At 44.4% G+C, this 72,089-nt stretch overlaps 2 protein-coding genes across 5 annotated transcripts in view; one reads left to right on the top strand and one right to left on the bottom strand.

Annotated features, from left to right (window-relative positions):
* Window positions 1-23,330: 23,330 nt before the first annotated feature.
* Window positions 23,331-46,035, bottom strand: LOC125451917 (elongin-C). 4 transcript variants are annotated; one of them, XM_048529662.2, is made up of 5 exons: window positions 45,920-45,951; window positions 30,917-31,012; window positions 30,492-30,549; window positions 26,440-26,583; window positions 23,331-23,553 (listed from the first exon to the last, which is right to left on the bottom strand). In XM_048529662.2, exons 3-5 carry the CDS (start codon window positions 30,493-30,495, stop codon window positions 23,363-23,365), a joined length of 339 nt encoding a protein of 112 aa, XP_048385619.1. In that variant the 5' UTR covers window positions 30,496-30,549; window positions 30,917-31,012; window positions 45,920-45,951; the 3' UTR covers window positions 23,331-23,362. The 4 variants fall into 4 exon arrangements, with proteins under 4 accessions (XP_048385619.1, XP_048385621.1, XP_048385618.1 ...); XM_048529664.2 differs by lacking the exon at window positions 30,917-31,012 and adding an exon at window positions 32,830-32,923 and having other exon boundaries at window positions 45,920-45,935; XM_048529661.2 differs by lacking the exon at window positions 30,917-31,012 and having other exon boundaries at window positions 45,920-46,035.
* A 22,069-nt stretch (window positions 46,036-68,104) lies between these two features.
* tmem70 (transmembrane protein 70) overlaps window positions 68,105-72,089 on the top strand; it is a 7,370-nt gene continuing 3,385 nt past the window's right edge. The window contains exon 1 of the mRNA XM_048529936.2: window positions 68,105-68,329. Within this exon, the coding sequence (XP_048385893.1) occupies window positions 68,135-68,329 (195 nt within the window). The 5' untranslated portion in view covers window positions 68,105-68,134. The remainder of the gene's footprint in view (window positions 68,330-72,089) is intronic.

The raw sequence follows: 72,089 nt of genomic DNA, 5'->3' as shown, positions 1-72,089 counted from the left end.
TGGACCCCATATACAAACCCATACAGAACAAAACTGGTCATGACACTACTCATCATAATGCACTGGACAGTCTAAATTCCAAGTCAAATAGAACAACATTGCTTCGTCTGAGGCCTCATTGATGATGTTAACTAGCATGGTGACGCAATGTCTGAACAAAATCAAGTCAGCTTGGCGAACAAGTCAACAACCTCACCCACAACCTTTGCTAAAATCTTAATATCTTTTCTCAATAGTCTCGCCCTAATTCTTGGACAATACCCAAGTTTTAGAATCTCTAACCTGTGGAAATAGTTTATCATTATCTACCCTGCCCTTTCCTGTTAATATCTTGGAGACTATGATCATATCACCCCTTTCTAAATTCTAGAGAAAACAGGCCAAATTTGTATAATCTCACCGTATTATTTAACCCCTGAAGGCCAGGTGTCATTCTTGTAAACCAACTTTGTACTCCCTGCAATGCCAATATATCCTTCTTGAGGTGTGGTGCCCATATTAGCTTACACAACTCCAAGTGGGATGTAAGGAGGGCTTTCTATAATTGCATCATAATTTCTATATCCTTATATTCCAGTCCTGTATTTGTAGGCCAGAAATCCATTGGCTTTCTTCATTATTTTCTGCACCTGTTCATGGTGTTTTAAAGATCTATGCACCTGAACCCACTAATCTCTTTGGTTCCATCGTATTACTTCGTACCATCTAGAAAGTGCTCTGATCTATCCTTTTCCAGTCCAAATTGGATTCTTTGGACTTGTTTCTTATGAATCCTGATTTCAAAGCTCCCTAGTCAGAGTTTTCCACAAAACTGTAATGATTATGAAATAAATTATCTGCCACCTCCCTGAATGTTAAACTCTTCAGTTAAGTTTTGCCCTTTCAAGATTTTCATTTGTTCTCACATTAAAGTATTTATTAAGAGGTATTAGAACTTTAAAATAATTTATGCCTTCTTTATATTTTCTTCATACGTCAGCTGTGTGTCCTGTTGAATATATTAGTGTATTTATTTGTTCAGCTTAAGATTTATTATTTAAATTTGAACCAATTATATCTCCTAAGAACTTGTATCTACAAAATATCCAATCTTGCATTTTTTTGACCCATCTGTAAGCTTTAATCTTTGAGTTTTCTGCTAACACTTGATAATGTGATTATTTATTCATATTAATTTAAAACTGTCTTAAATCTTGCATAAGGAGATTCTATTTAATTTTATTAAAACGTTCAGAAACTGAAGTTATTATCCTAATGGTTTACGAAGTACTAAGTTATACTGACTGAACAATTCTTTTAGCAATTCAACATTTATGCATGCTAACTGTTGAAGAGATTGTTTTTGTAAGGCATCAAGGGAAATTATTACTCGGAACTGAGTCTGAGGAGATCTAATATCTACAATGTATTGCAAAAATCTATATTTCATTTAGACTTTTCTTAAACAGAAGAATCTCCACTGTAAAACCAAATGCAGGCAAAGAATGTGAAGGTGTCAGTCACAGTGCCGTTCAGAACAGAGGGGTCTACATTCTGTGACTGTGTCAAACTGTTTGAGAAAACTATCCAATGAGTCTCACTTCATTGCTGTTTTGTTTCCTATTTATGAACGTGTCCAACAATCTTTGGAGACGTTAAAGTAGTGAGTCGGATCTTAAACAACAAGACAGAGTGCAGCAAAGCGACAGAGAGCTCAGTGGCATGGTATAATGACAACAAACTCTCCCTTACTGTTAGCAAACTGAAGGAGCTGGTCATTGATCTCGGGAAGCACTTGTATGTGTCAGTGGTGCTGAGGCAGAGATGGTTGAGAGCTTCAAGTACATAGGAGTAAGTATCACCAGCAATCTGGCCCAGTCCGTCCATGTTGATGATGCGGTCAAGAAAGCACACCAACACCGCTACTTTCTCAGAAGGCTAAGGAAATTCAGCATGACCACAATAACTCTTAACAATTTTTACAGATGCACCATTGAAAACGATCCATCTGGATGCATCACAGCTTGGCATGGCAACTGGTCCCTACAAGACCACAAGAAATTACAGAGTTGTGAACGTAGCCCAGTCCATCATACAAACCATCCTTCCATCTATTGACTCCATCTATACTTCCCACCATCTGAGGAAAGCAGCCAACATCATTAAAGACCCCCTCCCACCCCAGTTATACTGTCTTCCACCCTTTCCGCCATGCAGAAGAGGCAAAAATTTGAAAACATGCACTAATAGATTCAAGAACAGCTTCTTCCTTACTGTTAGCAGAGTTTTCAGTGGACCTCTCATACATTAGAGTTGACCTTTTCCTGCACTTTTTCCGTAGCTGTAACACTGTATTCTGCACTCTATTCTGTTACCCTGTTGTACTTATGAAAGGTCTGATTTGTCTGGATAGCGTGCCAAACAATACTTTTCACTATATCTGAGCACATGTCACAATAATAAATCTAATTCTACCATCCCTCCAGGCAGGAATTATAGATCATAAAAATTGCTTATAAAACATATTGTTCCTCCTCCACTTGTGCTTTGGCCAATTATCTTACAACGATGTGATCCGGTTACTAAAGATATTGCCTGTGGAAATGAATTATTTTTGTTTAAACTGTTTAAGCCCTTCAGAATTTTGAATAAAAAGAGAAAGGCTTGATTTATTTGAGATAATGGGAACTGCAGATGCTGGAGAATCCAAGACAATAAAATGTGAGGCTGGATGAACACAGCAGGCCAAGCAGCATCCTGATTTATTTGGTGTTTTTCGTAATCACTTGAAAGCACTTTGCAGTCAATGAGGTACTATTTCAAGTGTATTTGCTGTTGTAGTGTAGGAAATTTGGCCATAAATTTGTGCATAGTAAGCTTCCAGAAACAGCAATCTGATTATAACTAGATAATCCATTTTAAAGATGTTGATTGAGAGAAAAATATTGGTCAGGTAACCAGGTACGACACCCCTGATATTCTTCACAATAGTGCCATGGGATCATTTATATCCACCTGTGAGGACAGACCTGAAAAGAAACGTTTGTATTAAATACTCACTTAAGTTCTCTGCTGTAAAGATAACAATCTCGCCACATAAGTAGCTTTAGTCATCTCAAGTATTCTAGTGAGCCTCCCTTGCAACCACTCCACATTCTTTTAAAAATAAACCAGCTAGGTGATATGCCAGTTAATGTTTAACCAGGAAATTTATAATGTTTAGCATAATCTCCATATTCACACCTCTACTTATAGAGACAAATATTTCACACACATTCTGAACAGTGCTACCACCTTGTACTGCCACGTTGGAAGAAGCATACCTGTAAACTCCCAGGTCACTCTGTTCCTGTACTGACTTTAAAATTGTAGTGTTTTCTTCATATTGTCACGTGTATTGAGAAAATCATTTACAATGAAAATGTTTCCACAGTTTGAATGAAGACATTTTCAATCATAATGTGCAATCATTCTATTATCAGTTATTACAGAAGTTTAAAATCTTCTTTTACTTATAAAGTAAATTGAAAGTCTATTAACGTGTCATTAAGAATCTTTGATCTGCATTCTCAAGTTTATTACTACTAATAATCTCCATCATGACTGGATGTTGCATATAATGTGATCTGGAGTTTATTCCTACTGCCTACAATCCAGTCTTACATTAGCATTTTCTGGGTGAGGATTGTAACATAGGACCTACTTTATATGTAAGCTGGATACTATATACACCCACTACCAAACATGAACTTCTTCAGTGAGCTGAAGCTAGATTAATTGACATTTTCAGATGAAATGATGAATATACATGAACTTGTTTGTTTTACAATTGTTAAGCAGATTATATTTATAAAATAGAGTACAGCTTAAACAAAGAATCCCTCAGATCAAATAGCCAACTCAAAATCATGACACCAAGCATTAAAAATAATTACTGGAAGAACTGCAGATGCTGTAAATCAGAAACAAAAACAGAAGTTGCTGGAAAAGCTCAGCAGGTCTGGCAGCATCTATGAAGAAAAAATCAGAAATACATTTCGGGTCCGGTGACCCTTCGAACTGATGGTAGCTAGGAAAAACGTTGATTTATATGCAGAAGATAAAGTTGGGGGGAGCGGGATTTAAGGAGTAAACAATAGGTGGGGATAGAGACCAAAAAAAGAGAATAATAGCTGGACAGACAAAGGACTGGATAACAATCTGCATGGAAGAGTGAAAATTAATGGAGACTGTTAGTGGTTATAATAGGTAGTGTGCAATGGCAGACTATATGATTACAAGGCCTGGTATGTGGGATGGGGTCTAGGATGCGGGAGAGTTCAGGCCCTAAAATTATTGAACTCAATATTGAAACCAGAGGGCTGCAAGGTCCCCAAGTAGAAAATGAGGTGCTGCTCTTCCAGCTTGTGCTGAGTTTCATTGGAACACTGCAGCAAGCCTGAGACAGAGCGATTGGCCAGGGAACAGGGTGGTGTGTTAAAGTGACAGGCAACTGGAAGCGCAGGGTCTTTTTTGAGTGCTGAACATGTTCAGCAAAGCAGCCATGCTTCACTTCCCCAATGTAGAGGAGACCACATTGTGAGCAGTGAATGCAGTAGACTAGATTCTGGGAAGTGCAAGTAAAGTAATGCTTCACCTGGAAGATATGTTTGGGCCCTTGGATAATGGGGAGGGAGGAGTTAAATGGGCACATGTTGCACCTTCAATGGTTCCAAGGGAAGGTGCCATGGGGCTGTGGGGGAGTTTTGGGAATGAAGGAGGGTGTCCCAGTGGGAACTGTCTCTGTGGAAGGCGGTCAAGGAAAGGGATGGGAATATATGTCTGGTAGTGGCATTTTTCTGGAGATGGCGGAAATGGTGGTTAATGATCTTCTGGATGTGGATGCTGGTGGGATGGGAGGTAAGGACAAGGGGAACCTTATCTCTGTGGCAGGAGGGAAGGGAGGGGATGAGGGAAGAAGTGCAGGAGATGTATTGGACCCAGTTGAAAGCACTGACAACAGTGCTGGGGAAGCCTTGGTTGAGGAAGAAGGCGGACATTTCAGAGGCTCCCTTGTGGAAGTTGGCCTCATTGGAACAAATGCAATGGAGACAGAGGAACAGGGAGAATGGAATGGAGTCTATACAGGAAGCAGGGTGCGAGGATGTGTGGCTCAGATAGCTGTGGGAGTCATTGGGCTTAAAGTGAATATTAGTGGCCAGTTTATCCCCAGAAATAGAAAAAAAACTGTTGAAGAAGGGAAGAGAGGAGTCAGAGATGGACCAGGTGAAAGTGAAGGCAGGGTGGAAATTGGAAGTGAAATTGATTAACTTTTCCAATTCCGGATGAGGGGGGGAAGCAGCACCAGTGATATCATCGATATATTGGAGAAAGAGTTGTGAGTGGGGACCAGGATAGGATTGGTACAAGGAATGTTCCACATACCCCATGGAGAGACAGGCAAAACTGGGGCCCATGTGTGTATGCATGGCCACCCCTCTAACCTGAAGAAAATTAGAGGAGTTAAAAGAAAAGTTGTTGAGGGTGAGGATTGGCTCGGCCAAGTGGACAAGGTTGGTGTTGTTTGAGGACAGTTCAGGCCTTTGCTCCATGAAGAAGCAGAGAGCCCTGACACCAGCTTGGTGGCAGATGGACGTGTAAGGGGATTGTGTGCCCATGCTAAAGAGGAGGCAGCTGGTTCTTAAAAACTGAAATCTCCAAAACTGGTGTAAAGCATCAGAGGAATCATGGATGTAAGTGGGCAGGGACTGGACCAGGGGAGAAAAGACCAATTCAAAATAGGAAGAGATGAGTTCTGTGCGGATCCTCGCAACCCTCCGGACTCAATATCAAGTTCAATAATGTTAGGGTGTAAACTCTCCTATGTCCTAGCCCCCCCACCGGACACACCAGGCCTTGTTATCATGCAGTCTGCCATTCACACTGCCTACCATAGCTACTAACAGTTGCCATTAGCAACTATTCACTCTCCCATGCAGATAGTTATCCACTCCTTTGTCCAACTGTTCTTGTCTCTTTTTGGTCTCCATTCCCACTTACCATTTCCTCCATTATCCCCACCCCACTCTGCATATAAACCAACATTTTCCTCATTATGATCAGTTCTGAGGAAGGGTTACCAGACCTGAAATATTACCTCTGATTTCTCTTCACAGACGCTGCCAGGCCAGCTGAGCTTTTCCAGCAACTTCTGTTTTTGACTAAAAATAAATTACACGCTTCCGCTGCAACATCAACTGAAAAACAGCATTAATTTTCACAAGTACTCTGCTTACACATCACCCTCACCATCACCTCTCTCTACTTCTACTTTGTAGATAAACTGTCAGACTGCTTGTCTGACATTCCATTCTAGATTAGCATAAATTTCCTCCAACGTAATATTAGAAAGACTGAAACCATTGTTTTTGCTGTCCAGTTCAAAATATATTCCCTAGCCACTGATTCAATCCCTCTCTCCAGCAACGGGCGGAGTTTAAACCAGACTATTTGTAGCCTTGTTGTCATAGTTGACCCTGAGCTGAGCTTCCAACCACACATTTTCACCATTGCTAAATCTACCAATTTCTATCTTTGTAACATTGTCTGACTATACTCTAGATTACTGCAGTGTTATGATTTCCAGAGAGATTTTCCAAACAATAAAAGAAATGTAAATTCATCTTGAAAGCTCATAACGCAAAATTTTCAAAAGACCAAAGGCTTATCAGCAGCTGTGCACCTTTCAAATTAAAAATTTTAAATAAAGCACTCCAGTTGGCTGCACATTTATCGGGCTCTAACAGGTAAAGAGAACAACAAAGAAAATTCTGGGAGTCATTTGAGTCAAAATGTTTCAGATGAAAATCAATATAAATTTTCAATGGAATGCTGCCAAACCCTAGGAACCCCTCCCACTGTTAACAAAGCCAGTGCTGTATAACTAGTGTTGCTAAATGGTAAGATTCCCTCAATATTAATTCATATTGTCTACAATTTATTTGTGCATTCAGGGATTTAGAGAAGGTCAGAGATAAGATTGAGTACATGTACAAAGGAACAAAGTAACTGATTTACAGTCTTCATGAAAAAAATCAACGAAGTGCAGAACTTTACTTTCAAAATTCCAGCCAAAACCCCAGAATACCACATAATTGCAATCCGGTTTGTTCAATTACTGTAAAACAGAGGTGCTTATAATGTAATTCCCATTACATGGGCCAGCACAATAGCTCAGTGGTTAGCACCGCTGCCTCACCGCGCCAGGGATCTGGGTTCGATTCCACCCTCGGGCAACTGTCTGTGTGGAGTTTGCACATTTTTCCTGTGTCTGCGTGGGTTTCCTCTGGGTGCTCTGGTTTCCTCCCACAGTCCAAAGATGTGCAGGCTAGGCGGGTTGGCCATGGTAAGTTACCCTTAGTGTTCAGGGATATGTAGATTAGGTGGGTTATAGTGGGATGGTTCTGGGGGGGATGTCTGAGGGTTGGTGTGAGCTTGTTGGGCCAAAGGGCCTGTTTCCACATTGTAGGGGTTCTATGATGATAACTGGAATTAAATAACTGCAAATCTGGAATAAAGAATCTACTGATCACCGTGAAATAATTGTTGATTGTCTGGAAAAACCCATCTGTTCACTAATGTCCTTCAGGGAGGGAAATCTGCCATCCTCCCCTGTTCTGGCCTACATGTGACTCCCAGCCCACAACAATCTGGTTGACTCTCAACTGTACTCTGAAGTGGCCACTCAGTTGTACGATTTGTTACAAAATCTGAAGGGAAAAAATGAAACCGGATGGATGACCTAGGCATTAGAAAAGACAACAGAAGAAACAGCCCTGCAAGGTCCTCCACACTAACATCTGGGGGCTAGTGCCAACATTGGGAGAGCTGTCTCACAGGCTACTCAAGCAACAACCTGGTACAGTCATACTCGCAGAATCATATCTTACAGACAATGTCCCAGACACCACCGTTGTGGTACTATCCTTGGACGTGTCCTGTCTCACCGGCAGGGCAGACCCAGCAAACGTGGTGGCACAGTGATATACAGTTGGTAGGGTGTTGCTCTTGGAGTCTTCCACATTGACTCTGGACCTCAGGAAAGTGTCATAACTTCAGGTTAAACCTGGGCATGGAAACCTCCTACTAATTACCATGTACCATCCTCCCTCAGCTGATGAATCAGTACAGCTTAATGTTGAACAACACTTCAAGGAAGCACTGAGGATGGCAAGGGCACAAAGTGTACTCTGGTTAGGAGATTTCAGTGTCCGCCACCAAGTTTGGCTCAATAGTGGTGAGGTTATAAAGGATATTGCTGCTAGACTGGGTCTGTGGCAGGTGGTGAGGGAGCCAAAAGAAAGAACAACATACTTTACCTCATACGTACTAATCTCCCAGCTGCAATTGCATCTGTCCACAACAGCATTGGTAAGAATGACTATCACCCAGTCCTTGTGGAGACGGAGTCCTCCCTTCACATTGAGAATAACTTACATCGTTTTGTGTGGCACTAACACCGTGCTAAATGGGACAGACTTCGAACAGATCAAGTGACACAAGGCTGGGCATCCATGAGATGCTGTGGGTCATCAATATCAGCAGAATTGTACTCCAGCACAATCTGTAACCTCATGGCCGGGCATATTCCACACTCACCTATTACCAGCAAGCTAGGGGATTAACTCTGGTTCAATGAAGAATGCAGGAGGGCATGCCAGGAGCAACACCAGGCATACCTGAAGCTGAGGTATCAACATGGTGAAACCACAAAACAGGACTACTTGCATGTCAAAGTAGTCCTGTTTAGTGGCTTCACCAGGTTTGGCATGGGAGCAAGTGATAAATAGAGCTAAGTGATGTTACAACCAACAGATCAGATCTTAGCTCTGCAGTCCTGCCCCATCCAGTCGTGAATGGTGGTGGGCAATTAAACAATTCACTGGAAGAGGCTCCACAAATATCCCCATCTTCAATGATGGAAGAGCCCAGCACATCAGTGCAAAAGTTAAGGCTGAAACTTTCGCAGCCATCGTCAGCCAGAAATGCCAAGTGGATGGTCCATCTCAGCATCCTCCAGTGGTCCCTAGCATTACAGATACCAGCTTTTAGCCACTTTGATTTACTCCACGTTACATCAAGAGACAGTTGGAGATACTGGATACTGCAAAGACTATGGGCCCTGACAACATTCTGGCAATAGTACTGAAGACCTGTGTTCTAGAACTTGCCTCTAACCAATAATATGGAAAATTGCACAAGTATGTCCGAAGCATAAAAAGCAGTACAAATCCAATCCGGCCAATTACTGCCCCATCAGTTAGTCTGTATTAGTAAGTGATGGAATGCGTCATCAACAGTGCTATCAAGCAGCACCTGCACAGCAATAATCTGCTCAGTGACCAGTGATAATGGGAACTGCAGATGCTGGAGAATCCAAGATAACAAAGTGTGGGGCTGGATGAACACAGCAGGCCAAGCAGCATCTTAGGAGCACAAAAGCTGATGTTTTGGGCCTAGACCCTTCATCAGAAACGGGTCTAGGCCTGAAACATCAGCTTTTGTGCTCCTAAGATGCTGCTTGGCCTCCTGTGTTCATCCAGCCCCACACTTTGTTCACCTGCTCAGTGATGCCCAGTTTAGGTTTCACCAGGGCCACTCAACTCCTGACCTCATTAAAGCCTTGCTTCAAACATGGACAGTGCTGAGATTAGAGTGACAGCACTTTACATTAAATTAGCATTTGACTAAAATTGGCATCAAGGAGCCCTAGCAAAACTGGAATCAATGGTTATCGGGGGCAAACTCGCCAGTGGTTGGAGTCATACTGGAAGCATGGGAAGATAGTTGCAGTTGTTAGATGTCATTCATCACTGCTCCAGGACATCTCTGCAGGAGTTCCTCAAGGTAGTGTCCTCAGCCCAACCATCTTCAGCTGCTTCATCAATGACCTTCCTTCCACCATAAGGTCAGAAGTAGGGATGTTCACTGATGATTGCACGAAGTTCAGCACAAATTGTGACTCCTCAGATATTGAAGCAGTCCGTGTTCAAATACAACAAGATCTGGACAATATCCAGACTTGGAGTGACAATTGGCAAGTAACATTCACTACACGAATGCCCGGCTATGACCACCATGAATATGAGGCAATCTAACCACCACCCATTGGCATTCAACAGAGTTGCCATCACTGAATCCCCCATTATTAACATCTGGGGGTTATCATTGACCAGAAACTCAACTAGACTCACAATATAAATATAGTGCCTAGAAGAGCAGGTCAGAGGCTTGGAATATTGTGGCAAGTAACTCACCGCCTGACTCCACAAAGCCTGTTCACCGTGTACAAGGCACAAGGCAGGAGTGTGATAGAATACTCCCCACTTGCCTGGATTAGTGCAGCCCAAACAACACTCTAGAAGTGTGAAACACTCTAGAAATGAAAACAAGAAAAAGGCTGAGACAATAAAGTGATTCATAATATTTTTCTGGTATAAGGAACAAAGAGAGACAGTACTATTCTAAAGATTGTGCAGGAGCAGAGAGACCTGGATGTATCTTTACATACATTATTAAAGAATGCAGGTTAAGGTAGTGTGAGCTGTTAACAAAGCTGATTATATTATTCCAGGTTTCATTTATAGGGGAACAAAGTATAAGGACAAAGAGTTTATGCTGAACTTATATAAGACACTAGTTAGACGTCACTTGGAGTATTTTGTGCATTTCTGGGCTCCACACTTTAGGAAAGATGTGTACGCATTGGTGAGAATGCAGAAGAAGTTTACAAGAATGGTTCTAGCATTTAGAAACTTTATTGATTAGGATAGATTGGAGAAATTGGGACATTTTTCTTGGAGGGGAGAAGGTTAAGAGGAAATTTGATGGAAGTTTTCAAAATCATGACTGCTGGACAGACTGGAAAGAGAGAAACTATTCCTGCTCCTAAAAGAATTTACAATCAAGGGGCATAGGTTTAATGTGTTTTGGTAAAAAGCAGATGTGAGGTCAGAAAATCTTTTTAATATGTTGAATAGTTAGGGGATAGAATGAGGTGCCTGAAAGTATGATGGAGGCTTGTTCAATTGAAATATTCAAGAGGCTATTGAATGATTATCTGACTGGAAACAATGTCCATTGTTTTGGGGAATAGGCAGGAGATTGACAATAAGTCAAAGTGCTCAGAAAGCTTTTGCAGACATGACAGACAAAATGGACATTTTTTTGCACCACAACAATTCTGATTTTGTGAAAGCAGATGAGCATCCAACTTACCACAAGCAATGCCACAGAGAATCCGCTGGTATGGTACAAAATCACTTTAATGATTCCACAGTACAACCAATATTAAAAGAAATATACGTCAGTATGGGAAGGAATACCAAACACTTGGCCGGGGGAGTGAGAGGTGTCGATGAGAAGTGTGGGGAAGGAATTCACTTGTGTAGTGTCTATTCCAGCACCATTCAAGTTACATCTACGGCAGTAGGCAGTGATGCAGGCATGGCCAGTGTGCTGTTCTTCATTGATATCAATAACCATTTCTCCTGGGAATCAAAGTCACTCTGTGTAGTATCAATAAAAGCTCAAGATGTAAGACTATCCTCAGTCTGAATAAAGATTCAAACCAGCATTAATAAAGGAGTTGGAAGTGACCATCAACAGAAAAGAAACAAAACTGGAACATTAAGAGAATTCTCTCAGAGAAAAATACTCTTTGAAACTTGGGGATAGAGTGTATATTTTGAATCATACAGGGTACAAATTGATGACTGAAATATGTAATTAGGAGAAATCACAAAGCAGTTTATTTCTATACTCATTAAATGTCTAAATATGTGGATCTTCCGACTGACATCACTGAACAATGACCAACAGCAGAGTCTCAAGTTTGTTTTCTCTCCTTTATCAAAATAATCTCAGGGCGGCACGGTAGCTCAGTGGTTAGCACGGCAGCCTCACAGCGCCAGACACCCAGGCTCGATTCCAGCCTCGGGCAACTGTCTGTGTGAAGTTTGCACAATCTCCCCGTGTCTGCGTGAGTTTCCTCCGGGTGCTCCGGTTTCCTCCCACAGTCCAAAGATGTGCAGGCTAGGTGGATTGGGCATGCTAAATTGCCCGTAGTGTTCAGGGGTGTGTGGGTTATAGGGGGGTGGGTCAGGGTGGGATGCTTCAAGTGGCAGTGTGGACTTGTTGGGCCGAAGGGCCTGTTTCCACACTGTAGGGAATCTAATCTAATCTAATCTAATGAATTGCTGCTTTGTTACTGTTACATGCAGCAGAGATCAGCCAGGTATGCACATATCGTGGATTGAATCTGGAACCCCTGATCTGTACATAGAATCAGAGAACGGTTACAACAGAAGAACTATTCAAAGTATTGTGTTTCTGCAATGGCTACTATCTAGTCTCATTCCGCAAAGCGGTCTTTCCACATTCCACAAAGACTTTCCACATCAAGCAGACGTTCACCTGCACATCCGCCACTGTGGTATACTGCATCCACTGTACCCGTTGTGGCCTCCTCTACATCGGGGAAACCAAATGGAGGCTTGGGGACTGCTTTGCAGAACACCTGCGCTCGGTTCGCAATAAACAACTGCACCTCCCAGTCGCGAACCATTTCAACTCCTCCTCACATGCCTTAGAAGACATGTCCATCATGGGCCTCCTGCAGTGCCACAAGGATGCCACCTGAAGGTTGCAGGAACAGCAACTCATATTCCACTTGGGAACCCTGCAGCTCAATGGTATCAATGTGCATTTCACAAGCTTCAAAATCTCCCCTCCCCCCACTGCATCCCAAAACCAGCCCAGCTCATCCCCGCCTCCCTAACCTGTTCTTCCTCTCACCTATCCCCTCTTCCCACCTCAAGCCGCACCTCCATTTCCTACCTACCACCCTCATCCCGCCCCCTTGACCTGTCTGTCCTCCCCGGACTGACCTATCACCTCCCTAACTCTTCACCTATACTCACCTCTACAGGCTCTATCCCCGTCCCTTTAACTTGCCTGTCTCCTCTCCACCTATCTTCTCCCCTATCCATCATCACTCCACCTCTCCCCTCTCCCTATTTATTTCAGAACCCTCTCCCCATACCCCTCTCTGATGAAGGGTCTCGGCCTGAAACGTCAGCTTTTGTGCTCCTGGGGTGCTGCTTGGCCTGCTGTGTTCATCCAGCCCGACACTTTGTTATCTTGGATTCTCCAGCATCTGCAGTTCCCATTATCTCTCACTATGGAAAGGTGCTTTTCCTCATGCAACTTCTGATCCTATTGCCAATTATCTTAAATCAATGCCTCTGGCTCTTGATCCTTCTGCCAATAAGAATACTTTCGCTCTATCTGATCTGTCCGGGCCTGTCAAGATTTTGACCGTGGCTCCATATCACTGTCAGTATCACAGCTGCCCATGAAACAGTTATGTTCTGATTCATCACATATCTTATTTTTATAAAACGCCAATGTATTCACCTTGTTTTAATCTATAAGCACAAATCCAACCTTTTGTTTATAAAACAGGCAGTTCAAATTGGGAGGGCTGAAACGCCAACTCTCCGACACCACCTCCTACCGCCTCCTCGATCATGACCCCACACCCGAGCACCAAAACATCATCTCCAACACCATTCATGACCTCATCACCTCAGGGGACCTCCCACCCACAGCCTCCAACCTCATTGTTCCCCAACCATGCACGGCCCGTTTCTATCTCCTTCCCAAAATCCACAAACCTGCCTGCCCTGGTCGACCCATCGTCTCAGCCTGCCCCTGCCCCACCGAACTCATCTCCACCTATCTGGACTCCATTTTCTCCCCTTTGGTCCAGGAACTCCCTACCTATGTCCATGACACCACCCACACCCTCGACCTCCTCCAGGACTTCCAATTCCCTGGCCCCCAACACCTCATTTTCACCATGGACGTCCAGTCCCTATGCACCTGTATTCCGCATGCAGATGGCCTCAAGGCCCTCCGCTTCTTCCTGTCCCACAGGCCCAACCAGTCCCCCTCCACTGACACCCTCATCCGCCTAGCCAAACTCGTCCTCACCCTCAACAACTGCTCTTTCAATTCCTCCCACTTCCTACAGACTAAGGGGGTGGCCCTGGGCACCCGCATGGGCCCCAACTATGCCTGCCTCTTTGTAGGTTACGTGGAACAGTCCCTCTTCCGCACCAACACAGGCCCCAAACCTCACCTCTTCCTCCGTTACATTGATGACTGTATCGGCGCTGCCTCTTGCTCCCCAGAGGAACTCGAACAGTTCATCCACTTCACCAACACCATCCACCCCAACCTTCAGTTCACCTGGGCCATCTCCAGCACATCCCTCACCTTCCTGGACCTCTCAGTCTCCATCTCGGGCAAACAGCTTGTAACTGATGTCCATTTCAAGCCCACTGACTCCCACAGCTACCTAGAATACACCTCCACCCACCCAACAACCTGCAAAAATTCCATCCCCTATTCCCAATTCCTCCGCCTCCGCCGCATCTGCTCCCACGATGAGGCATTCCACTCCTGCCCATCCCAGATGTCCAAGTTCTTCAAGGACCGCAACTTTCCCCCCAGTGGTCGAGAACACCCTTGACCGCGTCTCCCGCATTTCCCGCAACACATCCCTCACACCCCGCCCCTGCCACAACCGCCCAAAGAGGATCCCCCTCGTTCTCACACACCACCCGACCAACCTCCGGATACAACGCATCATCCTCTGACACTTCGGTCATCTACAATCCGACCCCACCACCCAAGACATTTTTCCATCCCCACCCCTGCCTGCTTTCTGGAGAGACCACTCTCTCCGTGACTCCCTTGTTCACTCCACACTGCCCTCCAACCCCACCACACCCGGCACCTTCCCCTGCAACCGCAGGAAATGCTACACCTGTCCCCACACCTCCTCCCTCACCCCTATCCCAGGCCCCAAGATGACTTTTCACATTAAGCAGAGGTTCACCTGCACATCTGCCAATGTGGTATACTGCATCCACTGTACCCGGTGTGGCTTCCTCTACATTGGGGAAACCAAGCGGAGGCTTGGGGACCGCTTTGCAGAACACCTCCGCTCGGTTCGCAATAAACAACTGCACCTCCCAGTCGCGAACCATTTCCACTCCCCTCCCATTCTTTAGATGACATGTCCATCCTGGGCCTCCTGCAGTGCCACAATGATGCCACCTGAAGGTTGCAGGAACAGCAACTCATATTCCGCTTGGGAACCCTGCAGCCCAATGGTATCAATGTGGACTTCACCAGCTTCAAAATCTCCCCTTCCCCCACCACATCCCAAAACCAGTCCAACCTGTCTCTGCCTCCCTAACCTGTTCTTCCTCTCAACCATCCCTTCCTCCCACCCTAAGCCGCACCTCCATCTCCTACCTACTAACCTCATCCTGCCTCCTTGACCTGTCCGTCTTCCCTGGACTGACCTATACCCCACCTATACTCTCCTCTCCATCCATCTTCTTTTCTCTCCATCTTCGGTCCGCCTCCCCCTCTCTCCCTATTTATTCCAGAACCCTCACCCCATCCCCCTCTCTGATGAAGGGTCTAGGCCCGAAACGTCAGCTTTTGTGCTCCTGAGCTGCTGCTTGGCCTGCTGTGTTCATCCAGCTTCACATTTCATTACCCTGTTCAAATTGGGTTTTTTTTTTGTAGATGCATCCTGAAGGTTGCCAGAGTGAACAAGGATGAGAAATGTCAGCTTTAAAAGAATTAGACTCTAACGACAGGAAAAAAAGGGAAAAGCAATGGTTTGACAAAGTAGGGAATGTCCAGTAATGGTTGGTGAAAACTTGGAATGGAAAGTGTGAAACTGTGTGTCTGTGTGTGTACAGACATTTTCAGAACTGATGACACATATAAAGTACCCACATGAAATGTCATTTTCTTTTCTTCCATTTGCTGCTGTGCGACCTCCAGTGCATTTTTAGGGGGAGTTTATTTCAGCTCTCCAGAATGCAGTTTTTTTTGTTGAGGTAAATGAATCAATTGCTAAGTTTTCTTATCATCAACAAAACTGGAGATAATCAGAAGCATTATTGCTTTCAAAGCTGCATTGGTTTTGAAAGAAAATTGAAATGAGAATGAGGAAAATTCTTGCCTTTCTGATGCATTGCCACCCATCCATTTTTTTGATTTGCATTCATTTCCATAGAAAGGAACTTTGGTACACCATGTTAATAAAACATTAATCTAGCTGCTTTTTCTAGCTTCTCCCGAAAAAAAAAGTGCAGTTTTGACCTAAGAGCTCCTGCTGCAGTCTCGGCACTGCCTCCAAACTGAATCTTTGAAAAAAAACTTGTTCTGGCATGCAACGTGAGCACTGATGTTTATTCCCTTTTGCTTTAGACTGGAACGTGTGATGGGAATATAGGCCAAACAAGACACCATTTACATCCAACATCCAATTAGCGTGCGTACCTTGCACTGACAAAGCTCCCCCTCTAAATTGGGAAAGCAAGGGCTGGGCTAGTAGAAGGCACAATAGAAGAAACAAGTACAATTTCCAATTCTTACGCATTTTACTCTCTTTTCTCATAATGTTTGTAATTTAATGCTATATTCCCTATTTATTAGCTAAATTCAGATGATTATTAAAGGCTTCATTTGAAATAAATGACCCTTTTTCAACAAAAACTCAAATTAGGAAGAAACACTTTTAGCTTACATTTTAAAATTTATAAAGTATCTATCAATATTCTTTTAATAACCAGTGTTGTTAGTTTCTATTTTCTCAGATACACTTCTTAAAGCGGGGCATAACACCAGCGCTTCGTCGGAGGCTCACTGATGATGTTACCTAGACTGGTGACGAAACGTCTGAAAACTAACCTTCCAGCTCAGCGAGCAAACTCACATCCACAAACATAAATGTTATGACTAAATTTTCTGCAATTAATCCTCTTGGTTTTTGCCCCAAAATTTCATGGCTGAATTTTAAAAGTGTTTTATCTAAGTTTTGTCGACTAGAAGTGGTTCATTCAGATCTGTCTGGCTTGTAGGGCTCCATGCAGCTGAACTCTCTCTTGCATAGGGACAGAGTTCTCCCTCCACGATGGAGAACTTCTCCTCTGCACCACCCAGCTCCAATGACGAGTTCAAGCAGCAGAAACACATCAGCAGCAGCCCTATCATCTGCTCTGCCATGGCTTTAGCAGAAGGGTGAACAGCATTGTACCTGTGTTCTGTATCTGTTAGGGCATTGTGCAATAGTGCCATCAGCCATGGGTGCAATGGGTAACATTTGTCCCCCAGTAGCCAGCCTTGTTAGGCATCTGGATCCTCAAACACACCAAATACGTGACAATGCTCCAGGAATTGTGACAGCTGCCCAGGGAGCAGGAAGGCACCTCCAAAAAGTGAAATTGGTGATCACAGGTCACTTGCACTTTAAACAAATGGGACCCATTCCTACAAATGACCTCCGTGGTATGGCCCTCTCAGTGCTACGTGCGTGCAGTCAATGGCACCCTGCATCTGAGAGAAGTCAGTTATGTTCCTGAATCCTGCTGCTTGGGCCGTGGCAAACAAAATGAACTAAACTGTCCTTGCATGGATGCCATCGATCACTGTGCTGATGCATTTGTAGATACGCCAAAATGAGACCTCACACATTCACCAATTGCTCCCTGAAAGGAGCCAGTCACATAGAAGTTCAAGATGGGTTTCAGCTCAGTAACCACCAGGAGAGAATAGCTCCCCAATACTGCACGTCTCAGGTGCCAATCCAGCAGCTGACAGTGTGCTTTATGAATGTACCAGGACGTACAGAACCTGCACTGACACCGTGGCTCAATTAGCCCAAGGTAGACTTGAGGTTGAAAGTTTCTGGCTGCTCCGTTGGCCTTGATACATCCTGAGGCACCCTGCAGCTGTGAACTCTGCCTGAGCTGGGTGCTTCTTGGTGGCATGCTGATGCACCTCCTTCTCCTCCATCTTACTTTGCCTTCTTAGCAAAGCAGCCCCTGCAACCAACATCTCACCTGTAGCTAGATCCATGAACAATGCTTGCAGGGACCTATGATGGAAAAATAGGGAGAAAAGCAAGTTCTTAGCTCAAAGATCAGTGGTAGAATACCCTTCATGCACTCTTCCATCCAATCAGACAGGTCACTACTGCAGAGGTGCTGCACCAGTTGAGTGACTGATGCATAACAGTATACTAAGATTGTTCCGTACATGTGAATCTTTCCCATCCCACTCCAATATCAATCAAGGAAGTTACCATTTAAATTTAGTAGCAATAAAATCTGCAAAAACTGAGATCGCTATGTACAAATTGCATGGGCCAGTGACATGACAATCAGCATTTGAGCCTCAAATATTTTCACACTATATACATTTCATATGCTACATGATATGATTGCAAGTAAATTTTAGGTACATGATTGATGCCTTTACCCTTTAATGCCATCACATCCAGCAGAAGTGGAGCTTGTGCTTTTGACCATCAAAATAACACTTGAACTCCACTCACCAGAGTCATTGGCTCAGGTGTTTTCTAGTTGCATCCTTGCAAACAGCGAGACATTGCAGGGAACACAGCTTGCAGTGGACAACCCTCTGCATCAGACTCAATGTGGTTACCAGATACCGTCTCAGAGACTCTATGTGCCCTTTATCTCACACTAGTGGCCAATGCATTTCCACTGTTTACCTCTAAGGGGAAATCTATCACATTGAACTCCACCTTCAACTTGGCTCTTTAACCAATCAGCCTCAACATGACACTTTGAGGCTGCCCACCACAGTTCTGTATGAGCTTCCCCCATGAAGGCCTAGTGTTGGTCACAGTCTTCACATCCTCCCTGTGTACTGCTCAGACCTCGACTTCCTCTTCTCCTTTGTCACTGACCTTGTCACCACCTCAATGTATTCTTTTGCTTTACCTGAGCCTTGAATGATCCCACATATAGCCACAGAGCATGCCTTCCCTACCCTCCAGCTCCATCTTTAGCTTTCTCCACCAGCCAACTTACAGACCCTCAGGACTAACTACTCTCCAGTGCAGACCACTGTTCTTGTTCCTGACGGATGTCACGTAATTGTCTTAACTGCTCACGATGGCCCAACAGGACTGACTGTAACCCACTTCTAGACTGTAGTTGTACATATCCCCTGCTTATGACTCCCAAGCAGATGATTGAATGTGGTTAAGCTCCTGCACTTTGTGTAGACTCCGGCCTTGACAGACGATATTGAGTCCTCCTAGGCGACATCGACTTTTGACTTGATAGAGGGCAGTCCTCCATGCATGTTGATACAAGGCCATTTGGTTAAAAAAAATCAGTGCTTGTGTCTTGCAGACAGATGGCATGTTGGCATGAGATTACCATCCTGGATTGATCACTCCTGATAAGCAGCCTGTAGGTTTGCACACTCAGTCATTAGTCCACAGCAAGTCAATATGGTAATACTATGAGCACAGACGCTTTGGCTGAAACCCCATGCCAAAAGCCATGGCATCGCCAGGTAGCTGGTAAGTGTCTGTGTACATATTAAGTGAGTCAGGGCTGAGACAGTAAAGGGATAGCCCTAACATATTCTCAGAGGACTGGCACTAGCCTCAGTCTGCAAAGTGTAGGGAGACCTTCATCTGTGAACGTGGTGTGTGTATGGCTGGTACCCTTACCACATGCCTTGAATTGTTGATGTTGTCCAAGGTGACAGTCTAAAGTAACAAGTGACAGGCTGTCACCAGGTATTCATTCTGACTTTCATGTCAGGAATTGTTGGTCTCATTTACTCCCGGTAGGTGGTAGAACAGGAAGCTACATATTAGTAATACAAAATTTGTGTTAACGAGGCTGTTTAGGGAACATGCAATCCCATTAATAGACATTTCCTGACTACCTAGATAGTCTCATTTAAACAACCAGATCTCTGCTTTAAAATGCAATTAGTCACGTTATTGTGATACATCTCACCCAAATTCGCTTGCGCTTCTCCTAGATTTTTCACCCCAACCCTTGCTGTTCAAACCTCTCCAAGATTCTGCCCACAGACTTTTTAAAAATGTCGACAAGAAACATTCTGTCACTTTATCTAACTGTGTGCAGACTGAAAATGCTCAAGAAGCAGAACCTACCTGCAACTAACAAAACCCCCTGTGGAGGCTAAAATATGACGTCTAATCCAGTGCTCTGAAGAAAAGTTGAGACCTTCAAGTAAAGACATAAATGAATGTTCCAGGTTCTGGTAAAATGTGTTTTTGTTTGAAATATCTAATATTCCAATAAGATTTCAAAGAAAATTGCTAGAATTTCAAAACAAAAAATTATCAGTGATTCAATTCATCCATCAATAAACAATTATGTTGAATTACCTGGGAAAAAGTTAATATAAAATGCTTATATTAAAGCCATATAAATGAGTCATGACAACAGGAAGCCAGATTTATGGACAGGAAGTACATGTGTGGGCAGATTTTAATGTAAATGTTATAACTGAAAATTTATTATAAACAATCTTTCTACTTTACCTTATCAACACATTACTTCCAAGCTTTTGGACAGATCATATTTTAGCCTTTTAATAAGTTTGAGCTTTTCACCATTTGATCCCTTACAACTTAGAAACACTCTTTGAACATTTATCAATTTATTTATTCTTTTTGAGGAAAGGTGACCGAAACAATAAACCACACTCCAAAATTTGTTTCACTAATGACAAATTCAGTGTTCAAAAATGGCTAAGTTTTCAATGTCACCAATTACAAAATTTCTTCTATTTATTGTAATAAAGCACACCAAATATGGTATGTGGGCCCTTCAGAGTGTTTGATCTTAAATGGCAGAGGTGTATTTAGAAAAACAGGAACAGTAAAACAAGTGCTGGTTGCTAGTCTTAGGCTTCGGAGTAGGTTTTGTAGGGACCCGTGGCTAAATGTGACAGATGGTCAAATAACAAACTTAAGACCATTCTGGTTGCAAGTTCCTATTGCCCAAGTCAGGAGTGCAAAGCCTCAGAGAAATGTCATAGCTACCAGATGATGGCTGTGAACCTGCAGGCATAATTCAATAGGTAAAGGAACATTTCAAATAGAGAGCAGCACATATTGCAAAGGCAATCTGAGTGAAGCAAAAACCACAAGCAAGTGGAGTAACACCAGAGGTATGAGATGGAATAATTAAGCTGAGGGGATCAGTGGTTAAATGGAAGAATCGACTAGCCATACTAGATGTCATACGCACTGGTATGCAACAGTTTTAGTTTTAAAAAATTATGACAAAGTATGTATATGTCATATGAAATGCACAGGAAGGGCACAGCATGTGTGCAACACTTCTAATAAATGTTTATACTGGTAAAAAATTAAAAAAAGCACACACAAAAGCCTTTTCTTAAAACAGCTCTTAAATTAAAATTCCCAGTATTTATTATCCCATTGCAGATATGCGGAACAGCGTTCAAATAGGATCAACCGTTTGTTGTACCAGTTTAGTATGGAGGGAATACTATGACACATGATGATTTTAACAGGACCAACTACTTTATTGGACAGCACTGCAGGAGTTGGAACTTCAAAACTAACAGTTTTAAAATTTGCCAATGAGGTATGAGCCCAAACATATCAGCTCATCTTTGAACATACAGCCATCCATATTCAAATTTGTCAGACATGAGACCTGAAAAAGTTCAATAATCATTTTGGCTATTAAAAATGTTTTTCACACGTCTGATTGTTTGCTGGGTGATGGGAGAAAGCAGTGGAGAAGGTGGGACAATGAGAGCTACCACTGTAGCTTTTGTCTATCCACATATGAATTTCAATATTCCGCCCGAATAATATCATATTTTGGTATAAAAATATAAAAGTAAAAAGTGCAATGCAAAGTTTTTGGTAAGGATATGGGAGATTACATTATGTTAAATCAGAGTAGACCATTAATGCCAACATACTCAGTATTGAACATCTCCGTATCGAAACACTGATTTTTTTTTGTCTGGTCAAGGTCAATCAAGCCTTTTAAAATATTTGGACATTTATTCTTTCATATCCTGTTTCATTGCCAGTTGAGTTGTTACCAAACCTTTGCCACTGTTGCTGTATAAACAGCCTGCAAACAAGTACAAAAGCATGCAGGATCCTTTATCCACCTAGTGGTTCTACAATCTTGTGATATGATTCTAGCGTAAACTCTGCACATGAACAATGTTTGGGAAAATTAGCAACCTACCTAATAGAAATTACATTTGGGTTTGAATCGCACTAATAATAACAGAATGAGTACTTTCTCTTTACTGGAAGCATTCAACATGAAGCGAATTTTGGACAGCACCAATAAAACTTTTGGTGTACTCCTTGTACATGAGCTCCTAGTTTGGCACTAATCTTGCTCAAAAATATTTTTAAAAAAGCATGTAAAATAATTAGAAATTTAACAACCGTGTAATAAATTATTTTTGGAGGTTACAGTAACAATGGGATAATTATTCTTAATTATGTCTACTTATGGTTAAATTCAATTTTTGTCAGTTACTAGAAAAAATTGTAAATGGGCTTCATTTTCTAGTACTAATATCTTCCAATCTAAACATGAAGTTGATCACTGGTACATAAATTTCAGAATTAGAAAATAAACTGATTTTCTGAATGAATTGAAGTAATACGATAAATATTCAAAGGGATCCCATTGGCTCCTATCAGGTTTGCATTTTGCTTTTTGAATTAGTTGTGCAAATTAAGCTTGTTTTAAAAAAATGAAACTAGGAAGGTATTCAATAAACTATACCTACCTGTAGTCACACTTTCCTTTAACTTTAAACAAACCAGGAGGTAATGCTACTATGAAACATTTATAGAGGATCTTGAATTTAAGAACTGTTTAGATAATAGCAATTTCACGTAGGGATAAAAGAGTAGAAAGAAACTCATGAATTATTAATAAAGTACTAGAAAAATGAAATTTCAGATTTGATAGAAGCTCCACGATGTGGCTTAGAGCAAATGCAGTTACATATGAATACAATATGGCTACAGTACTTTTAAGACATTTTATTACTATACAATTCTATAGGGGTAGCAGATGGAAATTCAGCTGGGAACTGTATCAGCACAGTAACAGTACAGTTTGAATACACAGAATTACAACTATTAATTTCCTGTGAAAATTTCAGTAAAGCTAACAGCTGGAGACCATCTGCACACCAATATAGAACATAATGGGAGGGAGGAAAATGTCTAATTTGTGTAACATACAAGAAGCCAAGGATCCCATTATTTTTACTTAATCTTTGTGGAAAGAAACACATCTTGGATAAAAGAAAAGATCTTGGTGCAAGTTATCACATATATATGCAACACCATTTTAAAGTCACTTATTGATTGTGCAAGTAGTTAAATACAGAAGCTTAACATCTTATTTTGGGTTATAAGTTACATTTTTATTTTCTAACAATCTAAGAAGTTTGCAGCCATCAGCAGTTCCAGTGCTATCTCTGGTGCAATTGGAAATTCAGGAATCTCTGTAGAGCTGTTGGTGTAGCGGACCTTGTAGGTAAAATACATGCACACTTTTGATAGCACATGGGATGGAATCTCACGAAAATTTACTTCATTTGTTTCATTTTCAGCAAACTGTCCTGAAAGATTAAAAAGCAGGATTAAGATACTGCATTTAAGATTTGGAATACTCAGCAGGAAATGTTTCATCACAATCAAAACCATCATGACTTTTCAAAAAAAACCTGTATAGAAGTCCTTAAAGATAAATAGTTACTCTTTCAACTACAGACACTTCCAAATGTGCCAGGAATCAGCAAATTAGGAGGAAAACGCTAAGACTTACAGCACTGTTGATACCAAATGCATTATAATTAAAATAAAACAGATTAACAATTTCCAACGATCTTTCTTCTCACACTTTTGTTCTCTAACTGTGCATTCTGTTCTTTATAGCTTCCACCCGTTGGCAGCATGGGAGATGGGAGTATGCTTTGGCATAAACTCTGCTATAGAGCTCTCCAAGAATGAAAGAGTAAATACACATTAAACTTTGTTTTCATTTCAGAGAGCTATGAAGCAGTACTGGTTAAGAACTTAAAACTCACTCATCATTCAGGACAGATGCCAGCTCCAACTCAGTGGTCCCGGCATTTGTGCCAGATCTTGAACTTTTAACTTAAGTTGCAACCCATTGTAGGGCATATTTCTTTTCCCTTTCTGACCAAAACTCTTATTTTGTTGGCTAAGCAAATCTGTTATCAGAAAGCTTTAAGACATAATTATGCACAAGTTCAGACCAAACTGTGAATGCTGGAAATCAGAATCAAAAATAGAAATTGTTGATAAAGGTCAACAGATCTGGCAGCATGTGCAGAGAGAAATCAGAGCTAAATATTTGTGTTGAGTGATTCTTCCTCTGAAGGTCACTGGACTCTTGCCTCTAAAAGCAAGAGTTAACAATCTAATTATTTAATTTTAGGAGAATTTAAGTCATGATACATGCAAGTTTAGAAGAAAAAAAAACAAAAACAAAGTTGCTGGAAAACCTCAGCATGTCTGGCAGCATCTGTGGAGGAAACCACAGTTAACGTTTCAGGTCCGAAACGTTAACTTTGTTTTCCTCCACAGATGCCGCCAGCCCTGCTGAGCTTTTCCAGCAACTTTGTTTTTGTTCCTGATTTACAGCATCCGCAGTTCTTTTGGTTTTTACTTAAAAGAAAAAGAATGGTCAAACTTCATACATGGCAAAAGGGGATTTAAAGATTGTTCAGCCAACCATTGATTGTTTCCGACCTGGTCATGAATGTACAAGATAACATTAGTTTTACATAACTAATTAGTTTAAAGTGAATTTTGTCAGCTGATTTTTAAACATACATACACAAAAATGCTGAAATATGACAATAGCAGCAATCTCCTAACATTATTTTCTCAAACAATTTCAGGACATAAACCACATCCACTTTCTGCTTCTACTTCTAGTAAAACCAATTACTAGTGCAAATCATATTGTCTTTTGGATTTTGGCATTTAAAAGTCAATAGACAATTTGATTTGCAAAGTTAATTGTTGCTAGATGAACTTCTGTGGTATGTTCATAGACAATGTACAGCTCAGAATAAGTGCGAGTTGCTGTAAAGGAAATCTGTTCAATTTATTACATTTTCTTTAAGGCATATACACACCCCCTGCATTGAGCTGAAAACTCAAGGGAGTTTCAAGAGAATGGCAATCACTGCTGCTAAGGCAAATTAGCTAGGTGGTCAGGTAGAGAAATATCAGAAGAAAATCCATTTTTGAAAACACTTCATATCATTGGTTGAGATGCGCCTGTAACTAACCATAGATCTGAAACTACATTCAACTCAGAAATAGCAATATCTATAATAAACATACCAATGCAACACCTCAATGGTACCTGTTTTTCAGATGACTAATCCATTATTTCAGCATTTAAATTGTTTCTGTTGCCTGAGGTACTAGGTGCAAAAATTTCAACATATTCTTCAGCATTTTGGCAAATCATGCGGTTCAACCGAAATGACTGGGAAGGATGTCAAACTGTCATATTATTAAAGCTCTTGTTACAATATTCATTCTCCAATAGAAACTGAATCTTAAACATTTATGGATAAGGATTTTTTAAAAGCAATATATGCATTTAGATGACAATATTTTGCAATATGCAAAATGGACTTCATTGCACAGAAACTGGGAGGATTTTGTTAGAAATAAATTTACTCATAATCCCAAGGCTGCCGGTGAATATATTTTAAGTAGTAGTTTCATTATAGTCATAAGTTCACTTGCATGAAATGTGAAAATGGTAGTAATCTCCTAACGCTGTTTTCTCACAAACAATTTCAGAACATAAACTGTGATAAACCATGCCCACTTTTTGCCTCTACTTAATTTGTTCAGAAAACTATGTAAAATTCTGAAGGATATTAAGGTTAATCAGGCATTTGTGTTTTGTCTGTAAAAAACATTTGTTGTAAATTACAGCATGGGGATATTATCCCATATTGACAATTCTTATGTTGTGGAGGTGGCAGTGTTGTACTGGGGTGGCCAAGGTTGGAAATCATATGTCACTAGGTTATTGTCCAATAGGCTTCACCTGACGAAGGAGCTATGCTCTGAAAAGTTATTATTTCAAATAAACCTGTTGGCCTACAACTTGGTGTCATCTGATTTCCAACAATTCATAGAGACTTCAAAGAAGTCTCTTAAATATCACTATTTTTAAAAGGAAATTATGCAAAGCAAATAATTTATTTCATAACAGGATCTAGTGAGGGGGGTTCGGTGGAAGATTCTTTTTCCTGCGTTATTTCAGTCAGGAATCCGGACAGATGAGGTTAGAGAAAATTCTCCTCCTAATCCTCAAGGAGGAATTTTTGGATGGGGGTGGGCAGAGTGGAGGGAAATGGAACCAGGATTAGAAATTTAAATGTTTAGATACTCAGTCCCAGTCGCCCCATGTTATTAATTGCAGATAATTAAGTGATCACACAACTTACCTGGGCCACTCAACATAGCTTTAATAGTGCCAGAGGTCAATGCATGTTCTCGCTTTACAATAAATTCATGGCCATCAGAGGAGATTAACTTTACATACATAGCATCAGGGCCTTCACAGCCACCATAGGTCCTCTCTTCTCCGTCTGGAAAATATCAACACAACATTTAATTAAATTTTCCACAGCTTATTTAATTAAATTCTTTCAAATCTAATACATACTACCATTAACTAAAGAGGAAACAATGGCCTAGCGGTATTATCGCTGGACTGTTAATCCAGAGACCCAGATAATGTTCTGGGGACCCGGGCTCGAATCCTGCCATGGCAGATGGTGGAATTTGAATTCAATAAATATCTGGAATTAAGAATATAATGATGATCGTGAATCCATTGTCAATTGTCAGAAAAACACATCTGGTTCACTAATGTCCTTTAGGGAAGGGAACTGCTATCCTTATCTGATCTGGCCTACATGTGACTCTAGACCCACAACAATGTGACTGACTCTTAACTGCCCTCTGGGAAATTAAGGCTGGACAATAAATACTGCCTAGCCAGCAAACACCCTCATCCCGTGAATGAATAAAAAAAACACAGGTTTTAACTTTGTAGAAATGTGCAATTTTAAGATTGAAATAGTTAACTGTAATGTACCCCTTACCCGATTTCTATATTTGAAACAGATGTTACTACAACAGATCAAATATAACTAACTTTTTAATTATTTACAGTGTGTAGGCATTGCTGGCTAGACCTGCTTTGATTGTCACTTCCTAACTCTCCAGAAGGTGGTGCTGTGCTGTCCTGTTGAACCCCATGTGGTGACAGTACACCCAGAGTGTTATTTGAAGGAGAAAGATCAGGATTTTGACCCAGCAACAATGAAGGAATAGCAGTATAGTTCCAATTCAGCAATGACTGTGGCTTGGTGGGGATCTTGAATCTTAGTGGTGCTTCCATGTATCTGTTGGTCTTGCCCTTCCAAATATTAGAGGTTTTGAGTTTGGAAGGTGGTGGCCAAAGAGTCTTGATGAGTTGCTGCAATGTATCTTGTAGATGGTACACACTGATGCCATAATGCATCAGTAGTAGAGGGAGTGAATTTTTAAGGTATTAGGTGGTGTGCCAATCAAGTATGTGGCTTTCTTCTCTAGGGTGTCAAGTTTCTTGAACATTACTGCAACTGCACTGATCCAACCAAGTGGGCAGTACCTTATCATACTTTTGACTTGTGTCTTGTAGATAGTGAAGAGGCTTTAGGAATCAGGCAGGTTTTTTGCTGCAGAAGGGGTTGTCATTGTTTGGCATTTGTATGGTTTGATTGTAACTTGCCATTTATCAGTTCAAGCCTGAATATTGTTGAGGAGCTGCTGCACTTGGGCACGGACAGTTTCAATATTTTCATGTCATGAATGCTGCTTAACATTGTGAAATCATCAGTGGACATTTCCACTTTTGACCAAACGATAGCTCCAATCAATCGATAAGTTGCATCAATTCTCAGTGACATTCGTCTTGCCAAGGCACCTGGATGCCGCACAGGGTCAAATGCTGCCTTGATGTCAAAGGCAGTCACGTTCACCTTACCTTTTGGAGTTCAGCTCGTTTGTTAAAGTCTGTGTCCAAACATGGACAAGATCAGGAGCTGGTGGTCCGAGCAGAACCCAAACAGAGCATCAGTGAGCAAGTTATTGCCGAGTAATTGTTGCTTGATAGCATATTGACGCTACCTTTGCTGAGGATCCAGATGGACTGATGGGGCAGTAATTACTGAGGACAGGGCATACCTGGGCAATTTCCCATATTGTCTGACAGATGCCAGTGTTGTGTCTGTACTGGATTAGCTTGGTTAGGGCACAGCCAGTTCAGGAGTACAAATGTTCTAATGTCCGAATTGTCAGTGCCCATTGCAACTTTAAAACTTGTAACTCTTGCTATAAAATACTCAAAAGACGAACATTAAATAAAATATTAGAAGTATAGACCACTGTTGGAGCAAATGCCCTCAGATTCAATGTACAATACCCTCATGGATACAACAATTCATTTAGAAGTTTAGGTAGTTACTTTATTTAGCATTTTGTATTGTTGCAAAACACTGAGGCGAACAGAATATTTATGCTGGTTGAAATATGTCACCTGGAAGCAAAGACACAATCCTACTATTTGGGGACAGCTTAACTCAGTTGGCTGAACAGGTGGTTTGTGATGCAGAGTGATGGCACAGCATGGGTTCAATTTCCATGCTGGGTGAGCCAATGTTGCCCCTCAGGTTACAGTAAGCCCCAGTCATCTCTCTCTAATGAGAGATCAGCGCTATGGTGCTCTGGGACAGTGGTAGCTTTGTTGTATAACACGGTTAAATATGTTATGTTAATGCTTTAGCTTTGTTGTATAAGACGATTAAGTATTTTCATATTAATGCTTCGGCATTTCGACCAAATGGCACATTTTAAATTATTTTATACACACATTTATAGATACCAGGCAACACAATTTGTAAGTGAAGGAAGAAATGTTTGGAATGAGGATGAATTCTATTTCCCAACTGATGGCCAGCACATGGGTTCCAAATACACGATTGATAGTTTAACAACTGAATCTTCCCAGGTTAGCAACAACATGCTCACGGTCTCAGTTCAATACAGAGCTGTAAAGCAATTTAACCTGATCACAGAAGAATGACTAAATTAATTTGAATTAGTGGGCCTGGAAGTATAATATGGCACCAGAAAATCTGATCTATTCAATTATACTTTCAAAGCAAAATGTTTTAAATTTCTAGGTGACATTCGAAATGCAAAATTATTGTCTGGTGAGTGCAAGAGTCAATCATGTAGTGTTGGTGTTGAGTCACATTCAGACCAAAACAAGGGTGGTAAATTCTACTCCTTGAAAAGTATTGGTGAACCAAATGGAGTTATACGACTTACTTCAATTTCATGCCCCTTTATTAAGTGCCTAACCAAAAAGTACTAAATTTATTAAATTTCATTATTTGTTAAGGATGAGTGTAAAATTCAGAATCACTAATGCTGTACCAAACTACTAAACCTATATATTTTATCCGAAGTACTATAAAAAAGTACATGAGATTAAAGATAATGGGAACTGCAGATGCTGGAGAATTCCAAAGATAATAAAATGTGAGGCTGGATGAACACAGCAGGCCAAGCAGCATCTCAGGAGCACAAAAGCTGACGTTTCGGGCCTCTCTGATGAAGGGTCTAGGCCCGAAACGTCAGCTTTTGTGCTCCTGAGATGCTGCTTGGCCTGCTGTGTTCATCCAGCCTCACATTTTATTACATGAGATTAAATGCGGTTTGCTAAACAAAAGAAAAATCACGCTATTTTCCTGAATTCTTAGTGGAAAGCAAGCAGTAATTGAACCATTTTACAATTTACTGAGGTGTACTTGAAAGTGAACTAGGTGTGTAGGAACAGGTTCAGGTCATTCATACAGTGAAGGTTGTTCCACCATTCAGAGGGTTATTGTCACATAATGGTAGCGGCCAGACGTCTGAACCAGAAGGCCTGGTTCAAGTCCCACCTGCATTTGAGACATCTCTGAACAAGTTGATTTGAAAATGTCTTATTCTGCCATTCAATAAGATCAAGGCTGACCAGTGATATGGGTTCATCTATCTTCCTTTGACCCACTTGTAGGTTTGACATATAAAGAAAATAATCCCTTAAAGTAGAAAGTTCTATCGCCTTGCATCTAAAGTAGATGACCTTCTGGACAATGAAATCTCTTTGCCACAGTTCTGGCAATTTATCTAATCTGTCAACATCTTTATAATTTCATACTTCCATCTACTCCACTTAAAAGGCTGTCTGTATTTGTGTCATTGACAATTTTGGATGACAGGCGTCCTATTATATCATCTTGGTTATTAATAAGCATTGTGATTAAAAAGATCCCCAAATGTTAGAGAATGAGGTTCTGATCTTTTTTTCCCAACAGACTTCAACATGCAGTACGCAGCATAAGCTGATCTAAGAAAAAATACACATATCATCCAACATAGGTACCAGGATAATACTTGCCCATTTTCACTAAAATGATGAGCTCCCGATTGTTTGAATAAAATCTTCAAATAGGATCCTAGAAGTTTAAAACAAAAGAAACATATGATCTTGAAATAATAGAGAAATTTTTGCACTATACAAAAAGATCACAATAGAATGATACTTCTTGCAGTTAGTTCACTTGGTTTACAAAAGTGACTGATAGCATTAATATCTAGATAATTTGTAGCACAGCAGTACAAGCCAGAAAGATGCCTGGATACAATGAAATTGAAATCATTTAATTAAGAAGCATTTCCCAGTGCTTCATACAAATTTGCTGAGATGCAATCTATGCATCACAAAAATATAACTGCTTTCAGTCAATGTGCACAAACACAAACTGAAAACTCACCGGCTGTCTCATTCTTCTGAACAAGAATTAACTGAGTAAAGTAACTAACCAAGTTGGAGCAGGTTACTGACATCCGAAGTTCTGTTGAAACTTCCATCTATGATTTTGGTACCTCCAGCAGATCTTCTAGCTGGTCTCCCTTTCTCTGTGAACAGCAATGCATTCAAAACTGTACTCTATCCACATATGTTCAAATCTTATGATATGGGGAATAGTGTCCAAGTAAATTTGCATTGCTGGTAAGGGACCCTGAGGAAGTGCCATATAAGCATACACATACTTAAGCTTTGGATTGTTGGTTTTATTCTGCTTGGATAGCTCTGGAATTGGCCAGATGCATACAGAATTGAGCTACATCCCCCATTGTCAGCCTGCTTTTGGCATGAAATTACTTAAGAGTTTCTGATTGTAGGTATAATGGTAGCTCAGCAGCATAACTATAAGAAAATCAGCTGGAATATCAGAACAATCCAAAAATCAAATTCACGTTAATGCCCCATCCCCCACCACACCGTGGTTATGTTCACCTCCCATTCATGTGATGTCCACTGTCCCCCTTCCCTTTACTATGTACATTCTCTCTCCCTCCGCACACTGCTCCTGCCCAGTCCTCCAACCCCTCTGCATCAGAGACACAGATCCCACACTATGCCAGTGAAAATGCTCACCCCATTCTGCACTCTCTCTCTCTCTCTCTCTCAACCTCAACTCCTGGGTTTTCTGGGCAATGTTAGAAGTGGTGTTGTTAGGTAGGGGGTGTCAACTTTAGAGAAGGTGACGGATGGGGTGAACACTTGAGTAAGGGGGGGGTGCTATAGGAGAACAAAACATTGTTGAAGTAGCTATGCACACTGTTAAGAGAGCAGGAGAGTACAGTTAGCACTCGTGGGAAGGGTTTGAGGGAGGAGGCGAACACTACGGTTAAAGGGTGGGGTGAATACTGATGGGAGGATGTGAACACTTTCAGCAGTTGGGTGTTGCGGCATGAATATTCGGTGGGTGACCAGCTAGAGAACAAAAAAATGCTGGTCACGAGTTAATTAATAATTACAGATATTATTTTTGAAAACATCTTTAATGACTATTATGGCTGGAAATAGCACATTTATCATATATTTTGGGCATGTGAATTCTTACTTAGCAGAAAATGGCAGTTAGGGCTGTAAAAACAGGGTGTGGTGGCATGTTTTTTCCCTGGATGTTCTACGCTAGGAGTGAACAAATGGATTTCAGAAGAATATGAATTGGAAATCCAGGCCAGAAATACAGTGTTAGGTTGTAGCTTTGAAAAGTAGGAACAGTGATAAATCATGGTGATTGCTCCACACTGGAAGGTTGTTGCTTTGACAATTGTTGCCACCTATTTGATCTACACGGCATCAAATTTAGAACTCTCATCCTTCTATTTACATCTGGTAATGCTTTCAACTTTTACCAAAATAACTCCAAACTCCCAAAACTCTTTTACCCGATTCCAACCTCTTAAGTACCACTGTCTTTACGTCCCTTCCTGTTCTCAGACAGTGTTCTGGAGTTATCTTCCTAAAATTGATACAGCTTATCATCTTTTTGAAAGGTCTCCTTAAAAACACATCTTTTTGCAGTCTTCTAAACTCTATGTTTTGGTTTGTCATTTATATTTTCCCTGGGAAGTAAATTCTACAACTTAAGAGCCCAGACAGCTGAAGACATGGTCTCTAATAGTGGAATGAATGAAGCTGTAGGATGTATGAGACGCAAGTATAGGGATAGGTTTGTTTTTGTAGGCCTAGTGAAGACTACAGGGCTAGAAAGGGGAAGTGCCATGGGGAACCTGAACATCGTGCTTCATGCAAGTTAGGATATGGTCAGCATAATTTTGGATCTCTCAAATTTAAATACTTCCCACCACAGAATCATTTGAGAATCAATGAAACACTGAATTGTTACATGTACCAAGGTAGAATGAAAAGTGATGTTTACATGCTTTACAGGCAGGTCACATTAGGTCTGTTCAGTCTTTCCGAATGGATTTGCTGAGATCCTCAAATAGTCCTCACTGTAGTTAGCTTGTGATCTAAAATTTGAGATATTTGAATCAAAGGCATTATAAGAGATTGCTCAAGTCTGAAAGGTACTCCAGGTTCCAGGGATGGAAGGTGTCATGATCAGTGCTATTGAGCAGCACCTGCTCAGTGATGCCAAGGTTGGGTTCCACCAGTCACTCAGCTCCTGAGCTCGGTTCAAACATAGACAAAAGAACTGAATTCCAGAGGGGAGGTGGCATCTTGGTTGTATTTGACTGGGTGTGGCATCCAGGAGCTCAAGCAAAACTAAAATAATTGGATATCAAGGGGCACTGGTTGGCATAGCCAATCCACTTAACCTGCGCATCTTTAGACTGTCGAAGGAAGCCGGAGCACCCACAGGAAACCCACACACACGAGGTGAATATGCAAACTCCACACAGACAGTTGTCTGAGGCTGGAATTGAACCTGGGTCCCTTCCACTGTGAGATAGCAGCACTAAACCACTGAGTCACCATGCCAACATTAGTTAACTATATGTGTTTTTAGAACGATTGGTGATCGTTTCACAGTCACCAATACGGAGACTACCAATCAATTATAGATTTAGAGCCATTTAGATCTGTAGCACACAAAAGTCCTTCAGCTCATTGCATCCATACAGGCCAAGAACAACAACCTAATTATTCCAATCCCATTTTCAAGCACTTGGCCCATAGCCTTGTATGCCCAAGTGCACTCCTAAATACTCCTTAAACGTTATGAGGATTTTTGCCTCCACCACCCTCATAGGCAGTGAATTCCAGATTCCCGCCTTCCTCTGACTGAAAACATTTTTCTTTATCTCTAAATCTTCTGCTCCTTACCTTAAATCTGTGCCCCTGGTCAAATACCTCCATCAAGGGAAAATACTTTGTGTCATCTCTATCTATGCCCCTCTTAATTTATCTCAATCATGTACATTTGCAACGTCCTCTGTTCTAAGGAAAGCAACCTCGGCTTATCCAATCTCTTACCATAACTGATGCTCTCCAGCCCAGGTGAAATCGTGGTAAATTTTCTCTGTATCCTCTCTAGTGCTATCACATCTCTGCTAACACTCTAGCTGTGGCCTAACCAACATTTTATACAGTTCCAGAATAACCTACCAGTTCTTCAATTCTATACCTCAGCTAATAACGGCCAAGTATACCATATGACTTCTTACCCACTTCATCCAGTTGTCCTAATACCTTAACGGATTGATTACATGCACACAAAGGTCCCTATGACCCTTAGTGCTTCAAATGGCCCCTAGAGCTCATCCTATATTAATTGGATTTAAATTTGACCAACTGCTGCAGCAGGTTTGAACCTGTGTTCCGACAGTGTTAGTCTAGAGAACTGGATTTCTAGTCTATAACATTACCACAACATCATCACATGCCAAATGTTAATCTTTGTGTCAAAATGCAAAAACATGCATGGGCAACCGCCAAACAAAAAAAAAATCCTCTACAATCAAACCTGAGTCTTGGTACATTTCCTACATCTCTACAAAGATGGTCTAACTAATACGTTTTGAAAATGTTGATTTCCAAGTTCCTACTGAATGCTAGAATGATGTGTGCAGGATCATAATGCAGAGGAAAACATACAAACAAGGAACAAGAACTAGCCTTCAAGCTGGCTCCACCATTCAACAAGATAATGGCTGATTATATTTTAACATTAACTCTACCCTGATAATCACGCATCCCCTTGGAATCAAGGATCTACATCTAGTTTAAAAATATTTCAAGGTACTATTTCTACTGTTTTTTCAGGAAAGAAATTCTAAAGACTCTCGGCCCTCAGAAATTCTTTTTCCTCAAGTTTGTCTTAAATGAGCGATCCCTTATTTTTAAACTATGGCCCCCTAGTTCTAGCTCGTCCTAAAGAGCCAACATCCTTTCAACATCACCTGGTCAAGTCCCTCAGGATCTTATATTACAATCGTCACCTCTGACTCTTCCAAAGTCCAGAGGATACAGGCCTTGTTTGTCTGGCCTTTCCTCATAAGGCTATTCTTTAACTCCAAATCTCAGTTTAGTCAACGTTCTTTGAACTGCTTCCAATGCATTGACATCCTTCTGTGAGTACAGTGACCAGTACTGAACACAGCACTCCAGATGCAGTCTCACCGATGTCCCCTATAACAGAAGAATAGCCTCCCTACTCCTGCATTCAATTCCCCCACTTACCTGATTATTTGCCGTACCTGCATACTAACCTCCTGCAACTCGTACTTAGATTTCCGGATTTCGCTGCATCCTCCCACTATTTAGACAAAGTACTTCTTTTTTTTCTTTCTGCCAAAATGGACAATTCAGATTTTCCCACATAGTACTCCATTTGCCAAATCTTTGCCCACTCACTTAGCAAACCTGTATCCCTTTATAGGCTCCTTATGTCCCCTTCACAAGTCACCAGATTTTACTTACCTTTGCGTCATTAGCAAATTTAGCTACTGTGCCTTCAGTCCCTTTACCCAAATCATATATATAAATTGTAAAGAGTTGAGGCCCCAGCACTGAAAAGACCCATTCATTTCTACTCTCTAATTTCTGTTAGCCAGCCAATCTTCTGTCCATGCCAGTAACTTATGCTCTGTGCCATGAGCTTATTTTCTGCAATAACTTTAGGGGCACATTATCAAATGCCTTCCTGCAACCCTATGTACAAAACATCCATTTGTTTCTTTTATCTCAAGTATAAGTTATTCTTTCAAAAAGAACTCCAATAAATTAGTTAAATGAGTGCCTTGTTACATTTTATTTAGTTATAGCTTCTAACATTTTTGAATTTGAAATAACCATAAGTAACTCAGTACATTGTTACAACACTGCCAATTCACCATCCTAATATAATCCTGCACAGGCAAATCAACAAATTTTATTGTTGGGCAAATTGAATTTCAAGAAAACATACATCAATCTAACGAACAGCGAGCAGCAATGTGACGAAGACAACCAGTTCAGTTAGTAACTAAAGCTACTCGTGTAAGAAATAAACAATATAGCTTTCAGAACTTGAATATTTCAAGTTGATAGCAGAAAGTAGGTGAAACTGGAATAAATGTGCATTATGAATTTGGTTACAGAACAGCTACTAATAACTTTTGATGCCGAAATGATTCAGAATGCACTTCCACAAAATTGTGGGTTTTTTTTAAAAACAAAGGCACTACAGCCATTTGAAACTTAATTTACTCGATGAAACCGAGACAGGACATTCCAAAGTTATAGGCAAGTTCTAAAGCTGGTAAAGCAAAACTTACATCCATTGCAGTCAGGGTAACCTTTCCTCCAACCTGAACTCTCACCTCCTGCATAAATTACAGGTTGTTACTTCCATGCAATATGTGTTAAATTATCAGAAATGCTGCATTTTGTTGGGTTTTTGAAACAGACTTATGGTCTACATTCCTCTCAAACAACATGCCTTTGTGCAAGGAGATAGCAAAAACTGCAGATGCTGGAGGAAAACAGCAGGTCAGGCAGCATCAGTGGAGAGTTGATGTTTCAGGCCTAAACCCTTCATCAGGACTGTTATGTCCAATATGTGCAATGTGGTTGTTCTATTTTTCTGTAGAACAATAACTGCATATGATATCACAGTCAAAAACTGGGACACCTGGGAGTTGCTGCACAAGAATAGGAACAAAACTGCAGCCTTTTCATAGTGAACCTTTGTGGTTTCACTGTTTTCTGATCAGAAATGATGTAATTCTATTAATTTTAAAAGAGTTATGGAAAATGATAAGCCTTCCTTAAAAGTTAAAATTCTTAATTGGAGTAAGGCAAATTTTAAACAGTATGAGACAAGAATTCATGTAAAGGGACAACTGACAAGTGGGAGGCTTTTGAAAATGCGATAACAAGAATTCAGAGGCTTTATGTTCCTGTTAGAGTGAAAAGTAAGGCTGATTAAGAGGGGGAACAATGAATAAATAAAGATATTGAGGTTCTAGTCAAGAATAAGAAAGAAAGATATTTATTACATAGACAACTGGGGTCAAACGAATCTCTTGAAGAGTGCAGGGGCATTCTTCAGAGAGAAATGAGGGCAAAGACAGCATATGAGATGGCCTTGGGAGATAAGGTTAAGGATAATCCAAAGAGATTCAATAAGTACAATAACAGCAAAACAGCAATGAGAGACAGAGAGATTTGCGCCCCTTAATGATCAATGAGGTCATCTATGAGTTGAACCTCAGGAGACAGGAGTGATACTAAATGAATATTGATGTTTTGAAAACAGTTCACATTACAGAAGAGGAAGTGCTGGCAGTCTTATGAAACATAAAAGGTGGATAAATCTCTCGGATCTTATCAAGTGTGTCCCAGGATATTGTGAGAAGTTAGGGAAGAAATTGTGGGGCCCCTAGCAAAAAATATTTATATCATCTATAACCACAGATGAAGTGCTGGAGGATGGCCAATGTTCTGTCTTTATTTAAGGCAGGCTGTAAGGAGAAACCTGGGAACTACAAAACTGTATGCTTGACATCAGGTGTGGTACGTTGTTGGAGGGAACTCTGAGCGTCAGGATTTACATGCACTTGGAGAGGCATGGACTGAATAGGGACAGTCAGCATGGTTTTGTGTAAGGGAAATTGTGTCTCACAAACTTGATTGAGCTTTTTTTGATGAAGTAACCATAAGTATTGATGAGGTTAGAGTGGTAGATGTTGTTTATATGGACATTAGTAAAGCCCTTGACATGGTTCCACACAGTAGATTAATTAATAGGGTTGGATCACACAGGAGCTTGTCAATCATACAAAATTGACTTGATGGTAGGAGACTGAGGGTGGTTGTGGAAGGTTGTTTCTTGGACTGGAGGCATATGACCAGTGATGTCTTACAGGGACCGATACTTGGTTTCTTTTTGTTTGTTATTTAAATAAATGATTTGGATGAGAATATAGGAGACGTGGTTAGTACGTTTGCGAATCACAACAAAAAATTGGTGATATAGTGGACAGTGATGGTTATCTAAGATTACAAACAGACCTTGATCAATTGGGTCATTGGGCTGAGAACTGGAAGGTGGAATTTAATTTGGAGAAATATGAGGTATCGCATTTTGGTTAAACAAACAAGTGGAGGTCTTACACAATTAATGGTAGGGCCCTGGGTAGTGTTGTAGAACAGAGAGACCTAGGGGTTCAGGTTCGTAATTCTTTGAAATTTGTGTCACAGGTAGACAAGGTGGTTAAGGAGGCACTTAGCACACTTTCTTTCATCATTCGGAACTCTGAGGCTAGGAGTTGGAATGTGATGTTGAGGTATTACAGGACATTGATGGGGTCTCTTCCGGGGGACTGTATGCAGTTTTGGTTGCACTGCTATAAAAAAGATACTATTAAATTGGAGACAATTCAGTAAAGATTTACCAGGATGATGCCAAGAATGGAGGGTTTGAGATACAAAAATAGGCTGAATAGCAAAGGGGAGTTCAAAACTAGGGGGAGTTGTTTTTTAAGATGAGAGAAGAAACTTTTAAAAAGGACAAGGGGCAAATTTTTATTACAGAGTGTTTCGTTTGTGGAATAAACTGCCAGAGGAAGTGGTGGATGCAGGTACAGTTACAACATTTAAAAGACATTTGGATAAATATATTAACAGAAAAGGTTTGAAGGGATATGGGCCAAACGCAAGCAGGGGGGGACTAGTTTAGTTTGGGAGCATGGCTGGCGTAAGCTATTCAGACCATGCAGTGTGACTCTATAAATGTTGCAGACAAGTACCAAGTGAAATGGTGGGCATGTCATGAGCAATCTGCAAAATAAACCCTTTTCTTTCAGGAAAAGTCTGGACTCTACTCCTTTTAATTCTATCCCACCCCCGCAACAACTGCAGAAGTGAGCAGAGAACATTGTAATTTACAATTATTGAACAAGCTCTATATCTGAAATTATATGCAATATGTATATCCTATGTTAAAAGAAATTCAAAGGAAAGAAATTACCCGTTGAATTTACAGCATTTTAAAAATTGCTTTACACAACATGTATCTGTTTTTAAAAACAGTGCTGGTATGGTGACTCACATGCTCCATTTCTCAATTAATCTCAATTTGAAAGAAAAAGCTACAGCTGACATCCTTCCTGAAGTCCAACATAAACAGTGCCAATGAAGCTTGCAAGAAATAGTACACTATTTGCTTTCTCATTAATTTGACCACAATAAGACCATGCTGACATTTGTTCAAAATTCATACATTAGTCTTTGGAGCAGCATTTATTTGGAAAAAAAATAAATCTACCTTAAGGTGACGCAGAAAACATTTCTTCATTTAGTTTAAAAGAGCATTGCACTATGATTTGCAAAAATAGGATACAAAGTCTTAACTGTTAAAAATACATTTATAGGAACAATTATGTATGAGACACCATTGCTAGCACACACTTGGAGCCTAATAATTTGTTTAAATTCCCAAATTTTACTTAAGTCCAAACTTATTTGAAATATATCCAGTGGCCCTGTTTCTCAAGACAAACTTCAAATTTGCTGGCTTAATTAAATGTTACATTCCACGGAAATTTTGAAAATGTATCAGCTGAATCATAAAAAAAACTTGTACTTCGATGATTCGTCCCTTGAGGTCAGAGTGTCACAAAGGGCTTCAAAGGAAGTATTTTTAGAACACGGTCACTCTTGTAATGTAGAAAGTTTGCTGACCAACTTGTATGCACAGCGTCCCAGATACATTAATAGGATGATAACCAGATCATCTGCTTTTTTGATGCTAGTTGAGGGATACACAGTGATCAGGACACTGGGGTTTGATTTCATTGCGCTTCTTTGAAATACCATCATTAGAAAATCTTTAACAGCCAGTTGAGAGGGCAGATTTTGGTTTAACATTTCAAAAGATGGCCACAGTCAATCATCAATAAAATACTTCAAAATGTGTTAAACCTTCAACAGCTGCTGATTATGTTGCCAAAATTACAAAAACAGCAATTTTATCAACTTGTCAGAGTACATATGTCCCTTTTATTGATTTTGTACTTTTATCCTCCTTATTGCCTGGATTGGAGCCTGCAGCTGAGACTCCTTGCAGGGAATCATGCCCTACTTTCACAAGAATTACATTCATTTTGTTACAAGGCATTATTTGAGGGGACATTTCTGCAACCCAGAGTAGTGAGACTCTGGCATTTTCTGCCCCAGAAAGTGGTTGAGGCCAAAACACTGAATGTTTACAAGAGTTAGTTTGACACAGTTCGTAAGGCTAAAGGGATCACAAAGTGTACGGGGAGACAGTGGGAACAGTAGCCTAGGGGTATTATCGCTAGACTGTTAATCCTGAGTTCGAATCCCACAGTGGAAGGCAGTGGAATTTGAATTCAATAAAATAAAATTTGGAATTAAGAGTTTAATGATGACCACGAAACTATTGCCGATTGTCAGCAAAAACTCATTTGGTTCCCTTTAGGGCAGAAACTGCCATCTTTACCTCATCTAGGCCTACAGAGCCATAAACATCATTAGGTCATAGATGAGGTGAATAGCAAATGTCTTTTCTCTGAGGTAGGAGGGTCCAAAAATAGAGAGCATGGATTTAAGGTGAGAGGGGTAAGATTTAAAAGAGACCTGAAAGGCAACAGTTTCACACAGAGCTTGATGTGTTTATGGAATGAGCTGTCAGAGGAAGTGGTAGAGATGTGTAAAATACATTTAAAAGACATTTTGATGAGGACGTGGATAGGAAAGATTTAGAAGGATATGGGCCAAATGCACGTAAATGGGATTAGCTCAGTTCAGGAAACGTGGTCAGCATGGACAAGGTGGGCCAAGGGGTAAATTTCTGTGTCGTATGACTCTGACTCTGAAAAATTAAAGATGGATAATGACTGTTGGCCTAACCAGTAATGCGCACATCTTGTAAATGAAAGAAAAGCACAAGACACTGAGTTGGACAATCAGTCATGATCACACTGAACGGTGGAGCAGGCTCGAAGGGTCAAATGGCTGACTCTTGCTCCTATTTTCCATGTTTCTATATTTCCACATTGTGCACAGTGGGATAGATAAAAAACAGATCTAGCAATTGAAATTGTATGAGATCTAGAAGGATACCTGGTGGTTCTCATCTAACTGCAACCTTTGTTCTTGTGTGTCAGCTGTGCCTCAGTCGGAAAACACTCACTGGAGACAAGAATTTGTCAACTCAAAATCTGCTCTGGAGGCTAAAACTGCAGCTGTTCTTTCAAATGGATGTAAAAAATCTCATAGCACTACGTAAAAGCTCAGCAGTAGAGTTAACTTCACTGAACTGGAGTGCAGAATGAGAAAGCACAGCAAAGACAAAGATGATGTACTTGGCACAAATTAACTTCTGTATTCCCAGCACTGTAACAGTCTCTACATCTTAAAAGTACTTGATTGTAACGAACTTTAGAGCATCATGAAGTTGTGAAAATGTTACACAAATTTCACCCATGCAAATCTTAACAAAAGAAAGTTAAAAACTTCACAGGTGAGCAAATGAAACTTGTAATATGCAATTGTACGACAGCAAGTTCCAGAACCCTGGATGACCAATTTTAACTCTCATGAATCTGCTATATTTGGGTTCAATAGCTCTGTGCTAACCCTCGCCTGAAAGGGGAACGCTGGGTCGAAATGGCTTCATTTCACTTTTGAACAATTAAACTCAGATACAAAGAACTGTCTTCAATACATCAGATGCATGTTGGTACCTGTAGATCTAAAACCTTTAAATAGCTAAAGCCAATAGGAAGCAGAGAAATCATAGAAGCATGAGGATTTTTTTTCCGTAAATGCTTGAGAGATATAGCAATGACAGGGACTTTCAAAGTAGGATTAGGATGTTTAATTCCAAAGCCACAATGTTCCATTTATATTGGTGTCAGCATTTTAAAAAATTTGCTCTTTCAGTTAAGTTGTCTGGAGTAGTAGAAAGTTTAAGAATATCCTGGATTTCTTATAGGTTCACTCAATTAAATTGTATTGAATGATTATCTGCACAAAAACTTGCAAAGGGAGGTCAGTGCAAGTTAATCACTGCTGAATCTGGCTTGACATCGTTAACTTTCATTCATGGAATATATGGCCTAGATAGGATTGATGAAATGTTTTCAGTTTATCAAAAATTAGACATACTTTTACAGCATTGGAGGGAGCCAAATTTGGCTCATTGCAGCTTATGCTGAATCTGCAAAAAGATCATAAATTAATCCCAAATTTTGTGGTCTCTTGATTCAAATACTTTTCCACTCTTCCCGTAAAAAGTGGAACTGATACTGCTTTAACTACTCCACACATCAAAACACTCCATGTTTCAATAATGGTCCAAATTGTTCTTTTGCTCCTAAATCACAATTTCAATTTGATGGTCCTTTGTCAATAACTTTTCAGCCAAAGGAAATAGTATTTGCCTATTTACTCAATACAAATCACTTAAAAACAGTTGATTAAATCTGCACTTAACCCTCCCTTCTTCATTGGTGATAGCCCCATCATCTTGACCCTCTCCTCAAAGTTGCAGTTGTTTGATGTTTAGAAAAGCATGTATAGTTAATGAAACCAGCTGCAAATCTACACTGCACATGCTTTTATTTTTACATACTATCCATAATGGACCACGTAAACACAACTGTGACCTAATCATTGTCATATCCAAAATTATTAGTCTATTTACTCTGGTATTCTTTACCTTAAAATTTAAGGAACGTAAGTAAAAAGTCATTTATAGTCACATAATAATCAGCAATGTTGAGATGTGGGACTGATCTAAGCTCATACTAATTCCAAATTTTTTCGCTGTTTAAAGAAACAGAGGTCATATTCTTCAACACGTCGAAGCTTTACCATGGAGGTTTGATTTGTTAAGTTGGTGGGGGTTGGGGGGTGGGGGTAAGATTAGCCATCTGCATATAGAACAACTTAATGTAAACATGCAACGAGCCTGGTGTTCTGGCTCATAACTGGCATGAAATTTTTAAAATGTAATTTTACCACTGGTTTGTTAAATGAGAACCCCCGAAACATTTTTTTTCTGGCAACTGAACACTTCATGAAACAACCTATCCACACAAGTTGATACAGGTTATAAATAAGATGACTGTAAAACACCTTATTATTTATTACAGGCTTGAGATGCTGTGTAAGATATTGCTGCAACTCTTCAACATAATAGAATTTTGGTAATCCCATCATGTGTTAGACTGCATATTCATTTTATGGGAGACCAGTAAAGCTCAGCTAGTATCATTTACAAAATTCTTGGCCTCATCTTCAAATCCTGCCAGTCTTGCCCAAAGTTCAGAGGAATTTCTTCCTACTACACATTCAGTAGCACTCTTCTGTCTAATCATGGCTTATTTCTGTTCTACAGTCAACCTTTCCATAACACACACTATTTTGCCATTTCTCTTAGTGCCCTTTCCATCCACTTGCAATTTGATTCTCTTAATCCTTACACTGTCATGGTATGTAGGCATCTCTGGCAAGGCCAGCACTGGTTACCCATCCTTTGGTGCCTTTGAATCTAACGGCTTACTCGGTCATTTCAGAGGGCTGGTATTTACATTGTTGTGGGACTCGATCACATGTACGCTGATCAGTTTAAGGACAGCAGATTTCAGCCCCTAAAGGACATTAGTGAACCAGATAGGTTCTTACAATGGTTTCACAATCACCAGACTAGTTCCAGATTTATTAACTGAATTCCATGTCATCAGCTCCTGTGGCGAGACTTGTCCCTCTCATCTCCAGAGTTTTAGTCCAGTGAAGTACCATTACGTCAATGTCTCCTTAAGAATTATGCAGCAAAAAAAAATTCATTTCTGAAGGCACAAGTTTAAATTCTTGATTGCAAAATACAAATCACAGAAACTGTTTAGTATACACATCAAGAAAACTAAACAATCCAGTTCCCTACACTACAAAACTGCTTTAAGAATAGCTATGTCACAATACACAACATTAAGTAGGTCCTTTCTTCAGATTTCTGAACTAGGGTCCTATCCCAAAACATCATCTTTCCTGCTCCTCTGATGCCTCCTGGCCTGCTGTGCTCCTCCAGCTCCACACTGTTATCTGTGACTCCAATATCAGCAGTTCTTACTATCACAGATTAAGGAGGTCCTATTATTCAACCTTGTTAGAATTGAAAATTTTATTAAGTTCATAATTTAATCATTCACCATCACAAATAACTTTGTGTGCTTATCATCCAACTCTGTTCAACTGTTTGCTTCTGACTCCAGTCTACATATCAACTACCAGAAGATTTCCCATATTCAGTCCACACAACTTCGGTGTAATGATTGAGTTGATATACTTTATCAAAATGTGTTTCATTCCATAGAAGCAGAGGAAAGAGGGGCAGTATGCAATTTGGCTTGTTGAGCTGCTCCACCATTCAGACAGATCATGGCTGATCTTCCATCGGTGTGACATTTTCTCCACTATTGCCATCTCCTTTGATGTCATTTATTTCTATAAGTCTATTTATTCCGGGCTTGAACATGCTTAATAACTGTTTCCACAGCCGTTGACAGTATACAATTTCAAAGATTCACTATCTTCCAAGTGAAGAAATTCCTCTTCATTTCAGCCTTAAATGGTCTACCTTTTATTCTGAGGCCACATTCCCTTGTTTATCGACTCCCCAAACAGAAGAAATATACTGTCCACACCCTCCAGTCCTGCCATTTGAGCATTATGCAAATTTCAGTGAGATCATCTCTCATCTTTCAAAACTCCAGAAAATATGGTCCAGTTTCTTGGTCTCTTCTCATAAGACAATTCCACCATCACAAGGATCAGTCTCTGCTGCACTCTAGGGCAAGGTAAATACTTCCATCATGTAATGAGGTCAACCTTTACAAATACTCCAGATGTCATCTTATCAATATTCAAAACAACTGCAGCAAAACTTGTATTCAGGTACTCAAAACCTCCTGTTACGAACACTCCACGTGTCTTTCTAATTGCTTGTTATTGTGCAAGGACAATATTTGGATACAATCACTTTCCACTACCATTTTAAAAATTACTTTTTTTTTCATTTAAATGAATAAATTCACACTTATTCACATAGCTTCCCATCTGCCATATTCTTGCCTATTCAGTCAGTCTAACCAAGTCCCTTTGAGGCCTACTTGCATCCTCCTCACACTTACTTTCCTACATAGATTCATAACTTTAGCATCTTTGGAAATACATTTGGTCCCAATATCCACATCATTGAAACAGATTGTGAATATCTGTGGCCAAGCACTGTTCCTTGAGGTACCCTGCTGGTCACAGCCTGTCATCCGAAGAATAGCCTGTTTACGCCCACTGCCCAGATGATGTTTTTTTTTAAATCCCAATCTACAGAAGTATGAATGTACCAGAAAAACTTGTCAATTCCTTCAAGGTATTTTCTGGTTTGCATTCGTCACTAACAGTTTGGTTCTTCTTCTGTTCCCTTTGACCTCAAATAGGCTTCCCATGTGAACAGTCAATTGTTTCTGCAAACTTATGTTGTAAAGGCAAAAAAAAACCCCAAACTGCAATGCAGAACTCAAATCCTGAAGTGGAAGTTGATCTCAACCCATCTTCTAACAGTTGAAGCTGTCACTGAATTAACCTAACACTTACAGTTGCAACTGCATGGGCGACATCAGATTAAAACCCAACAACCCTGGGAGCAGTGTCAGGCTCAGTGAGGAAGCGCCAGTGTCCTCAGCACCACTTGGTGGTCATTGAACCCATTCCTCTCTCACCTACACGTCCCTACTGTCCTGAAAAGACCCGTCAACATGGAGAGAGGGTGGGCAGCTCCCTGAGTACAGCCGGGCCGGGGACCCCGATGACCGCGGTCAACAGCCGGAGGAGAGCGGGGGGGGGGGGGGGGGGGGGGTTGAAGGCCCAGGGAACAGAGCGGCCGGAGGAGGCCCCCAGCATGAATTCACCGGCAGCCGAGAGGGCGGCAGACTCTACTTGGGCAAGCGCCCAGCCGCTCCTCTCACCGAAGGATGCGAAAGGCGGACATTTACCGGGAAGCGGCGCCGAGCCACGGCCTCGTCGTCCTCCGGATCAGTCCACAACCCCGACCCGGAAACACAGCAACCACTTCCGCTGGGACAGCCGCGCAGCCCCACTCAAGAGGCTGGTTCATTCAGAATTCAGCCATTCAGTGTGTCAGGCTGGCGGCGCCGTGACAACTACCCGGGACATCAGTCATCTCACCCTGACGGAAAAACCCCGCACGCAGTCCGTCATTACAACAGGATTTTCACCCGCAGTGAGGGGTCAGGGAGGCGCAGCACCTTGATAACCCGCAGTGAGGGGTCAGGGAGGCGCAGCACCTTCACAACCCGCAGTGAGGGGTCAGGGAGGCGCAGCATCTTGACAACCCGCAGTGAGGGGTCAGGGAGGCGCAGCACCTTGATAACCCGCAGTGAGGGGTCAGGGAGGCGCAGCACCTTCACAACCCGCAGTGAGGGGTCAGGGAGGCGCAGCACCTTCACAACCCGCAGTGAGGGGTCAGGGAGGCGCAGCACCTTCACAACCCGCAGTGAGGGGTCAGGGAGGCGCAGCACCTTGATAACCCGCAGTGAGGGGTCAGGGAGGCGCAGCACCTTCACAACCCGCAGTGAGGGGTCAGGGAGGCGCAGCATCTTGATAACCCGCAGTGAGGGGTCAGGGAGGCGCAGCACCTTCACAACCCGCAGTGAGGGGTCAGGGAGGCGCAGCACCTTCACAACCCACAGTGAGGGGTCAGGGAGGCGCAGCACCTTGATAACCCGCAGTGAGGGGTCAGGGAGGCGCAGCACCTTCACAACCCACAGTGAGGGGTCAGGGAGGCGCAGCATCTTGATAACCCGCAGTGAGGGGTCAGGGAGGCGCAGCATCTTGACAACCCGCAGTGAGGGGTCAGGGAGGCGCAGCATCTTGACAACCCGCAGTGAGGGGTCAGGGAGGCGCAGCACCTTGATAACCCGCAGTGAGGGGTCAGGGAGGCGCAGCATCTTGACAACCCGCAGTGAGGGGTCAGGGAGGCGCAGCATCTTGACAACCCGCAGTGAGGGGTCAGGGAGGCGCAGCATCTTGATAACCCACAGTGAGGGGTCAGGGAGGCGCAGCACCTTGATAACCCGCAGTGAGGGGTCAGGGAGGCGCAGCATCTTGATAACCCGCAGTGAGGGGTCAGGGAGGCGCAGCACCTTCACAACCCGCAGTGAGGGGTCAGGGAGGCGCAGCACCTTGATAACCCGCAGTGAGGGGTCAGGGAGGCGCAGCACCTTCACAACCCACAGTGAGGGGTCAGGGAGGCGCAGCACCTTGATAACCCGCAGTGAGGGGTCAGGGAGGCGCAGCACCTTCACAACCCGCAGTGAGGGGTCAGGGAGGCGCAGCACCTTGATAACCCACAGTGAGGGGTCAGGGAGGCGCAGCACCTTGATAACCCGCAGTGAGGGGTCAGGGAGGCGCAGCACCTTGATAACCCGCAGTGAGGGGTCAGGGAGGCGCAGCATCTTGACAACCCACAGTGAGGGGTCAGGGAGGCGCAGCACCTTCACAACCCGCAGTGAGGGGTCAGGGAGGCGCAGCACCTTGATAACCCGCAGTGAGGGGTCAGGGAGGCGCAGCACCTTGATAACCCACAGTGAGGGGTCAGGGAGGCGCAGCACCTTGACAACCCGCAGTGAGGGGTCAGGGAGGCGCAGCACCTTGATAACCCACAGTGAGGGGTCAGGGAGGCGCAGCACCTTGACAACCCGCAGTGAGGGGTCAGGGAGGCGCAGCACCTTGACAACCCGCAGTGAGGGGTCAGGGAGGCGCAGCACCTTGACAACCCGCAGTGAGGGGTCAGGGAGGCGCAGCACCTTGATAACCCACAGTGAGGGGTCAGGGAGGCGCAGCACCTTGACAACCCACAGTGAGGGGTCAGGGAGGCGCAGCACCTTGATAACCCGCAGTGAGGGGTCAGGGAGGCGCAGCACCTTGACAACCCGCAGTGAGGGGTCAGGGAGGCGCAGCACCTTGATAACCCGCAGTGAGGGGTCAGGGAGGCGCAGCACCTTGATAACCCGCAGTGAGGGGTCAGGGAGGCGCAGCACCTTGATAACCCGAAGTGAGGGGTCAGGGAGGCACAGCTCCTTCACAACCTGGATGTAAGTTTGTTCGCTGAGCTGGAAGGTTAGTTTTCAGACGTTTCGTCACCATTCTAGGTAACATCATCAGTGAGCCTCCGACGAAGCGCTGGTATTACCTGCTTTCTATTTATCTGTTTAGGTTTCCTTGGGTTGGTGATGTCATTTCCTGTTCTTTTTCTCAGGGGATGGTAGATTGGCTCCAAATCAATGTGTTTGTTGATGGAATTCCGGTTGGAATGCCATGCTTCCAGGAATTCTTGTGCGTGTCTCTGTTTGGCTTGTCCTAGGATGGATGTGTTGTCCCAATCAAAGTGGTGTCCTTCCTTATCTGTATGTAAGGATACGAGTGATAGTGGGTCATGTCGTTTTGTGGCTAGTTGATGTTCATGTATCCTGGTGTCTAGCTTCCTGCCTGTTTGTCCAATGTAGTGTTTGTCACAGTTCTTGCAAGGTATTTTGTAAATGACGTTCGTTTTGCTTGTTGTCTGCAAAGGGTCTTTTAAGTTCATTAGCTGCTGTTTTAGTGTGTTGGTGGGTTTGTGGGCTACCTGGATGCCAAGGGGTCCGAGTAGTCTGGCAGTCATTTCGGAAATGTCTTTGATGTAGGGGAGAGTGGTTATGGTTTCTGGGACCGTTTTGTCTATTTGTTTGGGTTTATTGTTGAGGAATCGGCGGACTGTGTTCATAGGGTACCCATTCTTTTTGAATCCGCTGTAAAGGTGATTTTCTTCTGCTCTGCGTAGTTCCCCTGTGCTGCAGTGTGTGGTGGCTCGTTGGAATAATGTTCTAATGCAGCTTCGTTTGTGGCTGTTGGGATGGTTGCTCCTGTAGTTCAGTATTTGGTCCGTATGTGTTGTTTTCCTGTAGACGCTGGTTTGAAGTTCCCCATTGGCTGTTCGCTCTAGTGTGACATCTAGGAATGGCAGTTTGTTGTTGTTTTCCTCCTGTTTTGTAGATGTTATGCCAGTAAAGGGTATTATTGATGGTCTTGGTCTCACCAACACACTAAAACAGCAGCTATGAACTTAAAAGACCCTATGCAGACAACAAGCAAAACGAACATCATCTACAAAATACCTTGCAACAACTGTGACAAACACTACATTGGACAAACAGGCAGAAAGCTAGCCACCAGGATACATGAACATCAACTAGCCACAGTAAGACATGACCCACTATCACTCGTATCCTTACATACAGATGAGGAAGGACACCACTTTGATTGGGACAACACATCCATCCTGGGACAAGCCAAACAGAGACACGCACGAGAATTCCTAGAAGCATGGCATTCCAACCGGAATTCCATCAACAAACACATTGATTTGGAGCCAATCTACCATCCCCTGAGAAAAAGAACAGGAAATGACATCACCAACACAGGAAATGATATCACCAACCCAAAGAAACTTAAACAGATAAATAGAAAGCGGGACATAACGCCAGCGCTTCACTGGAGGCTCACTGTTGATGTTACCTAGAATGGTGATGAAACATCTGGGGACAAACCTTACAGCTCAGTGAACCAGCTTACATCTCAAACACAATAAAGACCCACTCTCTTGTGGACTGAGAGGACGAGAGTGCTGTCTTGGAGGTGAAAGGAGGACGTCGGGTTGGCTGTGCACCCTTGCGACCAGTGGATCTTAATGCTGGCTTCGGCCTAACGCTGGTTCAGGGGAGCAGCCAACCTGCAACGATGGCTGCGGCAAGTGCTCGTGCCCCAGGTCAGGGGGTCCGGAACACCATCCGTGTTTCTGTAAAAAAGGTGGATGAAGGTGCACCTGTGGACCGCACCTTCTTCGTGAAGAGGGTCCTGTTGGACTGTTGTGGGTTTGCTGCTGCGGACATCTACTGCCTGCAGGATTTCTCCGGAGGGGGTTTTTATGATGTGACCTTCCGGAGTGCCAAGCTTTGCGAGCGCTTCCTGGAGGTTTTCAAGGAGAAAGGAGGTGAGGGCCCCCTCTCTGTATTGACCGCTGTCCCACTGTTTGTGATGCCAGCACAGAGGAGCCGTATGGTGACTGTACACATGTACAACCCGCATGTGCCAGCAGTTGATGTCCTGACCTTCCTCGGAAGGTATGTGAAGGTGGAAGGGGACCTAACTGACATCGTGGACCCCTTTGGCATCTGGACGAGTAAGAGGCAGGTCAAGGTGACGCTGAGGATGGGCGCAGACGGGAATATCGCACACCCACCGTCCAGCTTCGCGATCGGCGGGAGCAGGGGCTACCTGACCTATGCAGGGCAACCTAAAGTCTGCCATGCCTGTGGTAGGTCAGGTCACATGGCGGCCGACTGCAAAGTCACCATCTGCAGGAACTGCAGGGAGGAGGGACACCTTGCAAAGGATTGCCCACGAGAGAGAAGCTGCAACCTTTGCGGGGAAGCGGGCCACTTCTATAGGGCATGCCCGTGGCGGGGTACCACCTACGCCCAGGTCGCCGGCAGGGGAAATGCGGGGCCAGCCCCCCCGGAGGAGAGGAAGGCACCAGGGCCCAGCAAGGACCCCACTAATGTGCAGGAGGGCCAGGCCGTGCAGGAGGGCCCGGCCCTGCAGGATGGGCCCGAGGCCAGCAAAGCACCCCTGCAGGCTCCGATCCCCCCCGACAACCCGGAGCCAATGGAGGCGGCGACAGGCAACCCAGGGGAGTGGACTACAGTCCGGAAAGCGAGGAGGAAGGTGCGTCGATGGGCCCAGGAACCGCAACAATCAGGAGGGAAGAGGCAGCTACAGGGGGGCTATAAGAGCTCCTCTGACGAGGAGGATTCGGAGAGGGCCCACCCGAAGCAGAAGTTAAAGGTCTCGAGGGGGAAGGAAAGCAGCACCCCGCTTCCAGGTGACGGGAGGCGTCCTGAGGCTCACTCCAACACCCAGTCAAGTGCCGCTGGAGCACTGGAGGGCCCCCCGGAACTTCCAGGCGGGAAGGAGGAAACAGCAAGTCCCCAGCCTGATCCGGAGCCGGACCCTCCTGCCTCCGCACCCCTGGCGGGGGGATGCCACCCGGAAGGCAGCACAGACGGTTTCCTGAGCCCAGAGAGCGTCCAGCAGTTAGCCCGGGCAATGGGCATGAAGGGACAGATGGAGGGGCTGGACCTTGGACCTGGGGAGGGTACTGCGGTCACTGCCCACAATGGGGGTACGAATTGCGAGCATTAATGTGCGCAGCGTCAAGTCAACCGCGAGATGTGTGTCCACGTTGGCCTACCTGACCACCATCAAGGCGGACCTCCTGTTTCTGCAGGAGTGCGGGACACCGCATCTCGGCAGGTACGGGAAATCGTCCGGCGCCTGGACCTGTGGGCCTTCGATCTGGTCGGGGGGTAACGACTGTCGCTCCTCGGGCCTGGCTATTCTGCTGCGGGGGCACAACTTCACCATCTCTCAAGTTCAGGAGGTGGTGGGGGGGCGCCTCCTAGTGGCTGACATCACCTACAGGAATGCTCCCCTGAGGCTGATCAACGTGTACGCCCCAGTGGTACGGAGTGAGCGGTTGGACGTCCTGCAGCGGCTTCCACCCCTGCTGGCTACGTCCAGGCCGGTCATCCTAGGCGGAGACTTCAACTGCATCATTGATGCAGATGGAAGATCCGGCGTGGGGACAGTGGGTGGGGGGATTCAACTGGACGTCACGTCCAGATTCCTGATGGGCACGGTGAAGGACGCCAAGCTGCTCGACGTCTTCAGCACCCCTGCAGACGGAGCGCAGCGGAGGTACACCTGGTCGCGGCCAGACGGGTCTATCCGCTCAAGGATAGACTTCCTGTTTGTGTCACGGACGTTCTCGGTCAGATCCACTGGTGTCGAGCCGGTGTTCTTCTCTGACCACTGCCTCCTGTTGGCCGACTGTCACTTACAGGACGACCAGCCGGCCGGCAAGGGGACGTGGAAGCTCAACACGACTCTGTTGACCCCAGAGAACGTCGAGGAGCTTAAGAGGGAGTACGCCGGTTGGAGAACCGTGAAACCCCTCTTTGAGTCTCCAGGCGACTGGTGGGAGACGGTGAAGGAGAACATCAAGAGGTTCTTTGTCCTCAAGGGTGTTCAGAAGGCAAGAGAGAGGCGGGGAAAGCTGTTGCGACTCCAGAAAAGGGTGCAGAACCTGCTCCTTCTGCAGTTGATGGGGGCGATGTCACGGAGGACCTCCGCGAGGTGAGGGGCCAGCAAGCCTCGCTCTTCGCCGCGGAGGCCTCCAGGATAATCTTCCGGTCCAGGGTTCGCTCTGTGGAGCAGGACGAGACGTGCTCGCGTTTCTTCTTTCAGAAGGTGCACAAAGAGAGCTCTGTGCTGAGCCGGCTGAAGGAGGACGACGGCTCGGTGACGTTGTCTCGGCCCGACGTTTTGAGGATCAGCAGATCCTTCTATGCCGGACTGTACGACACGAAGCCCACGGACAGCACGGCCTCCGAGTCGTTCCTGTCGTCTATCACGGAGGTCTTAGACGACGGCACGAGGGAGTGGCTGGACCGGCCGATATCCCTGGACGAGCTGGCCAGAGCCCTCAAGTCCTTGCAGAGGAATAGGACTCCCGGAAGTGATGGCTTACCGGTCGAGCTGTATTCTGCTCTGTGGGGCCTGGTCGGCCAGGACCTGCTGGAGGTGTACGATAGTGCGCTTCGGGCAGGGGAAATGTGCAAGTCCATGAGGAAGGGCATCATCACCCTCATTTACAAGAGGAAGGGGGAGAGGGAAGGAATTAAGAATTGGCGTCCCATTTCACTTTTGAACGTGGACTACAAAATCCTGGCCAAGGTCATTGCCAACCGGGTCAGGTCTGTCCTGGAGTCGGTGATTCACCCTGACCAAACCTGCGCTGTGCCGGGCAGGAAGATCGCTGAGAGCCTCGCGCTCATCAGGGATACGATCGCCTACGTACAGGACAGGCGGGTGGACACCTGCCTCGTCAGCCTGGACCAGGAGAAGGCCTTCGACAGGGTCTCTCATGCTTACATGAGGGACGTCCTCTCCAAATTGGGGTTCGGGGAGGGATCCATCCGCAATTGGATCCGGCTGCTCTACGCCAACATCGTTAGCGCAGTCTCGATCAACGGGTGGGAATCAGACAGTTTTCCTGTTAGATCTGGAGTCAGGCAGGGCTGCCCGCTCTCTCCTGCCTTGTTCGTGTGCTGTGTGGAGCCCTTCGCCGCCTCCATCAGGAAGGACGTGAGCCTGAAGGGCGTGACTATCCCAGGCAGCGGAGGCCTTCAGGTCACGACCTCCCTGTACATGGATGATGTCGCCGTCTTCTGCACCGATCGTCGGTCGGTGAGTAGGCTGTTGGACATCTGCGGCCAGTTTGAACTGGCCTCGGGTGCCAAAGTCAATAGGGGTAAGAGCGAGGTCATGTTCTTCGGGAACTGGGACGACCGCTCCTTCATCCCCTTCACCGTCAGGACAGACTACCTGAAGGTGCTGGGTGTTTGGTTTGGTGGAGCTGGGGCATGCACTAAGACTTGGGAGGAGCGTATCTCCAAATTTAAGCAGAAGCTGGGCAGGTGGACGCTCCGGTCCCTCTCCATCGCGGGTAAGAACCTGGTTGTCAGGTGCGAGGGGCTTTCGGTACTGTTGTATGTGGCGCAGGCCTGGCCTATTCCCTGGACCTGCGCCGCTGCGGTCACCCGGGCCATCTTCCACTTCATTTGGGGGTCGAGGATGGACCGGGTCCGCAGAGATACCATGTACAAAGACCTGGGAAATGGGGGAAAGGGCGTACCGAACGCCACCCTCACCCTGACGGCTACCTTTGTGTGTGGCTGCATCAAGCTGTGTGTAGATCCTCAGTACGCAAACACCAAGTGTCACTACTTACTGAGGTTCTACCTGTCCCCGGTGTTGCGAAGGATGGGCCTGACCTCGTTGCCGCGGAACGCTCCGAGTAGTTGGACCGTTCCGTACCACCTGTCCTTCGTGGAGAAATTTTTGAAGGGAAACACCTTTGACCACAAGGCCGTCAGTTAGTGGTCAGCACGTAGTATCCTCAGGACCCTTCGGGAAAAGGAGAGGGTGGATCCCGTCGTGTGGTTCCCCACGCAGACTGCCAAAGTCGTTTGGCAGAATGCCTCATCGCCAGAACTTTCAAACAAGCACAAGGACATTGCTTGGCTGGCGGTGAGAGGGGCTCTGCCAGTGAGATCCTTTATGCATGCCCGGAATCTCTGCACCACCGCACGCTGCCCTCGAGGTGGCTGCGGGGGGGACGAGACTGTTGATCACCTCCTTCTGGAGTGTGCCTATGCGCAGGAGGTCTGGAGGGGGATGCAGTGGTATTTGTCGAGGTTCGTCCCGAGCAGCTCCGTGACGCGGGACTCCGTGCTCTACGGGCTGTTTCCGGGGACGCACACCGAGACCAACATCAACTGCGCCTGGAGGACCATCAATGCGGTGAAAGACGCTCTTTGGTCTGCCCGCAACTTGCTGGTCTGCCAGCTGAAAGAACTGACCCCGACCGAGTGTTGCAGACTGGCGCACTCCAAGGTCCAGGGCTACGTGCTGAGGGACGCGCTAAAGCTTGGGGCAGCCGCCGCCAAGGCGTGGTGGGGAAAGACCACCGTATGAGCCCCCTCGTCCAGAAAAGGGAAAAGAATCCTATCTGGTAACTGGGCCCAGCTGGCGCCTTCCCCAACTGGTCAGGGGGCCAACTGGAACTGTGCGGGGTGACGACTGCCGGGGCGGTTTCTTTGCTTTGTTTCTTTTTTCTCTGTTTTGTTTTTTTTTCCCCTTTAGTTGGTGTACGTACCCCCGGGTAACCCGGACTGGCTTGCATGACTGGGTAGGTGTATAAATGTTTTATTTTTTGTACATTCTATGAATAAAGTATATTTTTTCAAATAAAAAAAAAGTGACAAAACCTCCAAGCTCAGTGAATCAGCTTACATCTGGAACTAAATAAAGACCCATTCTTTTGTGGACGGAGAAGAGGAGAGCACGACTGTATTGGAGGTGGAGGTCGGGTTGGCTGTGCACCCTTGCAACCGGTGGATCTTAATGCTGGCTTTGGCCTAACGCTGGTTCAGGGGAGCAGCCAACCTGCAACGATGGCTGCGGCAAGTGCTCGTGCCCCAGGTCAGGGGGTCCGGAACACCATCCGCGTTTCTGTGAAGAAGGTGGATGAAGGTGCACCTGTGGACCGCACCTTCTTCGTGAAGAGGGTCCTGTTGGACTGTTGTGGGTTCATTGCTGTGGACACTTACTGCCTGCAGGATTTCCCCGGACGAGGTTTCTATGATGTAACCTTCAGGAGTGCCAAGCTTTGCAAGTGCTTGCTGGAGGTTTTCAAGGAGAAAGGAGGTGAGGGCCCCCTCTCCGTACTGACCGCTGTCCCCCTGTTTGTGATGCCAGTGCAGAGGAGCCGTACGGTGACTGTACACATGTACAACCTGTATCTGCCTGCAGCTGATGTCCTGACCTTCCTCGGAAGGTACGTGAAGGTGGAAAGGGACCTAACCAACATCAGGGACCCCTTCGGGATCTGGACCAGTAAGAGGCAGGTCAGGGTGACGCTGAGGATGGGCGCGGACGGGAACATCGTACACCCACCATCCAGCTTCGCGATCGGCGGGAGCAAGGGCTACCTGACCTACGCAGGGCAACCTAAAGTCTGCCATGCCAGTTGTAGGTCATGTCATGTGGCGGTCGACTGCAAAGCCACCATCTGCAGGAACTGCAGGGAGGAGGGACACCTTGCAAAGGATTGCCCAAAAGAGAAAAACTGCAACCTTTTTGGGGAAGCGGGCCACCTCTATAGGGCATGCCCGTGGCGGGGGACCACCTACGCCCAGGTCGCCAGCAGGGGCAATGTGGGGCAAGCCCCCCCGGAAGACAGGAAGGCACCAGGCCCCTGCAAGGACCCCCCTAATGTGCAGGAGGGCCCAGCCCCGCAGGACAGACCCGAGGCCAGCAAAGCACCTCTGCAGGCTCCGCTCCCCCCTGACAACCCAGAGCCGATGGAGGAGGTGACAGGTCACCCAGGGGAGCGGACGATGGTCCGGAAGGCGAGGAGGAAGGCGCGCCGGTGGGCCCCTGCACCGCAACCATCAGGCGGGAAGGGGCAGCTACAGGGGGGGGGGGGAGCGAGAAGAGCTCTTCTGACGAGGGGGATTCGGAGGAGGCCCGCCCAAAGCAGAAGGTAAAGATCTCAAGGGAGCAGGAAAGCAGCATCCCGATTCCAGGTGACGGGAAGTGTCCTGAGGCTCCCTCCGAGACCCAGCCACGCGCTGCTGGGGCCCTGGAGGGCCCCCCCGGAACCTTCAGGCGGGAAACAGCAAACAGCGTGTCCCCAGCCTGACCCAAAGCCGGACTCTCCTGCCTCTGTACCCCTGACGGGGGGGGATGCCACCTAGAAGGCAGCACAGACGGTTTCCTGAGCCCGGAGAGCGTCCAGCAGTTCGCCCGGGCAATGGGCATGAAGGGACAGCTGGAGGGGCTGGACCTTGGACTCGGGGAGGGTACTGCGGTCACTGCCCACAATGGGGGTACGGGTTGCGAGCGTTAATGTGTGCAGTGTCAAGTCCACTGCAAGATGTGCGTTCACGTTGGCCTACCTGACCACCGTACAGGCAGACCTCCTGTTTCTGCAGGAGTGCGGGATACCGCACCTCAGCAGGTACGGGAAATGGTCGGGCGCCTGGACCTGTGGGCCTTCGATCTGCTCGGGGTGGGGGGTAACGACTGTCGCTCCTCGGTCCTGGCTATTCTGCTGTGGGGGCGCAACTTCACCATCTCTCAAATTCAGGATGTGGTGGGGGGGGCGCCTCCTAGTGGCTGATGTCACCTACAGGAACGCTCAGCTGAGGCTGATCAACGTGTACGCCCCAGCGGTACGGAGTGAGTAGCGCAGTCCTGCAGCGGCTTCCACCCCTGCTGGCTACATCCAGGCCGGTCATCCTAGGCAGAGACTTCAACTGCATCATTGATGCAGATGGAAGGTCCGGTGTGGGGACAGCGGGTGGGGGAAGTAAACTGGACGTCACATCTAGATTCCTGATGGGCACGGTGAAGGACGCCAAGCTGCTCGACGTCTTCAGCACCCCTGCAGACGGAGCGCAACGGAGTTACACCTGGTCGCGGCCAGACAGGTAATCTGCTCAAGGATAGACTTCCTGTTTGTGTCACAGGCGTTCTCGGTCAGGTCCACCGGTGTCGAGCCGGTGTTCTTCTCTGACCACTGCCTCCTGCTGGCCGACTGTCACTTACAGGACGACCAGCAGGGCGGCAAGGGGATGTGGAAGCTCAACACGACTCTGACCCCAGAGAACGTCGAGGAGCTTAAGAGGGAGTATGCTGGTTGGAGAACCGTGAAACCCCTCTTTGAGTCTCCGGGCGACTGGTGGGAGACAGTGAAGGAGAACATCAAGAGGTTCTTTGTCCTCAAGGGTGTTCGGAAGGCGAGGGAGAGGCAGGGAAAGCTGTCGCGACTCTAGAAAAGGATGCAGAACCTGCTCCTTCTGCAATCGATGGGGGTCGATGTCACAGAGGACCTCCGCGAGGTGAGTGCCAGCAAGCCTCATTCTTTGCCGCAGAGGCCTCCAGGATAATCTTCCAGTCCAGGGTCCACTCCGTGGAGCAGGACGAGACATGCTCGCGTTTCTTCTTTCAGAAAGTGCACAAAGAGAGCTCTGTGCTTAGCCGGCTGAAGGAGGACGACGGCTCGGTGACGTCGTCTCGGCCCAACATTTTGAGGATCAGCAGATCCTTCTATGCCGGACTGTACGACACGTAGCCCACGGACAGCACGGCCTCTGAGTCATTCCTGTCATCTATCACGGAGGTCTTAGACGATGGCACGAGGGAGTGGCTAGACCGGCCGATATCCCTGGACGAGCTGACCAGAGCCCTCAAGTCCTTTGAGAGGAATAAGACTCCCAGGAGCGACGGCTTACCGGTCAAGCTGTATTCCGCTCTGTGGGACCTGGTCGGCCAGGACCTGCTGGAGGTGTACGATAGTGCGCTTCAGTCAGGGGAAATGTGCAAGCCCATGAGGAAGGGCATCATCACCCTCGTTTACAAGAGGAAGGGGGAGAGGGAAGAAATTAAGAATTGGCATCCCATTTCATTATTGAACGTGGACTACAAAATCCTGGCCAAGGTCATAGCCAACCGGGTCAGGTCTGTCCTGGAGTCCGTGATTCACCCTGACCAAACCTGTGCTGTGCCGGGCAGGAAGATCGCTGAGAGCCTCGCACTCATCAGGGATACGATCGCCTCCGTGCAGGACAGGAGGGTGGACACCTGCCTCGTCAGCCTGGACCAGGAGAAGGCCTTCGATAGGGTCTCTCATGCTTACATGAGGGACACCCTCTCAAAATTGGGGTTCGGGGAGGGCATCCGCAATTGGATCCGGCTGCTCTATACCAACATTGTTAGCGCAGTCTTGATCAATGGGTGGGAATTGGGCAGTTTTCCCATCAGATTTGGAGTCAGGCAGGGCTGCCCGCTCTCTCCTGCCTTGTTCGTGTGCTGTATGGAGCCCTTCGCCGCATCCATCAGGAAGGACGTGAGCCTGAAGGGCGTGACTATCCCAGGCAACAGAGGCCTGCAGGTCAAGACCGCTCTGTACGTGGACAACATCGCCGTCTTCTGCACCGATCGTTGGTCGGTGAGTAGGCTGTTGGACATTTGCAGCCAGTTTGAACTGGCCTCGGGTGCCAAAGTCAATAGGGGTAAGAGCGAGGCCATGTTCTTCGGGAACTGGGACGACCGCTCCTTCATCCCCTACACCGTCAGGACAGACTACCTGAAGGTGCTGGGTGTATGGTTCGGTGGAGCTGGGGCGTGCACGAAGACTTGGGAAGAGCGTATCACCAAACTGAAGCAGAAGCTGGGCAGGTGGACACTCCGGTCCCTCTCCATCGCGGGTAAGAACCTGGTTGTCAGGTGCGAGGGGCTTTCGGTACTGTTGTATGTGGCGCAGGCCTGGCCTATTCCCTGGACCTGCGCCACTGCGGTCACCCGGGCCATCTTCCACTTCATTTGGGGGTCGAGGATGGACCGGGTCTGCAGGGACACCATGTACAAAGACCTGGAAAACAGGGGAAAGGACATACCGAACGCCACCCTCACCCTGATGGCTACCTTTGTGTGTGGCTGCATCAAGCTGTGTGTAGATCCTCAGTACGCAAACACCAAGTGTCACTACTTACTGAGGTTCTACCTGTCCCCGGTGTTGCGAAGGATGGGCCTGACCTCGTTGCCGCAGAACACTCCGAGTAGTTGGACCGTCCCGTACCACCTGTCCTTCGTGGAGAAATTTTTGAAAGGAAACACCTTTGACCACAAGGCCGTCAGGCAGTGGTCAGCACGTATTATCCTCAGGACCCTTCGGGAAAAGGAGAGGGTGGATCCCGTCGTGTGGTTCCCCACGCAGACTGCCAAAGGCATTTGGCAGAATGCCTCATCGCCAGAACTTTCAAACAAGCACAAGGACATTCCTTGGCTGGCGGTAAGAGGGGCTCTGCCAGTGAGATCCTTTATGCATGCCCGGAATCTCTGCGCCACCGCACGCTGCCTTTGAGGCGGCTGTGCGGGCGACGAGACTGTCTATCACCTCCTTCGGGAGTGTGCCTATGCGCAGGAGGTCTGGAGGGGGATGCAGTGGTATTTGTCGAGGTTCGTCCTGAGCAGCTCCGTGACACGGGACTCTGTGTTCTACGGGCTGTTTCCTGGGACGCACACCGAGACGAAAATCAACTGTGCCTGGAAGACCATCAATGCGGTGAAAGATGCTCTTTGGTCTGCCTGCAACTTGCTGGTCTGGCAGCTGAAAGAACTGACCCCGACCGAGTGTTGCAAACTGGCGCACTCCAAGGTCCAGGACTACGTGCTGAGGGACGCGCTAAAGCTTGGGGCAGCCGTTGCCAAGGCGCAGTGGGGAAAGACCATGGTATGAAACCCCTTGTCCAGAATAGAAAAAAGGGCCCTATCTGGTAACTGGGCCCAGCTGACGCCTTCCCCGACTGGTCAGGGGGCCAACGGGGACTGTGCGGGGAGACGGCTGCCGGGGTATTTTCTTTGGTTTGTTTCTTTTTCTTCTTTGTTTTGTTTTTTTCCTTTTAGTTGGTGTATGTACCCCCTGGGTAACCCGGAGCGGCTTGCATGACTGGGTAGGTGTATAAATGTTTTATTTTTTGTATATTCTATGAATAAAGTATATTTTTTCAGATAAAAAAAAGTGATGAAATGTCTGAAAACAAACCTTCCAACTCAGCGAGCAAACTCACATCCAGAACCTCAACCTGAGCTACAAATCTTCTCAAAACTCACAGCACCCTCACAACCCCACGGTGAGGGGTCAGGGAGGCGCAGCACCTTGACAACCCGCAGTGAGGGGTCAGGGAGGCGCAGCACCTTCACAGGCTGCACTGTAGGCTGGGAAAATGAAGCACTTTCACATGCTGGAGAGGAAGGTCAGGGAAATAGCAGTGTACAGGCTGCAGGAAGAATTTAAGGAGGCGCAAGATTCTTTGTAGGCACAGGAAGGATTTAGTGACATGCAGCAGCTGTGTGAGAAATCATATTCTGCAATTGCACATTAAAACAACGAATAAATATATTCCAGTTTTGTGGTATTGATATATACCTGTCTGAGTTTGAACACTATGAAGTTAACTTGTGTTAACTTGACATACTTGCAACTGCATAAACTGGTTTTGACTGGTCAGAACCAGTATAAGTTGATAAGGTGACTGAATGTGTGAGAGCTTTCTTCTTTATGAATAGTACCTAAGTCAAGATACCAAAAACCAATCAAAAATCAGTTGGTTTGGTATAGAGGGGAGTAACAATTGTTTACAGTGTAAGAATGGAAGTCAAAACCATGTTTGTTGTAACAGAGTGGATACGGATTCAAAAGGAGGGACTAATTTTATTCCTAATCTGAGAAATACAAGTAGCCCGAATAAGGGACAAGCAGTCCCCAGTGCCTGCAAGTGATCAAGAAGTTTGAAAGTGAAGTCGACTCGACTAATCCATTATGGGTTTATAAAAAAAAATGTCAATCAAGGGATATGCACTGGATGAGCAGCATTTATTATTTATTCCTAAATGCACCTGAGAAGGTGGTGGTGAGTTGTCTTGAACTGCTGCAGCCTATTTGGTGTAGCTAAACACATATGCTCTAAGGGATGGAGTTCCAACATTTTGACCCAGTTACAGTGATTTAGTTCCATGTCAGGATGTCTAAGAGACTTGGTGATCAGCTTTGCAGGTGTCTGTATTTCCATGGACGTGCTGCCCTTGACCTAGGTATTTAAGGTTGAGGGTATGCAAGGTACTATCCAAGGTGCCATGGTAAATTTGTGCAATGAACCTTTCAGCTGTTATCCACTGTTGGTACTGAGCATCAGTGGAATCTTTCTATGGTACCAGTCAAGTGGATTGTTTTGTTTTGAATGTGAGTGTTGTTGGAAGTGCACTCATCCAGAGAAGTAGGGACAATTTCTTAACACTCCTGACTTGGGCCTTAAAGACAGTGGGCAAACGTTGAAGAGTTTAGAGATGAATTATTTACTGTGGAATTCCTAGCCTCTGATCTATTCTTGTAATCACTATTTGGATATGTGGTCCAGTTCAGTTTATGGGCAATGTAACCCCAGATGTTGATCATAGGGGATTCAGCAGTGATAATGCTGTTGAAAGTCAAAGGGTGATGATCAGATTCCTTATTGTTCATGATGGTCATTGCCAGGCACCTTTGTGCTACTTGCAACTTGTCAGCTCAAGCTTGGATGTTACGCAGGTCCTTGTTGCATTTGGACATTGATTGCTGCAGTACCTGAGGAGTTGTGAATGGTTTGAACATTGTGCAATCAGTGAACATCACCACTTCTGACCTTATGGCAGAAAGACAATCACTGTTGAAAGAGGCCAAGTTAGTTGGGTCTAGGGCACGACCCTGAAGAACTCCTGCAGTGATGTTTCCGGAACTGTGATGACTGACCTTCACAATCACAACAATTTTACTTTTTGTTATGTATAATTCCAACCCAATGGAGAAGTTTTCTCCCTGATTTCTATTGACTCTAGTTTTGGTATGGCTCCTTGATGTCAAGGAGAGTCAATTTCAAGATAACAAAGTGTGGAGCTGGATGAACATAGCAGGCCAAGCAGCATCTTAGGAGCACAAAAACTGATGTTTCGGGCCTAGACCCTTCATCAGAAAGAACGCTGCTTACTGCTCTAACATAACCTTGGTGCTCTGTAATCAGTACCATGAAAGATACAGGTAAATGTCCCATATGCGTTTTAAATATTCTATTAACCAGACCTGCAGCCATCAGGGGTCTGTGGACAAGCACCCGCACCCCCCCCCCCCCCCCGGAACCCCTTTACCTCTCAAACTGTCTGGTTCCTCTGAGCTTCCTTGTACCCTGCCATTCATTGAGTACTCTCTTGTCTTATTCCTTCTTCCAAACATTTTTCTCACATTTTTGAGAGTTCAATTCCATCTGCTGCTGATCTACCCATCAATCCATCTATATGCTCCTGTGATAGTTAGTCATTGAGGCAGTCCATAATAGAATGATTCTCGTGAGGGATTTTCAAAACCAGATTGGCAAAAATGAAGAATTTGTGAAAATTACTGAGGTTATGACTCACGGTGTCATTAACATCAATAAGTTAGATGTGTATACTAGATTGTACTACTGTTCTAACTTGTATCATAAAATATCGTATTTTTGTTCAAAGCTATGGAATCCTGTGGTTCTAATCAATTCGTAAGTCACTGGATCTCATATTTTGGCTACTTTGAAAATAGAATGTTCAAATCATCAAGGTACAGTCACACATTCCACACAGAACATGACTTTAAATCAATCAGAATAGAATTAAACACACAGGTAAGGTCAACGAATAGAGTTAAAGTAAAATAGATTAGTAATTGAATTCTAAGAATCATCCACAAAGGACTGAGGTAAGGAGTACCAGACTGACATGACTGATGTGAGAATAGAGACTGGATCAGTTTGGACTATATTCACTGAAATTTAGAAGAATGAAGATGAATCTAATAGAAACCTGTAAAGGACTATACAACGTAAATGCAGGATGTTCCTGATGAAATGCAGAATGTTGCTGATCCCTAAACAGATCATAGTATAATTTGGTGATCTGGTCTGGGATTGTAACAATATCTATGTATTAATGTACCATTGATTTACATGCTAATAAAAACCAAGAAGGTATAGATGTGATTATCAAATTGATAGCTTTCTCTTTGGGATACTTGTGTCCTTGCTTATGAACTTGAGAGCTAAATTTGACACTGTGGTCACTGGGGGAGGTAAATAAAGATCTCAAGGCAGACATCCCTTCTGCTCATGTGACAAGATCACTTGAAAGTTAATAATGTGTGACATGGTCTTTAGATGCCAGTATACATGTGCAAATGTTATTTGTTTTATGTGAAGTAACTATCATGTGGAAATGCATAGTGAAAAGCACTGAAGAATGGGCCTTGGAAATATGGAACTGATTTTCAAACAACATGACATGAAATGCTAATGTGGCCCCTTGAACCAGACAACATTTTCAGATCATCAAGGTACAGTCACACATTCCACACAGAACATGACTTTAAATCAATCAGAATAGAATTAAACACACAGGTAAGGTCAAGGAATAGAGTTAAAGTAAAATAGATTAGTAATTGAATTCTAAGAATCATCCACAAAGGACTGAGGTAGGGAATACCAGACTGACATGACTGATGTGAGAATAGAGACTGGATCAGTTTGGACTATATTCACTGAAATTTAGAAGAATGAAGATGAATCTAATAGAAACCTGTAAAGGACTATACAGCGTAAATGCAGGATGTTCCTGATGACTACAAAGTGCAGAACAAGGGGTCACAGTCTAAGGACACAGCCTAGGCCATTTAGGACTGAGACGAAGAGAAGGTGAGCCTGTGGGATTCTGCGCCATAGAAAGCAGTTGAGGCCAAACATCCAGCTTCACACTTTGTTATCTTGGATTCTTCAGCATCTGCAGTTCCCATTATCTCTGAGGCCAAACATATTTAACATTTTCAAAAGATAGATACAGTTCTTAGGGCAAAAGGGATCAAAAGGTATGGGGTGAAAGCAGAGACAGGGTACTGCGTTGGATGATCAGATAAATATTTAAAGGCAGATTAGATTTGAAGGCCTAAGTGTCCTATCCTGTTCCTATTTTCTATGTTTTAATGAATGCTATAGAATGTTAAGGTTTATTGATAATATATCAAGCTGTAGCAGCAACACTGCTTTAAAAAGGATGTTACTGGGTAAGGAGAACTGTAGCTGGGGACTATCACTACAGATAGTAATTATGAGCCACTTCGTATTCAATTTTTTGCATTAACAAGAAATAATAGGGATTAAGGACAAATTGCACATTTCCATTACCCTCAATCTTCAAAAGTAGTGGAGGGAATAAACAGAACCTCAAAACTGTTGAAAAAGCTACCTAGATCACCCCTCTCAATTGTCAAAATTGTATCTTGGAAATGTCACAAGTGACTATCAGAAAGGGTGAAGGATTTAGAATAAGGTGTGAATGCCTTGATATGCCTGGCTGAAGACAGCCTTTGTTATTCCAGCTTCCAAAAAGGACTGGAATGGGAGAAGGTGGGAATGGATCAGTATTCATAAACATTATACAATTGGCTGCAATATTTCCCATTTAGGAGAGTGCAGAAATAGCTTAGATTAGTTGAAGTTTTGTAAAAGACACTAAGGAATTGTAGCATGTTATATCGAGTGAGGAAAATGAGAATAGCTCAACTACTTCAAGTTCCTCTTCAGGTTCCTCTTCAGCTTTGAGCAGATGAAGTGTACACTTGCATGGGGCAGTCAAAAGCTATCTTGATTCATGCTCTTTATTACAGAGAATGGTGTCAATCTGTCTGATTTTTCAGTGAACAGCTAGCATGACATAGTCAGTCACAATATCTCTTCTCCTATTAGTCATTGTAACCTATCTCTCTGAACTTGTTACATTCCGTTCCCTCAAGGCCAACCCTTACATTGATGTTATCAAACTTGGAATGACAGGGGTGTGCTGTTGTTGATTTTTTACCAACTTCCAACCAAGTTGGTAAATAATCTTGCAGGGACTGAGCACCAAACTTTCCTTTTATCAAAACCTGGACCATGATCCCACTGTGAAATATCAAGCTATTGTTTCCGGCAGTTAGCTCTTGATCTCCTCCAGAGATTGTCCCTCCACAATATCATGCCTGAGTCTTCATTCCAGAACAGCCCACCTATCTCCTCCTCAAAATGTGCAAACCAGACTATCCTTCTAGAAGGCCAGGGAGCATCAGAAGAGTAGGAAAATTGACATTTCGGGTCGGGACCGTTCTTCAGAAATAGGGGAGGGGGAAGTAAGCTCAGAAATAAATAGAGAGGAGGGGTGGGGCTGGGGAAGGTATCCCTCAGCCCCAGCTCTGCCCCTCCTCCATCTATTTATTCCTGAAGACTCAGACACTGTTATCTCTGACTCCAGCATTGGCGGTTCTTACTATCCCTGTCCTTTCAGAAGCACTGATTAACTCTGTTTCCTGCTCCACTGAACTCATTTCTTTCCACCTTGACTCTACTAAGGTCTCTCCCCACCTGTACTCTTGATTCTTCTCAATGCTCTACAGCATTTTAACAACTTCCAGCTTCATACTGCTAACCACCTCCTCATCACAATGGACATTCAAACTAGTGACACTTCTATCCCCACCAGATCAGACTTAAGATGCTTCTCCACTGAATGGAAGCATGGTGATCAACTATCCCAATTTCATGAGACATTTGAGGCAGTTGTCTGGATTAACTGCAGCCAGGCACAGTTGGTCCCATATTTCAGCCTTTTAGCACACGTACAATTTGTGATGTGTAATATGAGAGATCCGCCTGGCAGCCTATTCCTGAAGTCGAGCAAGAACTTTGTCACATCTCCTCATAGCTCTTAAACTTCACTAGCAAACAATCCCCATGCACCAACATATCCACTTCCGGTTTTCCAAGTTTACCAACCATTTCCCATCCACCACCTTCCTCCTCTGCCTGGCTAAACCTAGTCTCATGTAGCATAACTTCTTTAACCTATTTCACATTCTCTAATGAAGAGGTCTTGCATGGGCCCTAGCTATCCAGGCTTTTAGTAGGATACGTGAAGCTTTTCTTGATGGATTCCTACTCAGGTCCCCCTCCTCTATCCCTTTGGCAATATGTCTATTACTGTTTCTGCTCTCATCTGGAACTCAAAAACTTAAATCAATTTTAATCATCACAGAATCTCTAGTCTGGAAGCAGGCCCTTTAGCCCAACAAGTTCACACCGAAACTCAGAGCATCCTACCTAGACCCATCCCCATATAACCCATCTGATCTACACATCCCTGAACACTACAGGCAATTTAGCATGGCCAATCCACCTAGCCTGCACATCTTTGGACTGTGGGAGGAAACCGAAGGAAATCCACACAGACAAGGAGTTAATGTGCAAACTCCACACAGGCAGTCGCCTGAGGGTACGGTGTAAGGAGATGAAGCTGATCCTTTACTAAGAACAGATCATTCAGCACTGAAAGATCAGAGGGTGTTGTGAATATAATGCAAGAGGTGAGCTTGGGTGAAGGAATGGTCTCAAGACACCAGTGAAAGGAAGAATGATCTCGAGGGACACTGGGATCCATGAGTTCTTGGAGCTCAAAATAATGGATGGAATGAAACTGGAACACATCAGATTTGAGATACAGTGAATCTGTTACTGGACACAGATTGTATTAAACTGTATAAGTGACAATGCATGGCAATTTCAGGATATGTTGAGATAAATATTGGATTTTACCCTATTCATGGGTGGATTCCAAACAAGATAGAATTTCAAGAGCAAAAACAGAAGTTGCTGGAAAAACATAAGCGGTCTGGCAGCATGTGTGAAGAAAATAAAAAAAATCAGAAAATTGACGAGGGTCACTGACTCAAAACGTTAACTGATTTTTCTTTCTTCACAGATGCTGCCAGACCTGCTGGACTTTTCCCAACAACTTCTGTTTTTGTTCCTGATTTACAGCTTCCGCAGTTCTCTTGGCTTTTATTAAGATGGAGCTTCAGTTGGAATCAAATGTGGAATAAGCCAGAGTTGGAGATAGTTACCGAGAAAGGAGATGCGAAAGCGAGTTGGTTGTGATTCTATCAAGGAAAGGAATGAGAAAGATAAAGTAAAGGAGACAAATGGAGATCTTATCTGCGAGACAAACAGAATTTCTTGAAGGTAAGTATTTCTGGAAAAGAAATGGCAGCAAATTAAACATTACACCAAAAGCAAAATACTGTGGATGCCAGAAATCTGAAATAAAAATTGAAAATGCTGTAAATATTCTGTAGATCTGACAGCAACTGTGGAAAGAACAATTTAAAAGCAATCCCCTTGGGCACAGTGCTGCAGAGTTAGCAAGGCTAATGAAAATATTCCATTAGCTGGGGACTGGCAATTAAGGCTAAGGTGTAAACTTGAGATGATTCCTTATATAAGTAATAAAATGTAAAGTTAGATAGCCAACAATAACCTAAATCCACTTTGGCTTCAATAGCAGAAACAAAACAAAGAACTGCGAATGCTCGTGATGTGAAACACAAAAAAAATTGCTGGAGAAACACAGCAGGTCTGGCAGCATCTGTGGAGAGAAAAAAGAACAGCACTGAGTCCTTCAGAATGCCTGTGTTTTGTTTATTCTTCTTCAGAGTTCAGTTCAGTGAGATGCTGTCTATAACCTTAACTCCTACTTGTGACCAGGGTATACACTGACATTCTCACTCCTGTCAGCTTTCCAGTGTTGTACCAACATTTCCTTTCGTGTGAACGACGTTAAAACCAACACCTGCTGTCCACCATTGATTGTCCTTGAGCTTAAAGGGTAAAAAGTTTCGGTTCCGCCAATGTTTGACATCTGAAGTCGGGAGGGAGAGCTTAGCTCTACGTTCATTGACGAAACTCTTCCGACCAACTCCATCAGCTCCTCCTGTTTATGTACTGGGGGGCGGAGCTTCTGTCGTAGGCGCCTTGCTGATTGGCAGCTGACAGCGGCCCAATGGTATCTGAGTTTGTTGGGAGGTGCAGTCGGCAGGTTGGAAGATGGCGGTGCTGTTGCTGCTCATGTCGAGGAGCCGCTCAGTGTCTCTGTGTCGATTGAGGGTGACAGGTCTGTGTACAGCTGTACGGCCTTTCTCCGGTCTCAGCGTTCACTGCCCCACGTTTCAGCTGTCCGACGCCCAGCGGCTGAATGGCCCTGGAGTGCCCTGGGTTGTCGTTAGTCGCCGAAGCCCACAGGTAGAGTCAGTCAGTTGATTAATTAATTAATCAGTGAGTGAGGGACGTTGGGCCGTGTCTCCGGAGGGGGTCACTCGGTGTGATTTGTAAAATATCCACCTTCTGCTTCACGACAGCGACTCCGAACCCCAGGGAAGGAAACGTGGAAGAAAGGGGCATGAATAGTCTATTCGACTCCTCGAGGCAGCACCGCCATTCAGAATGATCATCCAGCTCAGCACCTTAATCCCACTCTCCCCATAAACCCTCACTTCAACCCCCCTCCCCCAATCATCCCTTGATCTACCCTCACTCCCATCCTGTGCCCATTGATTCACATGCCCCGCATCCTTTGAACAAAGTCCAGTACGGCAGAGGAACTGGACCTTCGGCCGTCCAATCCCGTGCCGGCACATTTTGCTCACTGCGTAAAACTGTCTTTGCGTACAGGATCCGTATCCCTGTATTTCCTTCCTATTCCCGTCCCTTGACTCCTTTGGCCATGTGCTATATCTACCTCTTTCATGTAAACAGTGTTTTAACCTCAGTCGCTTTCTGTGGCAATAAATTCCACAGGCTCACCACTCATCGGGTGAAGAAATTTAACCTGGAATAGTACAGTACAGGAACAGGTCCTTCAACCTACCGTATCTGCACTGACCGTGATGCCGTTCTAAACGAATCCCATCCGCCTGCCGGTGGCCTGTATCTGTCTGAACCCTGCTTTTTCGTATGCCTGTCTAAATGCCTCTTAAGTGTTGTTATTGCATCTGCTTCTACCACCTCACCTGACGATGCATTTCAGGCTTCAACCACTCTGTGTTTGCGTAGAAATATAGAAGATAGGAGCAGGAGGAGGCAATATGGCCCTTTGAGCCTACTCTGTCATTATTCGTGATTGTTCAACTCAATAGCAAAATCCTACTTTCTCCCCATAAGCTTTGATCCCATTCGCCCCAAGTGCTGTATTTAGTCGCCTCTTGAATACATTGTGTTTTGGCATCAACGACTTCCTGTGGCAATGAATTCCACAGGCTCACCATCCTTTGGATGAAGAAGTGTCTCCTCTCCGTCCTAGGGCGGCATGGTGGCTCAGTGGTTAGCACTGCAGCCTCACAGTGCCAGGGACCTGGGTTCGATTCTAGCCTCAGGCAACTGTCTGTGTGGAGTTTGCGCATTCTCCCCGTGTCTGCGTGGGTTTCCTTCCACAGTCCAAAGATGTGCAGGCTAGGTGGATTGGCCATGCTAAATTGCCCGTAGTGTTCAAGGGTGTGTGGGTTATAGGGGGATGGGTCTGCGTGGGACGCTTCAAGGGGCAGTGTGGACTTGTTGGGCCAAAGGGCCTGTTTCCACACTGTAGGGAATCTAATCTAAATCGTCTACCCTGAGTCGTGACCCCGAGTTCTGGACACACCCACCATCAGGAATGTCCTCCCTGCTTCTATCCTGTCCAGTCCTGTTAAAATTTTATAAGTCTCTGAGATCACCCCCTCATTTGTCTGAACTCTAGCGAAAACAATCCCAACCTAGTCAATCTCTCCTCATACCTGTCAGACCCGTGATCCCCTGAGGGAAAAGAAACATTTGCCTTGTCCAGCCTCTTTAAATTTTCTCCCCTCACTTTAAACCTGTGCCCTGTTATATTTGATATTTCCACCCTGGGAAAAGGACTGACTATCCAGGCCTCTCCCAATTTATGTTCTGGTATCACATCGCCCTCAGCCTCCGATGCTCTTGTGAACACCATCCAAGCTTGCTTTATGGCTAACAGACTCTGGTCCAGGCAACATTCTGGTAAACTTCTTTTGCACCCTCTCCAAAGCCTCCACATTCTTCCTATATTTGTAGTGACCAGACTGCACACAAATGTAGTGTTGTTCAGGTGGAGCATAGCTTGTTACTATTATTCTTGATGCCTTGACTGACAAAGGCAAGCATGCTGTACATAATCTCAAGTCCTAAAACCTTTACCCCTTATCCTTAAACTATGAACCCACTTCTGGACTCCCCCCACAATCAGGAACATCCTTCCTGCATCTAGCCTATGAATACCTATTTCATAGGTTTCCAAAGGTGGAATATTGCATTGTGATAATTTAGTCCTGGCACAGCAGATGCACATATGGGTAATAAATATGTTCCTGGATCTTCTATCAGAAAGATAGGGAATGGAGAAAGGGACAGTTAACAAAATTTATTTAGCAACATGTTATAATGGTGTTGTGACTGGATGTTCAAGAGATCAAGGAGAATCTGTTTGTTTCGAGCTTGGAGACAATTGAGCTGCCATGACATTTTTGGATGTCAATAGACCACCAGCTAGCAAAATAGATAGACAAGAACAAATTCACTGACAAATTACTGATTGTTACAAGTATCATAGAATGGATGACTTTATTTGCCCCACTATATACTGGCTAATAATAGACTGAGGGGCATGAGTTTCTAGAGTGTATTTGGGATAACTTTCTACATTGTTATGTCTAGACCACTGAGAAAGGAGACATTGCTGGATCTGATTTTATGGAGTTATGTCAAAAGGATCAAAAGTCAGAAGGAAATATTTAGGGAATAGCAGTGACCGTTAAGTTTAAGTTAGCTATGGAAGAGTACAAGTCGTGATTCACACCATTCTTCTGGTCAGGTTGTTGTCTTGCTCATCGAGTTGGCTTGTTCTCATTTAGACATTTCATCACCATATTAGGTGAAATCATCTGTGGAGCCTCTGATGAAGCAGTGTTATTCTACTCTGCTTGTAATTTATACTGTTTGGTGCATTATGGTGAGTAGTATCATTTCTGGTTTTGATCTGAATGGGTTTGTAAATTGGGTCCAATTCTACGTATTTGTTGATTGCATTACGGGTGGAGAACCATGCCTCAAGGAATTTTTGTGCATGTCTATGTTTGGTTTGAAGTACTACACTCACCTTGTCCCAGTTAAACTGAAGGCCTTCGATGTCTGAGTGTACCAATATTAAGGAGAGGAACTCTCCTTAATATTGGTACCTCAGACAACGAAGGCCTTCAGTTTAACTGGGACAAGGTGAGTGTAGTAGCCCAAGTCAAACGTAGACACACACGGGAATTCCTCGAGGCATGGTTCTCCACCTGTAATGCAAACAACAAATACGTAGAATTGGACCCAATTTACAAACCCATTCAGATCAAAACCAGAAATGACACTACTCACCATAATGCATAATTTGATACAGTGCAGGAGAGACTGGGATTAGACATTTCTCAAGATTAGTGCTACTATGGGAGCTGAAAGGGGGCATAGACATTTTGCTCAAAGATGGAGGTAGTAAGATTTACTATGCAGAAAATGAATATATTACTACTTATTAAAACTGAAACTACTTGCTGATGGGGAGAGGTATGACTTAACAAAGAAAACTATTCTCTTGAGTGAAGATGCTGATGTAGTCCTAATATTGCTGGTTTAGTAATCCCAAAACCTAACCTAAAACCTGCATTAGAGACAGATTGAAAGCCCACCACAGTGGCCAGTGGAATTTGAATTCATTTAATCAATCTGAAATTGATTATCGATTGATTGTCATAAAAGCCAATCTAGCTCACTCGTGTCCTTTATAGTGGAAAATCTGCTCTATTTTTGTCCAATTATGCTACTTCAGACCCACAGCAATGTGATTGACTCTTTTAACAGCTCACTGATATGGCCTAACAAACAATGCAGTTCAAGGACATATCAGGATGGAGAATTGATGCTGATCTTACAGTAATTCCCATGTCGCATGGACAAATAAAAGCCCATG

Source organism: Stegostoma tigrinum, chromosome 5, assembly GCF_030684315.1.
Source record: "Stegostoma tigrinum isolate sSteTig4 chromosome 5, sSteTig4.hap1, whole genome shotgun sequence".
Lineage (NCBI taxonomy): Eukaryota > Metazoa > Chordata > Chondrichthyes > Orectolobiformes > Stegostomatidae > Stegostoma > Stegostoma tigrinum.
Note: the sequence above shows the minus strand (reverse complement) of the source record. Positions and strands in the feature narration are given on the sequence as shown.

What these genes read in the sequence shown, in the direction of transcription:
- LOC125451917 (XM_048529661.2), bottom strand. An exon ending in AGCTATGTTGAGTGGCCCAG is followed by an intron (nt 23,554 to 26,439) that starts GTAAGTTGTGTG and finishes TTAATCTTTCAG; the next exon opens with GACAGTTTGCTGAAAATGAA.